Source organism: Taudactylus pleione, unplaced genomic scaffold (genome assembly GCF_031769625.1).
Source record: "Taudactylus pleione unplaced genomic scaffold, aTauple2 ptg000988l, whole genome shotgun sequence".
In the NCBI taxonomy this organism is placed as follows: domain Eukaryota; kingdom Metazoa; phylum Chordata; class Amphibia; order Anura; family Myobatrachidae; genus Taudactylus; species Taudactylus pleione.
In genome coordinates, this window is record NW_028285389.1 from 505,725 (window position 1) to 571,418 (window position 65,694).

Consider the following 65,694-nt stretch of genomic DNA (forward strand, 5'->3'; position numbering starts at 1 on the left):
CCCTTTATTCTGTATATTCACTTTTTTTTCCTGTCTTCAACAAAAATCAAAAGGGCTGCACATTATTATCCTTTATTTATATGGCGCCACAAGAAGACAGCCTTACAAGGTACATAGACAGAAACAGTATAACATAACAAGAACAAACTCACTTACAGTACAGTACATAGCAGGATGTGGACATGGTTTATAAACATTGTATTGGTGAGGGAAGGCAAAGCACATGAGGGAAGAGGGCCCTGCTCGTTAGAGCTTACAGTCTACAGGAGAGGGGGGCAGATAGACATGGGTGACAGAGAGGGGGGAGAGAGTGAGCATGGAGTAGTGGATTAGGATTAGAGCTGGAAGGAGGGTATTGAGAGCTCGTTCAAAGTTTTTTTTAGAGTAGTGGAGAGTCTGATGGGAGAGGTAGGGAGTTCCAGATGTAGGGAGTTCCAGAGGAAAGGAGCAGCACGGGCAAAGGCTTGGAAGTTAGAGTGGAAGTAATCAGTTATGTGGAAAGGTGGCATTCATCTGTGGAGTCTAAATGGAGATAAAGGTCAGAGATGTAAATGGGAGAGGATTGGTTCAGGGCCTTGTAAGTAAGAGTGAGGAGCTTCAATTGGGTTCTGAAGGAAAAGTGAGCCAGTGTAGGGCTTGTAGGAGAAGGGAGGCAGATGTAGAATGTTTGGCGAGGAAGATGAGCTGGCCAGCAGTATTGAGAACAGACTGGTGTGGAGAGAGGTGAAAGTCAGGGAGGCCAGATATGAAGAGGTTACAGTAGACCAGTTAGGAGATTACCAGTGAGACAAGGGTGAGAAAGGGTCTGATCGATGAGATTTTTCTGAGATGGAAACGTCAGGACTGCGAAAGGTACGGAATATGTGATTTGAAGGAGGAGGAGTCAAGGATAACTCCAAGACAGTGCACTTGTGGGCTAGAGTAGATGGTGGTGTTATCAATAGATAGTGAAATTCTGGAAGGTGAGGTAATTCAGAAGAGTGGGAAGATTATCAGCTCATTCTTAGACATGTTAAGTTTAAGATAGTGCTTGGACATCCAAGGGGAGATGACAAAGGGACATGGAGATACAAGTGAGGATAGAAGCGGAAAGGTAGATCTGAGTTTCATCAGTATAGAGATAATATTGGAGGCCAAAAGAGCTGATGAGTTCACCTAAAGAGGATGTTTAAAGGGAGAATAGGAGAGGACCAAGAACAGAACCTTAGGGTACACCTACTGGTAGAGGGAGTCAAGTAGGGACACAGAGAAAGAATGGTCAAGAGAGGTAGGAGGACAGCCAGGAGAAGGCAGTATCACACAGACCAAAGGAATTAAGAATTTGAAGGAGGAGGAGGTGGTCCACAGTGTCAAAAGCAGCATAGAGGTCAAGGAGAATGTGCAGCGAGTATTGGTCCTTGGATTTGGCAGCAAGGAGGTCATTGCTGATTTTAGTGAGGGCAGATTCTGAGGAGTGTAGAGGACGAAAGCCAGATTAAAATGTGTCGAGCAGGGAGTGGGAGGAAAGAAAGGCGGTAAGGCGGTTGTAGACAATGCGCTCAAAGAGTTAGGAGGAAAAGGGTAGGAGAGAGATGGGGCGGTAATTAGAGATAGTATCAGGGTCAAGGGTGGGTTTTTAAGAATGGGGGAGACAAGTGCATGCTTGAAGGCAGAGGGGACAGTTCCCGATGAGAGGAAAAAATTGAAGAGATGGGGAAGATTGGAACAGGCATCAGGAGTAAGGGAGCGGAGGAAGTGGGAAGGGATAGGGTCAAGGGGGTGGAGGTGGAGGTGATTACCTTTAATCTCAGTATTACATTAAATGAATACATTTAATCAAATGAAAGCACTTATCTGTAATAACATATAAGCAGTCTCATTAAATCAGTGTTACAAGCTGTAACAACAAATCTGACAATAGAGCAGGAAGGAGCTGGCAGATGGATGTATAGGCTGCATGAGATTCTAGGGCAGCCTGTTGCCCATCACTACTCTAACCTATATAACCTCTCCTGCCCATGCGTCCCAAGATCCCTACAATCAGTATTCTACTTCCTGCCTCGCTATACGATTTTACATCTAACCTGGATTTCTCTTCCTGCCTGTACCATGATCAGTATCCTTCTTCCTGTCTAAAGTATCTCTTAGCTGTACTGTACTTCTTGCACCCTATAATCCATAGGATGGCGACTCCCAGCCTCACAGCAACAGTCTGCACCTCCATACCTAACATGAAGTCCACGGCTTGACAATTGCTCATTACACTTTTAGTAGCTCGGAACTTTATGTCACAGAAACTTTTGAATCAATTTGTTCCAGCTTGCTGTACTCTCTTTCCTGCCCATGTTCCATATGATTGCTTTAGACTAATGTATAAACGACTTTCCTGCTGTGTCTTCCATGAACCATAAAACAATTAGGAAGGAGACTCTGGGCCTGATTCAGAGCCACTCGTAAGCGGCTGCTCGTTTGCTCCGAGCGATGTTCGCACATCTGCGCATGCGTATGGGTCGTAATGCGCATGCGCCAACCAGTCATTGCGGTCGGAAATCGTGTGTTCGTAAAATTGCGAGTGCCTGCTAATTTGAGTGACAGGATGAGGCGTTTGTGGGTGGTAACAGGGGAAGGTGCTTGAAAACGGGGAGTGGAGATTCGAACGCAGGCGTGCCAAACGGTCAAAATGGGCGTTTTAAGGGTGTGCATAATTAACAAAGCAGCGTCATCGGCCACGTCACTTGGTTGTCTCTTAGCCTGAACTGTTCGCATGATTGCGGTAGGAAAATCCAACCACAAGCACTGCGAGCAGTTCAGACGCCTTTCGATGTACTCGATTAATCTAATAAATAGCGGAGATGACGTAGGATGCGAGCGGCCAGGGACCATCTTTACAAAATAGCGAGCGCATGTTTCGTTCGCTCGCTCAGACATAGAGGCGTCAACAAACTGCAAAGAGCGAGCGCTCAATTTAAATAGTCGGCCCCTTTTTCTGAACGAGCGAGCGCAAATAGCTTCCGGCTCTGAATCAGGCCCTCTGTCATGATCCCTATAGCCTGTATTCTCCTTTATGACCATCTGTACCAGGATCCCTGTAACCTGTATTATACCCTACTCTAACAAGAGTCCTCCTGCCATGGTTTATCATCTCAGGTCCAAAGGTTGCCCAACAAGTCAGATGCTGAGAATTTCCTTAACCTCATCTGAAAAAGATAGGACTCTGATTGGACATTTAGAGAACCTGAAGTAATGTGTCACTTTGTTAATCAGCTATGTCACCCGGATGATTACTGGGAAAGATGTTGAAAAATCACCAACTGTACAGATGGAGGAGCTACCCACTAATATCCTCTAATACCCCTTTCACACCAAAATGCCGGGCCCAACCTGGGTTTTTGAACACGATTCCAACCATTTTCAGTGCTTCACACTGCACCTTGGACCAGGGTTATTCCTGGGTAGACCCTGTTCACACTGAACCCATGTCAGCCCTGCAATACTTGTGCGTGTCATCACAAGAGGATGTTTTACAGGCTCGCAAAGATGAGGTTATAAAAAGTGGGTGGAGACTCATCTCTGAGCGCACCAGTAGCTCCAATGAGATATTTTTACAGTGACCCAGGTCGCACCATTCACGCCGATCCATTACCCGGGTCGTTGTTGTGTTTGACCCTGGTAGTTACCAGGGATGAATTCCCAGGTAACGCAACCCAGGTTGACCATTTCACACAAAACCTGAACCCGGGTTGCCCCTGCAACAACACAGGTTAAAAATTTGTTGTGAAAGGGGTATAAGTCTGCTATGAGTCCCTCCCGACTCTCTCTCTTTACAGAGTAATTGGATGCCTAGACAAATGGCAGTTGTGCCAAATTGCTCTCTACCCTATAAACTATATTCTCCTTCCAGATCCTCTGTAGCTGCAGCCCTGTGATCTGTATCTTCCATTTTGCAACTTTCTTCCAGGAGACCTTACAAATGTGTTGGCGGTCAGGTAGAATGAGGCTCATTGAGAGTAGTTTTGAATCCTAAACTTACAAATACTATAGCAACTGAGGGCTAAGGGCATATTCATGTTGGCCAGCTTAACCTGCATTGTCTACTGCCTGACTTCTAATCCTATTGTCTATCCTGGAACTATCTCACCTGTATTATTCATATTACTCTATACTAGAAATGAATGACAGTAGTACTCTCCCTACTATCTGTCCCAGAAACCATCCAACATATATTCTCCATCCTCTCTTTTCATATAACACATCTAGCCTGTTTTCCACCAGGAACCATGTAGCCTGTATTAGCCTTCCAGTCTTTCTCCACCAGGAATGCTCTAGCCTGTATTATCCTTCCGGTCTCTCTCCACCAACAACCATCAGCCTTATTCTCCCTCATGTTTCACTCCATCAGGAACCAACTAGCCAATATTCTCTTTCTTGTCTCTCTCCACCATGAACCATCTAGCCTGTACTCTCCTTCCAGTCTTTCTCCACCAGGAACTCTCTAGCCTGTTTTCTCTTTCATATCTCTTTCCACCAGGAACCATCTAGCCTATATTTCACTTCCAGTCTCTCTCCACCAGGAACCATCTAGCCTAGTGGTTCCCAAACTTTTTCGAATCACGGCACCCTAGGAGGAGCATCAGCAATTTTTCCACGGCACCCCTGGGCCAAAAGTTTCTTATTGAGAAATTCAGCAAAAATTAAATAAAGTAAATTGTGCTTATATGTCATCCTTAGGTTCAGTTATGTGGTATGTGGACAAAAATAAGCACAGCCCTGTCAACCATTTGTTGATTGGCAGCCATTAGCACTGGGTTTGCCAATCACATTGACTAAAAATAATTTTCTTTGGTACTGGACCATCAACTCATGGCACCCCTGCAATTGCCCTGAGGCACCCCAGGGTGCCACGGCACACAGTTTGGAAACCACTGATGTAGCCTATATTTCCCTTCCAGCCTCTCTCCACCAGGAACCATCTAGCCTATATTTCATTTCCAGCCTCTCTCCACCAGGAACCATCTAGCCTATATTTCATTTCCAGCCTCTCTCCACCAGGAACCATCTAGCCTATATTTCATTTCCAGCCTCTCTCCACCAGGAACCATCTAGCCTATATTTCACTTCCAGCCTCTCTCCACCAGGAACCATCTAGCCTATATTTCATTTCCAGCCTCTCTCCACCAGGAACCATCTAGCCTATATTTCACTTCCAGCCTCTCTCCACCAGGAACCATCTAGCCTATATTTCACTTCCAGCCTCTTTCCACCAGGAACCATCTAGCTTGTATTCACTTTCCTGTCTCTCTCTACTAAGAACTATCTAGCTTGCAACTGTCTAATGTATAATCGCCTGGCCCTCTTTTGCAGCCTCTAACCTATCCTCTGTTTCCTGTCTCTCTGCCAACAGCCAAGGTGTCATCCTCGCCATGTCCTGTTTCTGGTTAGCAGTTACAGCTTCATATGCTAAACACAATGTTCAGATGCCAGACCTCTCTCCACTGTGGCCTCCGCACTACCAGTATTTCACAGACAGCAACCAGCTGCCAGTCATCTGTAAGTTGATATTAATGTTCTACACTCTACACCCATATTCCTGTCCCCAATGAATGTAGTAGATTTCTTCACACATTTATACCACTCTTCTGTCCACACCAGACTTTCATTAATATGCAGTGTTCTGATTCTGACTTGTATCTACGTCTTTTCTTTTTTAAATGCTCCCTTGTACGCATGCGCCATCTTCCTGAATTTCACTAGGTAGATGGCACCGCAGAGGATGAGGGATGCACTGGTCAGCACACGGTAGATGCGGAGGGTCACAGGGGACCCTCTGCCCACAGTATGGGGCCCATTTTACATTGTCCCCCTCTGACGGTAATATGCTCCTGCCCTGGTGCTATGATCCGGGGTACAGATTATGGTCAAAAACCAGCTCTGTGCCGAAAGCACAGAGGCTCCGCCCAACACCCATACTGGTGGAATTGGGATGATAGCTAAATAAAAGTATTATTGTATGTGGCACTACTGGTCCCAACACGCACTGGCAGGCCATGCCAGCACTTGTAGAACAATGGCTGTCAGAGAACCACAAGCACCAGCATGTCTTGGCGTCCAGGGCTCACAGGGAATATTAGGGTCACATAAAAAAATAAAATTTATTTAAACAAAGATTCCCCCAATCCCTCTTTCACCAATTTATTAATCAACTAAATCCTTGTTGATCCTCTTCTTTCTTGTAGCTTTTAATCCTTGGGGCAAAATTTACTAAGCTCTAAGCCCTGGGGGTTTGGCAGTAGTTTCTAAATGACAGCCCTGTTCTATTCTATTCTAAAATTTGTATTGACGGCGGTTTTGGTCTTAGTAAATCTGTGGATAGCAAAACCGCCACCAAACCGCTGGGGATTAAGAACCCGCCGCTTAGAAACTTTTGCCTTTAGTCTTTGTTTTTTTTTTTAAATAATGAATACTGCTACTTGGGCTGCGAATGACAGGACAGGTGGCCTATCACTAACTAATCAACACTGATTGGTCAAAGCGTCAGAAATTGGTTAGTAGTGGTTAGACCCCATGTGAGTTCTAGCTGCTACTAACCAATCAGAGAGGCTGTCTTGTGCTCCGACCAATTAGAGCAGGGCTGGGGAACCTTTTTTCTGCCGAGGGCCATTTTCATATATATAACACTATTTGCGGGCCCGGTGCAGGCCACGCCCCCTCCACATGATGTCACATGGGAGCGAGGCTACAATCCCCGGTGATTACAGCAATGCACAGAGCATCCTGTGGATACTCCGGGGAGCTGTAAGGGCAGCGGTGTGACCATCTGAAGCGTCCTAAGGACTCTCCAGGTAGCACTGCTGCATAGATTCTAGTTGCAGTGACAGTCTAGGCACCCTGCTGGCCAGATGAGACTAGCAGAAAGAAGCTCTGAGGGCCAGACCAAATGATTCCGAGGGCCTGATACTGCCCCCGGGCAGGAGGTTCCCCATCCCTGAATTAGAGCAAAGCAGACTGGCTAGTTAGTGACAAGTGTCAGCATGATCAGGAAGCCACGGGAATGCTGGCACTTGTGGTTTTACAATAGCAGTTTACGGATTTGTTTTTTTCCCATTTAATTTTAATTTATTTTTAAGTCTACACTAAAACGCCATCATCAAGCTTGTGGAGTGGACTGGTGTCTCAAGGTTTTGATCAATCAGATGCATTTAACACATTATGCTCAGTGGCACGTACGTTAGCAATATACGTCTTTGCACCTTTTTAAGCGAGACTCACCTACTGTACCAAACTCCCACAACACACTGATCCCCACAAATGCCCATCACATGCCTTTCTGCCCTGACCATTGCCAGAGGAAAAATAACATTACAGTTATCCTGCCAGATATGTTCGCAGATCCTGGCACAGCTTCCTAAGAACTCAGTACCGGGTGTGCGTGTGCCATCTGCCAGCAAGAGAGGAACAGGGCTGCAGCAGAGACTTCAAGGGATGTGGGGGAGATAGATGGAGGGAGACTGGAGAGAAACATGAGCTGGAGGAGTGAGAAGAATAGCTGGAAGATGAGAGCAGGAGGTAGTGCTGAGGTGAGGAAGAAGTAGCAGAAAGGAGTGAGAATAGCTGGAAGATGAGAGCGTGAGGTAGTGCTGATGTGAGGAAGAGGTAGTAGGGAGGAGTGAGAAGAGCAGGAGGTAGTGCTGAGGTGAGGAAGAGGTAGCAGAGAGGAGTGAGAAGAATAGCTGGAAGATGAAAGCAGGAGGTAGTGCTGAGGTGAGAGGAAGAGATAGCAGAGAGGAGTGAGAAGAATAGCTGGAAGATGAGAGCAGGAGGTAGTGCTGAGGTGAGAAGAAGAGGTAGCAGAGAGGTGCGAGAAGAATAGCTGAGATGAGAGCAGGAGGTAGTGCTAAGGTGAGAGGAAGAGAAAGCAGAGAGGTGGCTGGAAGATGAGAGCAAGAGGTAATAGTGATCTGAGAGAAAGGTAGTGAATGGGTGAGGAGAAAAGGAAAGATGGGAGGAGATAGTAGTGACTGAAGTGAGAGGAAGAGGTAGTAGATTGGTGAGGAGAATAGGAGAGATGGGAGAAGGAGATAGTAGTAACTGTGAGGTGAGAGGAAGAGGTAGTAGATGGGAGAATAGGAGAGAGATGGGAAAAGGAGATAGTGACTGTGAGGTGAGAGGAAGAGGTAGTAGATGGGTGAGGAGAATAGGAGAGATGGGAGAAGGAGATAGTAGTGACTGTAGTGAGAGAAAGAGGTAGTAGATTGGTGAGAATAGGAGAGATGGGAGAAGGAGATAGTAGTAACTGTGAGGTGAGAGGAAGAGGTAGTAGATGGGAGAATAGGAGAGAGATGGGAGAAGGAGATAGTAGTGACTGTGAGGTGAGAGAAAGAGGTAGTAGATGGGTGAGGAGAATATGAGAGATGGGAGAAGGAGATAGTAGTGACTGTGAGGTGAGAGGAAGAGGTAGTAGATGGGAGAAAAGGAGAGAGATGGGAGAAGGAGGTAGTAGTGACTGGTGAGAGGAAGAGGTAGTAGATGGGTGAGGAGAATAGGAGAGAGATGGGAGGAGATAGTAGTGACTGTGGTGAAAGGAAGAGGTAGTAGATGGGTGAGGAGAATAGGAGAGATATGGGAGGAGATAGTAGTGACTGTGGTGAGAGGAAGAGGTAGTAGATGGGTGAGGAGAATAGGAGAGAGATGGGAGGAGATAGTAGTGACTGTGGTGAAAGGAAGAGGTAGTTGATGGGTGAGGAGAATAGGAGAGAGATGGGAGAAGGAGATAGTAGTGACTGTGGTGAGAGGAAGAGGTAGTAGATGGGTGAGGAGAATAGGAGAGATGGGAGAAGGAGATAGTAGTGACTGAAGTGAGAGGAAGAAGTAGCAGAGAGTTCTGAGAAGAATAGCAGAGATGAGATACAGATGTAGTAGTTAGGTGTGAGGAGAATAGAAGTGAGATGAAAGAATGAGGTAGCAGAAATGTAAGAGAAAGAGGTAGGAAACAGGTTTAAGGTAGCAGAGAGGTGAGAAAAAGTGACAGATGTGGGAGAAAGAGTTAGTAAAGAGGTGAAAGAGGCATCAGGTAATTATCAGAAGAATAGTAGTGAGGTGAGGGAACGAGGTAGTAGAGAGGTTGAGATTAGCAGAGAGGTGAGACAAAGAGGTAGCAGAGAGGGGGAAGACAATAATAGACAGGTGCGTGGAGAATAGGTGGAATTAAAACATTGGGTGCAAGCATCCGAGATACACTGCGCATCCCATGGTCACCACCAGAGGACGCAGATCGGAATTCCATGGAGATCCATGCAAATCGATGGGCGTTCCCGGACGGTGACTGTGGAGGGTGGCTGTCGGAGGTGGGCTTATCAATGTCCACTGGCACGGGCGACCATGTATTGTCGGACATTCTGAGCAACCAATGTCTGATGGTCCAATTGATGGTGCAACTATTTGCACACAGCGGCGGGTTACAGCTGCTACTGCACCTCCGTCCACTACTAAGTCAGGCCCACAGAGAGGTGAGAGAGAGACAGGGGAGAGGTGAGAGAGAGACACAGGAAAGAGGTGCGAGAGAGAGACACCGGAGAGAGGTGAGAGAGAGAGAGACACACGGGAGAGAGGTGAGCGAGACATAGGAGAGAAAGACACAGGAGAGAGGTGAGAGAGAGACAGGAAAGAGACACAGGAGAGAGGTGAGACACGAGAGAGGAGAGAGACATAGGAGAGAGAGAGAGACACAGGAGAGAGGTGAGAGATAGACACAGGAGAGAGATGAGAGAGAGAGAGAGAGAGAGAGAGAGAGACAGGAGAGAGAGAGACAGGAGAGTGACACAGGAGAGGTGAGAGACACAGGAGAGGTGCAGGAGAAGAGAAACAGGCAGTAGACTTGTCAGAGAGAAAGAGACACAAAACAGGAGAGAGGTGGTGATATATTTAGCCCCCTGCGCACGCCGTCACCTTGGTTCGAAAATGCACCTACTTAGCTGTAACACTAAGTGCATTTGTGCAAGTCCTGACGTGTCATTAAAATACCAGGGCTGTTTTACAATTTCCTGCTCCTGAAACGCCCATCGGAGCCTGATTCAGCCTCATCAGTGCAGAATAGGATATTTCTGCTAGCAAATTCATTGCTGCAGAGATGACCAGGGCATTGACTCAAAGGGTTGTCACGTAGATGGCATTAACCAGAGGTCTATTCTGCTTTAGGGGTGGGCTACGCGCATATTGCTCCCGAGTGGGAGGGATTATAGGGTGTTTTTATTGTGTGTTCAAACCGTGACTAAGTATGGTGCGTACACACTAGACGATATGCTCCCTGAGCGATGTCGTCTAGTGTGTCCCCGGCAGGGTGTGCGCAGTGTCATTCATGACACTAGTAAATGGGGGAAAAAAAGGGGCGAAAATATTATAAATGGTAGCAAGGAACACTTTTGTCTAGTGTTCATAAATCTCAGATATACAACCCTATATTGGGTATCTGGGGTAAATATTTAGCTCGACAATAATAAATGTCATGAAACCACTTTTCTTATATTTATTATGTGGGACATTTCTTATGATTGTACACAGCAGATCAACATATAATGATATAGTATATATCATTATATGTTATATGAGGCATTGGTGAACAAGCCCAAAGCGGGCGAAACGCGCGTCCAGGACTCTCATGATTATGGCCTGGCAGGTGCACACGCCGACCAAACTCCCCCACTTGGATATCTTCTGATGGGTAATAACTGTATTGTACCACTCAGACCTCTGTGTCTGCCTCTTATATTTTTAACATAGCCTGCTACTATTGCTCCTTATTACATGGAGACAAATGGAGATAGCATACTATTATCAGATATCTATGCACATATATATGCCTGTGCAGATTTACCATATAGTAAAGGCATGGTGGATGCACTTATAGATATACTGTGTCATATATAAAAACATAAGCAGACGCTGATAGATACTATGTGGTCAGTGATATACAGCTCTATCAAATATTGAATACTGGAAATATGTATATGTATATATATAACGTTCTATGTCACCTATAATAAGTCCTACATATGGGACTACAGTAAGATATGATTTTCTTGTGTGTGTGTTTGTTTATTTATCTGTTTGTCTGATTTCATATGTCCTTAGGAATATACCGCTGAGGTGATTTAATTCACATTATACTCAGTAACGTTTTTTTCTTACAAGACGTGATTGGTAACATTTGTGTCAGATTTTGGATACCATCAAAGACTCTTTTCCGTTACTTTCCTTTAAAACTTCAGACAAATGTACAACCATTATAACACATATAGATAACAAGTATGCGATATATATATATACTATATCATTATATGTTGATCTGCTGTGTACAATCATAACGCGCATCGTCATTATCGTTTATCGTCTGTTTTTTACACAAAAGCGCTGAAGTGGATGACTGAACGATAACGATATCGTTCAGTCGTCCACTTTAATCGCCCAGTGTGTACGCACCATTAGGCATGTTAGAACATACAAAACCACGGGCTTTTCCCAGCATCCCCTCACCTCTAGCCCTGTAGCTTGCTATACATTACACACGTGACATCTGTAAAGTTCCTGAGGTTCAGGTGTCTGGTATACGCAGATAACATTCCTCCACTAGTTGGTGACCTCACCGGTCGTCAAATTTCCACTAACGAATACATCCCTCTTCCTGCAGCCGGTGGAACCTGTCGAGTGGTTTCTGCTCATCGCTGCTGTAATAGGAACCGCATCGAGGAACGTTCCCAGACCGTCCAGTGCTCCTGTCTGCCTGGAAAAGTAGCCGGAACAACGAGGGACAAACCCTCTTGTGTGGACGGTACATCACATATTCACTGGTGGGAGGGGGTTAAACAGTTACTGTCCCTACTTATATAAATGTCTTGCTGCACCGGGATACAGGTAACTCTAAAGCTGGGTATCCACTATACAATTTTCTGTCAGATATCTGTCCAATCTGGCTGGTTGGAATGAAAACCTGGTAATGTAATGCTACCACCCGCATTCTTTAAAACACCTGCCGCATACTTGGGAACCCCCCTGAATTAATTTGGCTATTTTAAAAAAACTTGTTCCCCATATTTTTTTTTTTTTTACCCAAAAAATGAAAATAATTTATTTGGGGTGTCCCTATTTTTTTTGTAACTTGGAGGCTTTTTTTTTTTTTTTTTTAAGCCTGCACCCCTAAACCACAATTCTGCACTTTTTTTCACCATGTTAAACATGGTGAAAACTTATCCTCGTATTTTTTCAAATACGCACCGGCGAAAAGTCTTTCAAATTGAATACGAGCATAATTCAAACATGCGAAAATGGGGCTGCGAAAAGTCGGCATCGGCGATAAATTATCGCAGATTCTGATTTTTCACAGCCAAATTGAGTATGGCCCTTATTATCAAAATGCTCTTGCAGTATCTTATGCCTGAGGGGGTCATTCAGACCCGCTCGAGAGCGGCAGTACGATCGCAAGCGGGTCGATGTTCCCCACTGCGCATGCGCACGACGGAGGGAGCTCCGTCGTGCACATGCACGAGACCCGGGGAGCGACGGGCTTTCCATCGCTCCTGGTCTCGCACCAAAGGGGGCGTGCTGTCGATGTTGATTGACAGCAGGCCCCCTTCGGTGGGCGTGCCTGCTAGACGGAGGCGTTCCCATGGGAACGCCTACCGTCTCAAGCCGGCCCCACTGACATCACTAGTGATGTCAGTGGGAGTGATTTTGGCTCTGATAGAGCCAAAATCACTCCTGGGCTTGCGGCAGCAAGACCCTACCGCAGGGTCTCCGTCGCAAGCCCGATGGTTGCGATGGTCAAGACCATCGTGACCATCCTCATGGATGCTCGCATAAGCTGTGGGTGGTAACCCACAGCTATGCGAGCGTCCTTGAGGACACTCCAAAAAAAGGTAGGAGGGCACTGATTCAGAGCGAGCGCTCTGGTCAGAGCGTTCAGCTCTGAATCAGGCCCTGAGTGCAATGGATTACCATTTGCAGTTTCCAATGGAACAGTGCCACCTAATGGTGAGATGGTCATAAAACATGCCATAAAGCTTACTTTCTTTCAGATGCTTGGCCTACATACAGTGGCGGAACTCCCGGAGACAATGGAGTCATTTGCTGCCGGGCTCCAGTCCCAAAGGGGGCACCTGGCTCCATTGTTCCCCGGGCCGTTCCGGGCACTGCTGTGGAGATGGAGCACCGCTGATCGGCGCTCCACCTCCAGCGGCGTCAATACGGGGGGTGCGGTCGCACCCCCTATTTGCTGGGCGCCCGCTGAGTGTGTTACCAGCAGGCGCCCGGCTCCTTCTTTCCCCCTGGCGGCAGCCGGAGGAATGGAGCTCACTCCTGAGCTCCGCTTCCGGGTCCCACAATGCACTAGTATTGTTTTTTTTTTTGTGTGTGCGCTCGCAGGGGGGGGCTCACTACAGGGGACATTACTGGGGGCATTACTGGGAGCACTACATGGGGCATTACGGGGCTCACTACAGGGGCATTACTGGGAGCACTACAGGGGGCATTCTACTGGAGGCTTACTACTGGGAGCACTACAGGGGCCCTTACTACTGGGGCACTGCAAAGGGGGACCACTACTGGAGGTACTGCGTAGGGGGACCATTACTGGGGGGCACTACATAGGCGGCACTGCAAAGGGGGACCACTACTGGGGGAACTACATAGGGGGACGGCAGCTGGGGCTGGCATAGGTGCTGGGGGGGTGGTACATTTTTATTGGGGGGGGACACCAACATTTATCTTGCCTCCGGGCACCTGGGATGAAGTTACGCCACTGCTTACATATGTATTACTGGTAAGATAAGTAATTTGCAATCATACTCATCCAGTTTCCCTATCGGGGTTAGCACCAGATTTTTGTACAAAGTTACCGACCCGGACCCACGAGCGGCCATGGCTGGACCATTTGCTTGTCTTTAATTAAACTGTCTCCACGCCTGGCTTAGTAGCGAGTGTACATGCACAGTAAGCCACATTAAAACCTGAACTAAAGAACGCTGCCACGCCACACCCGGTATATGGTTACAGTCGGTGACTGCAACTCATGTGCAAGTGGTTCACGGCTTTGTCCCGTTGACGCCTTGGACGTATTCATGGTCCGCACAGTGAAAATATTTGTAGCCCTGGTGTGTGCTTCTCCAGCTGTTCTGGTACTACAAGTCCCAGCATGCCCGCAAACCTGTCCTAGACTATGCTACGGCAGTGGGACTGTGTCTAGTCTTTTATAACGACCCTGTGCTGTTGACAGCTTCCATCGTGCTGGGGAAATGGTGGTGCGACATGGAGCCATGTTTGCAGGAAGAGGAATGTCAGACGCTTCCCGATAACTCCGGCTGGATCTGCTTCCAGGGAGGCCGCGTAAAGACCACCAAGGTGAGAGGAATAGCTTACACTGCTCCTGGGGGAGGGGGCACAAAATCCTTACTGGTATATTCTGCAATAACTCCTAACAGATACGCCATAATGTCCTGCATACCGGCCTCCATGCATGATGCAGGTTCTGTCATTATTTCTACAGCACATTTATGTTTCCAGTGACTTTGGGCCTGACGCGGATTCCGTATTGCGAGCACGGAGAAAATTGCAGATATTCGCCCCTATGCAGAGCTATAAGCAACTACTTTAATACACAGTCTTGATCCATACGCTTGGCTTCAGATCGGTCACCATTAACATGTATACACAACCTACAAAGCCCTCAATTCCATCTCCACACCCTCTCTGAACTTTGCCTGAGTTCCTACACCCCCGTTACTACTCAGTTACGCCTCTTCAGCCGCAAGTAGAGAAGAGTTTGAAACGCGTACAACTCCACATTACCCCCTAGTTGCTAGCGCTTGGCCCCGGAGCACGCGGTAAAAAATATAAAAAACATGTAAAATACGCTGCGCAAAACAGGCGCACGTTCAACAAAACATCAGAATTTCAATCATGATATGGCGAATATAAAATACGTATTGTATCCCGGCTCTCACAGCGTTCTGTGCTCTGTCATTTCAGATACACCCACAATACTGAGACGTCTGAAGGAATCCCTGTGGACGATGGTTACATTTTCTCGTTCTGTCCGTATAGCGGTTTGGGATCACAGAAGCACTCAAGTGCCAACATACGGTCACTCCTATAGGGAGAGTGTGATTTGGGGGAAGTGGGCACTGCCATTCAGAGTGACATTCACCGGCATTGCCTCCTAATGACTTGCGGACAAAAAAAAAAAAAAGAAGATAACAGAAAAAAAAAAATGTAAATGAATAAATAATGTATTACATATATGTGACTAACTACAACAGTCAATGCACACCGCCTGCGTGTTTGGATGCTACACGCACAAAGCCTGTGGCCAAAAGACACCACAATGGTCATTTACAAACATGCAGATGTGCAAGCACTGAGACCGAATGGTCATAAAGGTGGTCGGTAAGAAAGTCTGCTCCACCTGATGGGAGGAGGTGAGCGGAACAGGATTGTTCTTTGCTAAATGCGGATTTAACGGACTGAGTGGGTTGGTCCTATACTGGATGTGGGTAAACAACGATGTGATATGTTGACTTTTCACTATGCGCATTTTTGCAAACTATCCGCCAAGCCACCAATATAAGCACAGATGGATGTTACATGGCTATTTACAAAGACTAGAAAGAGGCCGAGCACTAAATACTAAACTGACCTTTCACACTACATCGGAAATGATCTTTGGAATTATCCGAGTGATGATGCGACTGTAAAATCGCTGTAATTAAAAGATACAGTCCCGCCATTCAGGTTGTAATTTAGAGGCGCACAATGTGGGTTGCTGAAATGGATAATCGCGGAAGAATATATATATATATATATATATTTTTTTAGAGAATAGTTTATTGAGGTTCACAGAAAAAACAAACAAGATAGCATCAAATCTAAACTTATTTAAAATAAAATGTTATTCATTAGATGGTTAAAATATTAATCGTTAATATTTAAACACTCTATACAAAAGAGCTGACACTCTAGTAACCTGATTTTTTAGTTTTGTTTATCGAGTTAAATGCATAATTTATCTCTACCGTATGTCCCATTGTGTGCTCTTGTGTAATATTTTAGTGTCCATCTATGTCTATATATCTAATGCCACTTCTCAGATTGTTTTATATATATATATATATATTTATTATGATATGACCATGGTGAATGAGTATGTCTAAGTAGTATGTAAGTACATACACCTATTTAATACATGTAACTGAGAAAGAATCAGACTGCCGCGTGTATAATTATAATCATGAATTGCAATGAATTCGGGGGGTGTTGCACAGGACAGCTAACAATAAACCAAGGATAGGAGTTGGCTTTAAGTGGTGGACAAAAAAACATAATAAAATATAGCTTTTATTAATCCCTTTTAAAATAGGCACATATAACCACAGTGCAGCGAAATATTGTTAACATTAAAAGGCAACAAAGAAGTGTGAATAAAGTTAATTCTAATTAAAATTCAACTTCTGTGTGTTTATTATCTATACATAGTATAACAAAGTCCCCGGTAGGCGTCTGTCTGTGTGTTGGGGAATCTCGAGAACCACTGGACGGATTTTGGTGCAGTTGTCACTATTTTATAGAGAATTTGGGAGGAAGGTTTTGGTGTATGACACAGTAACGTATGACAGGTGTGTGACACAGTAACGTATGACAGGTGTGCGACACATTACTGTATGACAGGTGTGTGACCCATTACTGTATGACAGGTGTGTGACACAGTAATGTATGACAGGTGTATGACACATTACTGTATGACACGTGTGTGACACATTACTGTATGACACGTGTGTGACACATTAATGTATGACACGTGTGTGACACATTAATGTATGACACGTGTGTGACACATTACTGTATGACAGGTGTGTGACACATTACTGTATGACAGGTGTGTGACACATTACTGTATGACAGGTGTGTGACACATTACTGTATGACAGGTGTGTGACACATTACTGTATGACAGGTGTGTGACACATTACTGTATGACAGGTGTGTGACACATTACTGTATGACAGGTGTGTGACACTACTGTATGACAGGTGTGTGCCAGGTGTATGACACTTTACTGTATGACATGTGTATGACACATTACTGTATTTCAGGTGTATGACACATTAATGTATGACAGGTGTGTGACCCATTAATGTATGACACTAATGTATGACAGGTGTGTGACAGTAATGTATGACAGGTGTGTGACACAGTAATGTATGACAGGTGTATGACAGGTGTGTGACACATTAATGTATGACAGGTGTATGACACATTACTGTATGACAGGTGTATGACACATTACTGTATGATAGGTGTATGACACATTACTGTATGACAGGTGTGTGCCAGGTGTATGACACATTAACGTATGACAAACAGGAGCCGAGCGGGGACTATTTTAGTGAGGCAAGTCCATGAAAAACACCGGATGTCCGAACACTTTCTTGACTTACGCTGCCTAAACCTTTAAAGATATATCACAGCGATGGACTTTATTTTATACAATGTAGAGATTGATACATATTATCCGGTTTACTGATACAAAATTTCAGTTTTGCCCTTTTTTTTTACCGTTCCCATTTCATCTATATAAAAAGATTCTTTAACTACAAACGAGCCCAATTCCCGGTAAGCGTTGTCTTTGGCGTGACAATAAATATAGCGCAGGGACAGATACTTAACGTGGCTGGAGATGACCTGAGTGGAGACTGTTTGCCTCATGGACAACTATACGTGGCCCTTTTGCGTTTCACGTCTAAACTAAATCTTTTCGTGCTGACGTCAGGAGGAAAAAACGTCTAATGTCGTCTACAAGGAAATCTTATAACACCTACTTTAAAAAAAAGACTATAGCCGTAAATTCAAAATTGCTCCCATGTGAAGCTGGGAGCGGGTTACTAGTTTTAGTGTATTTTCCTTAATTGAAGTTAAATGTGTCTAAGTGCTGTCGGATCACATACGTTACTAATAGTGAATATTGAGCACGAATCACAAAATACTCATATGTGTTACCCTCTCTCTGTAATAACTATTACTATCACCTATGTTTTATAGCCCTAATCTAAACCATCTGAGCTGATTAATATTAACACACTTTTGGGTATCAAAAGTAAACCATACATCGGTAATTCTCTATACAGTAGTAATTATAGCTCCATATTATATTATCCAGATAGGTTACTTTAATTATTCTGTGTAGGAAGATCCTAATAACGTAGATAACTCCTTTCCTTCTTGGATGTACTGTACGCGTATGTAACTGCGTTCATCGGTATCCGTTACAATGGTGGAATTCTATCTTTGCTATGCTCCAGTTCCTACATCTACCTGTTAATGTGCAAAAAACACTATGGAACAAGACGTTTTACAATAAACACTGTTTATTTCTAATAAAGAAAGAGAGGAACATTTAGCGTGCACATCCCCAGCTGTCCTCTAACCGCTGTGGCCTTGCTGTTGCCGTCTCGCAGGAGCGTAGCCAGAGGGGGAAGATGAGGTCTGTGTCAGTGAGGTACGTTACTGGCCTCCTCTCCAAAGGGGTTGGCTGCAAAACACATCAGCAATACCGCGTGAGAAATACACCACATTAGGAACCAGCCTCAATGTCCGGGTGACGGCAATACATCCTAATGGACTGAACCAGGATTCGGGAGGATTCAGCCCACAAATAGCGGGTATGGTATAAGAGATAGACACTAATTAGTTAGACAATGTCTAGATAGACACCAGATGTTAGACAATCAATAGTTAGACAGGGAAAAAAGTTAGACACAAACAAAAGTCAGACACATTAAAGTTAGACATGTAAAAAGTTCGACAGGCACAGAAGGTCGACAGGGTCAAAAGTTCGACACAAAAATGGTTGACAATTATTTTTTATTTTTTAGCCCTAATCTTCACCCTAACACTCCCCTTGGTGCCTAACCATAACCGTGGGGGTAAGTGCCTAGCCCTAAAAAAAAAAAATATGTGTCGATCAATTTTGTGTCGAACTTTTGACCTTGTCAATCTTTTTACATGTCTAACTTTAGTGTGTCTGACTTTTGTCTGCGTCGAACTTTTATCCTCGTCTAACTATTAACTGTCTAACATCTGGTGTCTATCTAGACATTGTCTAACTAATTACTGTCTATAGTCCGGAACCCATTTCGGTTAACAATGAGGCTCCACCAGACAGGTATTAGGAGCAAGACGTAAAAGGTTGCAATTGATACTGGGGGAACTGCGTAGCGGTAACGGACAAAAGGGCGTTGCTGCTCCACGCGTCCCGCAATATGAAAGTAAATCTTATTAGGTTACACACTCAGGAAAATGGAAGCAATAGGAAGACACAGGAGTCGGTTCACACTGCACTACAGCACAGATTTTCCCAATGTTATCTATAAAGCAAACTCACGGTTTTGAAACTGTTGCGCCGTGTAGCGAGTAAGGAGGATTCCAACACCCTCTATGAGAGCCAGTAATATGCCGCCCATCAATGCGGAGCCCACCATGGCCAGGGGCCCACCTAAGGAAAAAAGCAAAGGTTTCACATTCACTCTCCGAACACTTCATGCTGAATGTCAGACGAACACTGAGCATCCTTTATACTAGCGAGATATACAGGATTTATGTAGGAACGTGGCTTCTTGTAGCGATGAGTCAGGCGCCATATAAACTCCCTGCATCAATATAATGGGAGTCTCCCGTCACTACTCTGTGCTGCTGGGAGACCCTGCTCCACCTACAATGTCCTTCTCAGTCACTGCCCCACTTCATCACGTGAGGGAACAGGTCACTGCCTCCAAATAATATCAATTCATTCAGGTCAAGAAATACTTTGTGCTGCTGTGAGAATCACAGTGATCGGATTGGCTAGAGGTTGTTGTATCCTCGGCCACGTAAAAGCAGGAGAAACATGGATGAGCAATGGCTGAAGTACAGTAACAAAATGGTGTCCTGTCCATGATCAAACACACCCTCACTGCCCCAAGCCGGTCACTAGCAGCTTACTGCCCCAAGCCGGTCACTAGCAGCTTACTGCCCCAAGCCGGTCACTAGCAGCTTACTGCCCCAAGCCGGTCACTAGCAGCTTACTGCCCCAAGCCGGTCACTAGCAGCTTACTGCCCCAAGCCGGTCACTAGCAGCTTACTGCCCCAAGCCGGTCACTAGCAGCTTACTGCCCCAAGCCGGTCACTAGCAGCTTACTGCCCCAAGCCGGTCACTAGCAGCTTACTGCCCCAAGCCGGTCACTAGCAGCTTACTGCCCCAAGCCGGTCACTAGCAGCTTACTGCCCCAAGCCGGTCACTAGCAGCTTACTGCCCCAAGCCGGTCACTAGCAGCTTACTGCCCCAAGCCGGTCACTAGCAGCTTACTGCCCCAAGCCGGTCACTAGCAGCTTACTGCCCCAAGCCGGTCACTAGCAGCTTACTGCCCCAAGCCGGTCACTAGCAGCTTACTGCCCCAAGCCGGTCACTAGCAGCTTACTGCCCCAAGCCGGTCTTAGAAAGGTGTCAGGAAGGCAGGCTGCCATTACTAGACCAGGTCGGCAGTGATCGTCCAAAGGTTTAGGAAATCAGCAGGAACCAATTGATTCATTCAATGTGAGAGCCGTTTTCATGCCAAGAGGGTGCACTGCTAGGTAACCTGGTGTCATTAATAGGACATCATAGGATTACCTTATGTAAGGTGAGTAGATGGGATCTCGTTAATGCTATCAAGCTAAGGGTAGCTCTGACCTAATAGCAGCTTACGCTGGTATATACAGAACACCAGCTTCCATAGTGTTAGTATGCAGGACACACATATCCTACCCCTCAATCAAGCAACAGAAAAAAATGCAATGATATAAAATAAAATAAAAAGTTAGAATAACGCTACTTCAGCTCAATAAAACCGCTCTGTGGGAAGAATTTACGAAGCGTCGGCTTCTGTAAGCCGCTGCTTCCCGGCGGGTCGCAGGTACATATTTAAAACAGCACCCAGAGTATGTGTAAAGACCAGCGTGCTTTACACTGACTCCGAGTGCGTTTGAAATATTCGCCTGCAACCTGCCGGGAAGCAGCGTTTGCTTCGTAAATTCTGCCGTGTGTGTGCGATATACAGGCCAGGCAGTATTTCCCTGCATGCAAATAAATAAATAAATAGTATTCCTACCCCCTGCGCCGTGTGACATTCACGCTTTTTGCCGCAAAAGTTTAAACGTTCCCCCCCAAAAAATGTCCCAAACTGTACAAGGCCCCAGATACGTTGTCATCTCAACACCGACACTATTCCAGCTTACTGATACTGTAAGGATATAGGAACACAGTACAGCAGGGGACAAGGAATATATACAAACCTATAGCGATGTCAGAATCTGTATAATGTACATATATCTGCTATCCCTATACCGCTGTCACCTAGCTTATTACATTGTTAAGATCAATACTTGGGGTAACATTAATTGGAAAGGGTCATAGAACGGGGTTTTTAAAATATATTTTTGTGTGTTTTTCCCTATGACATTATATAAAGAGACATAGGATTAAGATGTGGACATAGCATTGAGCCTACACCTGAATGTTGATATTTACGTAGATTGGGCGATTGTTAGCCATTGCGTGTAAGGCGCACTGCGCACGCGCTGCAATGGAGTTGTGATTACGCTCTCTTAGAGAATTCACTTGCAAAGAGAGTGACAGGTAGTCAGAATTTGGGGGATGTAACGGGGGCGATGGTTAGAGAAACACAGGCGTGTCTGGACGGTTTAAACACTGTTTATGGGTGTCCATCAATTATTCGCTGCGTCCTTGCTCGCAGCAGGAGAGCCCTCTGCGTGTCTGGAGACCGGCTGTGTCTGCGACTGGTTAGATTTACTCAGAAGGCCGATGGCCGCCTAATCTGCGTTCAGTGTTTACGATGTTTCCGGTTTTGTGCGTGAGCGGCGGAAGTTACATGCTGTCAGTGGGCGTCTCTAAGCACTGGGCGGCGAGTGAGTCATTAGCATTATTTTTGCAATTACGAATACGTGAGAGACGTCGGCTGCGATGGCGTTTGCATCTGAATCGAGCCTACAGTTCCTCCACTGTAATAAATGGAATCTCTGACAGTTACGATAGTTCAGTCTATGAAACAAGAAAATGAATATTTCCTGCATAACAGCATTGGTTATGGGGGGAGGGGGGAGGCTTTCCACATTCGCTCATTAGCATGTTCTCCTTCAACACTACCCAAAGCCACATGGAAGCCGCTACTCCCAGAATACTCAGTGTTAGGCATCCTGGTGTTCTCATCACCGCTATAAAAAGAGGAGCACAGAACAAACTTCACATATCTATAATGACAAGTGGTTGCTTACTGCGTGATGCCAGAACAGCCCCTGTGAGGGCTCCACTGGTGATAGAGTTCCAAGGGTCCTCCTTCCCGCGAAGTCTCACTAATCCGCAGTCAATGGTGGAGAACAAGCCCCCCCACACTGCAAAGCTGCCTGGGCGGGAAGAGAGAGACTGTGAGAGGGGGCGATGGAGCAAAGGGCATCACACCAGGTCGTGGTTATAACGAGACTCACCTCCGATCTGCGGAGCGCGGATCTTCACAGCGCTCAGACTGCCCCGCAGGCGGTGACCGATTCCCTGGGGAATAAAGAGAAGACTGACCCTCGGCTCAGTGCGTATGTATGTATCAGGACTTTAAGTAGCTACCAGTCTGCACAGCACGACTACAAGCTATAGAGTGCAGACTATAGGGGAAGACTATCCAGATCAGCAGAACATTTTCACCAAATCAAAGATAGTCACAGTTTTCTCACATATCCGTATGGGATCCAGCCTAAAGATCTCCAGTAAAAAGGTAGACAATGTCTTGATAAACACCAGATGTTAGCCAGGCAATAGGTCGACACACTAAAGGTAGACATGTAAGAAGGTCGACCGGTACAAATGGTCGACAGGGTCAAAATGTTGACATGCAAATGGATACATGATTTTTATATATTTTTTAGGGTTAGGGTTAGGCACTTACCCCAACAATTAGGGTTAGGCACCAGGAGGGAGGGTTAGGCACTTACCTGAGGATTAGGATTAGGCACTAGAAGCGATGGTTAGGGTCAGGCACCTACCCCGACGGTTAGGCACCAGGAAGGAGGGTTAGGCACCAAGGGGAGGGTCAGGGTGAAGATTAGGGTTAGAAAACAAAAAACATGCGTCGACCATTTTCATGTCGACCACATGTATGTAGACCTTTTGACCCTGTCGACCATTTGTACATGTCAACCTTTAAAGTGTCGCCCTTTTGTCCCTGTTGACCTTTTGCCTGTCTAACATCTGGTAGATCTTTCAATCCATAACCATACGTATTGCCCCTTGATGCTTTTTAAATCATACCTGGGTTTAAGCCAACTTTGTCTTTAATCACTTCCTAGTTACACAATGTGCGGCTGGTCTACACAAACACCCCAGTGACCCTTTAAAGCACTGTGCTAACCAGTGTGTACTCTGGGCCTGATTCAGAGCCGCTCATAAGCGGCCGCTTGTTCGCTCCGAGCGATGTTTGCACATCTGCGCATGCGTATGGGTCATAATGCGCATGCGCCAACCAGTCAGTGCGGTCGGAAATCGTGTGTTCGCAAAATTGCGAGTGCCTGCTAATTTGAGTGACAGAATGAGGCGTTTGTGGATGGTAACAGGGGAAGGTGCTTGAAAACGGGGAGTGGAGATCAGAACGCAGGCGTGCTTAAAGGTCAAAACGGGCGTATTAAGGGTGTGCATAATTAATACAGCAGCGTCATCGATCACGTCACTTGGTTGTCTTTTAGCCTGAACTGCTCGCATGATTGCGGTCGGAAAATGCTACCACAAGAATAGCGAGCAGTTCATACGCCTTTCGATGTACTCGATTAATCAATTAAATAGTGGAGATGACGTATGATGCGAGCGGCCAAGGGGCGTCTTTACAAAATAGCGAGCGCATGTTTCGTTCGCTCGCTCAGACAGAGGCGTCAACAGACCGCAAAGAGCGAGCGCTCAATTTAAATAGCCAGCCCCTTTTTCTGAACGAGCGTCCACAAATAGCGTCCGGCTCTGAATCAGGCCCCCTGTGCCTAGGAATACTCAGGAAACTGTTAAAGAGCAGAAACCTTTCATCATTGTTTGATATAATAAGGAACGATGCAGGAATTTCAGGGCCTGTCTTATCTCCTGTGTTATCATACATACATGTGCTTCTCACACACGCTCGGTCCACCATACATGAATGGTCCTCATGCCAACTAATGATTCACTGTCGTCATCACCCATCAAATGTCTTCATGTGTTATCAAACTTCAAGTGTGTCCAACAAAGGACAAATACATCTCATCCAATGCGATCATAGATGTAAAGCTAATATACTAGGAAACTGCAGCCAGGGGTACTCGGGCAAACATTACATTGTTATCATTGTGCCAGTAAGTTCCGATGGACCCCATAGTCAGGTCAAGCAGAGTAGGGAGTTACATAAGGGTGGAGCAGCACAGGAATTGGGTGGAGAGAGAGGTGGTTATTATCAGAGCAGGTCAGAGGCAGATCTATGAGGGCATGAAGGAGAGGATTTGGTTGCAAAGTTGGAGGTGAGTAGGAGATGTTAGTGAAGATTTAAAGGAGATGCCGGGTACAATATTTTGGACTGGGAGCCAGGGTATGGAACTGCAGAGTGGTGTAGAAGATGCAGAGAGGAGATATAGGAAGATCAGTCTGGCAGCAATGGGTGAGAGCAATGGCCAGATAGGAGGAGGATGCAGTAGAGAAGCCTGTAGATAATATGTAATGTATAAGGGTTTTGAGAAAGACGTGTATTCTGCAAAGTTTCCGAACGGAGGAAGCGATAAGACAGTGTAAGTGACTGGTTGGAAGTAGTGAAGCTGAGAGCAGAGTCAATGAGGACAATAAGACAGCGGGTAAGGGGGACTGGGGAGAGTGCGTTGTGTTAGGACCAAGGAATGGTACAAGTGAGGATTGAGCTGAGGGTGTTGAGGTGTCACTGGGTGCACAAGGCGATGGGTGCAGGAAGTCAGGGGATGCAGAAGGAGGTTGCAGTCCAAGAGCTGGAGATGAAGCAGAGAGGGGAGAACACGAGGTCCAGGGAATGTCCATTGCAATGGGTGGTAGTTGACAATTTTTTGGACACAATGATGAGGTGGGAGCAGTTTATAGGCAGCAGTGTCGGTTGGGGCGCAAATGGGGATGTTGAGAATGACAATAAGGAGTGTGTGTGGGTCAGTGGATAGGAAGCGTAAGAGACGGGCTGCAAAACGGTCAATGAACGGTGAAACTGCATCTCGGGGGAGGACTGCGATGCAAAAAGCCTCTATTTCCGCAGTGAAAACAAACGGAATATACAACACAGTAGAATATACTCACCACTGGGGAATTTCTGAACCCTTTAACGGTTTGGAATACTCCTCCACCGATGATACCCATTGTAAACGCTCCACCACAGTCATCCACTATCCTCCAGGGGCTACAGAAAGAGAAAGGGTCCTGCATATAGTAAAGTCCCCCACACACCAATACTACAGTAATAGGAGGCGCTGGATTGTGCATTAGCACATAAAATGCTCATTCACATAACGGCTCTCTGAGTTTATACTCTCATGGTGTCCCAGATAAGAAGACAAGATCACTCCTGCAGTCAATTGTCCTATTTCCTTGCATTTCGGTCTTACCAACACCAGCATGTGCACTGCGCCCGAAAGTGCGCAGCCCCAGGCACAGACACTAATGGACACCTGTAATAGAACCTAATTAACAGGACAAACTTTCATGGATCCCAATAACTGGGTTTCCTTTCTTGGGGCACAAAATAAGGGGTGTGCTAGTTTTTTTATTTTCAAATTACGGCAACTCTACACGAGTGGGTGAGTGTGGAGAGCGCTTGTATTTTGCTGTATTTATTTTCCCAATGATTATCTGGCTTCTTGTTCCATCTAAACAAAAATTGGGTCAATGGTGCTCTGTAGGAGCCCTATGGTTTCCTGCTCACCGGTTCTAGGTTACAATTTGTGGACCGGAGAGGGGATGGAGAAGTAGAATGGCCAGAGGATGGAGACTGGCGAGGGAATGGAGATAGAGACTGGTTAGGGGATGGAAACAGAGACTAGTGAGAAGACAGAGACTAGGGGATGGAGATGGAATGGTCAGAGAGGCTGGAGATGGAGACTGGTGAGGGGATGGAGGTGGAATGGTCAGACAGGCTGGAGATGGAGACTGGTGAGGGGATGGAGGTGGAATGGTCAAAGAGGCTGGAGATGGAGAATGGTGAGGGGACAGAAACTGGTTAGAGAATGGAGATAGAATAGTAATAGGGAGGCTGTAGTTGGAAACTGGTTGGTTGATGGAGATAATCAGGGAAGATGGAGATGGAGATTAGTGAGGGGATGGACATAGAATGGTCAAGGAGGATGGAGATGGAGACTGGTAAGGGGGTGGAGATGGAATGGTCACAGAGGTTAGATAAGGAGACTGGAGAGGTAAAGGGCATGAAATAGTCAAGGTGGCTGGAGAAGACTGGTTAGGGGATGGAGATGAAAACTGGTGACCAGATGGAGATGTAGACTAGTGAGGGGATGAGATGGAATGGTCAAGGAAGATGGAGATGGCGACTGGTGAGTGGAGATGGAATGGTCAGGGAGGCTGGAGATGGCAACTGGTGAGTGGATGGAGATGGAACTGGCAGAGCACCAATACAAGATAATCCCACCGGCCTGGGGGACACAACCATTGCTGACGTATGCCTAGATAACAGTGGGCTATCCAGCAGGGAAGGAAAACACTACTGGTCAGTAGGCCGGGCAGAGCATATGCACCAAGAGCCATTGTGCCAGCGTCTCATTACTTCCATTAGGGCTTCCTGCTCTGTGACAGTAGCACCCAAGCCCGGCATCCTTGTGTGTTCCACCTGTCCTGGTTATGGTCCCAGTCCCTGCCCTCCCTTCTCCAGCTGGTTATATATCCCCCATAGCTGCACAGTGTATGTGCACTGAATGGCTCCCCAATACAAGGCATCACCATGGTGTGGTGACCAGACAGGGGGCCTTTCCCACCACCACCATGCCCTGCATTGCACAGAGCAGGCCTAGACCCATTTCCCAGCATCCCCCGCGCTGTATAGGTGGCCATTCTCCCGGCATGCACTGCGGTGGTTACAGCTAGCGCTCAGTGTCGTGTCCCCAGCACATTGGGGGGGGGGGGGAGGGGGGTACGGCTTCCCATCATGCTCCGCGTTACCATGGTTCCCGCACATATTCCTCCATGCTGTCGGGACAGGCGCGGAGAGAGGCGACTTCTCCTTTAAGTGCGACGGGTCATGTGATCGCTCTAGACCCCCTGGAAGTGAGGCCTGGAACGCATTGCTCTGCGGGTCAGTGACGTCATCCAGCAGGGACCCCCTACACACACACACAGAGAGTACCGGAGCGGAGGAGGAGGACGGCGGCGGCGGCGGAGGATCTAGGGGCTCTGAGGTGAGGAGAGTTCCCTACCATTAGCATATGTGGACCGCACAGTTGGCGTAGTGTTTAGCCTTGGGGTCATGAGTACTATTCCTGATCAGGGCCTCATCTGTGTAGAGTTTGTATGTTATCCCCGTGTTTGCGAGGGTTTCCTCTGGTGTCCTGCCACAATCCAGTAACATACTGGTAGGTTATTAGCTGCTGGGCAAATATTACCCTTAGTGTGTGTCCATGTGACAGGAGATATGAAGTGTGAGCTCCACTGGGGCAGGGACTGAGATATTCCCTGTACAGCGCTATGGAATATGTGTGCGCTATATAGATATCTGTTACTAAATGAATAGCCCACAGCATTATCTCACCATTGCTATATACCTGCCCCTCATTTACCCCCAACAAACCGTGTCCCAGCGGCTGCTGCGGAACTACAAGCCCCAGCCTCTCCCCCATACCAGTCACCACAAATCTCAGCATGCCCTCTAGAGCCATGGGACCATGACAGCCGCAGGCAGCTTAGAGTTTACACCAGGGGTTCCCTAACGTGGTCCTCAAGGCTCCCCAAGGTTTTAGAGATATCCATGGTTGAGCACAGGTGGTTAAATCAAATTGACTGAGGTACTAATGAAGTCACCTGTGCTCATCCATGGATATCTCTAAAACCTGAACTGTCGGAGAGCCTTGAGGGCCGTGTCGGGGAACCTCTGGTTTACACACATTCTCCCCAGCTAGAATTGTAAATCTGCTTCTACATATATGATGATGTGCTCCCCACTTCTCTTAGATTGTAAGCTCATGTGGTCACAGCCATCCTTACCTTCTGTCTCATGTCAATGTTTGTGTAGTGATCCCCGCACTGTACAGTGCTACGCAATATGTTGGTGCAGTGTAAATTAAGGTTAATACTGTCTCCAGCAGGTTGGTGTCTCACAATGCCTCTCCCACTCACCCTACAAGCTCGGCTGGCGAAAAGAGGGATCCTGAAGCATGTTGAAGCAGGTGAGTACCTGATACTCTGATAAGTGACTGTTGTAGCTACTCCCCTGTTACCAGCTGCTCAGAAGGAGTCGTATTAGGTGCGCTGACACATGTTGTGTGTGCCCTCCGCCCCCAGAGCCGTCAGAAGAAGTCATCGCTGAGGACTATGATGATGACCACGTGGATTACGAGGGTACTCGTGTAGAAAATCTTCCCCCAAACTGGTACAAAGTGTTTGATCCAATATGGTGAGTCCCTGACTGCTGTCTGCCACTTGTTGGAAATTAAATGTTTATTGAATTGAAAGAACCAAAGCTCAGTATTTCAGATCTGGTTTTACTGTGTCACTGGGATCAGTGTGCTGGCATGCATCATGGGTAAGCATTCTGTAGTTAGTCATGAATAGTGATTATAGTGATCTCCATGCTGATTTGTAGTTAATTTCTGGTGATGATGGTGATCTTGGTGCTGATGTATGCATCAAGTCTAGTGAAAATGGTGATCTCAGCGCTGATGTATGCTTCGTGCCTGTTGATAATAGTGTTTTTGCTGCTGATGTATGCTTCATTCCTGGTGATAATGGTGATCTCGGTGCTGATGTATGCTTCATTCCTGGTGATAATGGTGATCTCGGTGCTGATGTATGCTTCATTCCTGGTGATAATGGTGATCTCGGTGCTGATGTATGCTTCATTCCTGGTGATAATGGTGATCTCGGTGCTGATGTATGCTTCATTCCTGGTGATAATGGTGATCTCGGTGCTGATGTATGCTTCATTCCTGGTGATAATGGTGATCTCAGTGCTGATGTATGCTTCAAGTCTGGTGATAGTGGTGATCTCGGTGCTGATGTATGCTTCATTCCTGGTGATAATGGTGATCTCGGTGCTGATGTATGCTTCATTCCTGTTGATAGTGGTGATCTCGGTGCTGATGTATGCTTCAAGTCTGGTGATGGTGGTGATCTCTGTGCTGATGTATGCTTCATTCCTGGTGATGGTGGTGATCTTGGTGCTGATGTATGCTTCATTCCTGGTGATAATGGTGATCTCGGTGCTGATGTATGCTTCGTATAGCTAGAGAATAAATAGAAAGAAGACTGGAAGGGCGCTGTCAAAGCAGCTCGTTCGAAGGGGGTGTGTCAAAACCCCAAATATACAGAAAAGAAAAAAAGAAAAAGATCGAACAGCGCTAGTAATAATGGTAGTGTTGATACCAATCTATATATACTAAATAGCTCCAAATCTAATGAGAAAACAATTGAATATTGTACATACTTAAATATAACAAATATATAGTATAAATGATTCGCGACCCGGAAGTATTGGAGCGCACGTATGCAATTGATTTTGTAAGTACTATATTACTTTTGTATAATAAGAACAAATTATGCTCTCTACTTTTATTCAAGTTCCCTTAGATTATGTGTATAGTGATCTAAAAGAATCTATATACCCCTTGGTTCAGACTAATTAGGGTGTGTACAGCTGCACGAATTTTGCAATCACTATTGGGGTATTTAAACCCCATCTTGAGAGGACTGCTTTATTGAGCTACTGACGAAGTTGTGGGGGGGTTTCCACAACGAAACGCGTTCAGCACCCCAGGACTCACAGCACCTCAGAATATCAGGATTGAATTGGAGACGCATTTGGGACGTTCCGGACCAGCACCCTACGTTTCTACCACCTCTTGCCATTAAAGCTGCGGCCCCTGTTGGCTAATTGGATAAGCCACAAACAGGATCATCTCTGCGGGCTGCTAATATATCTAACATTACTGGATAATCGTCTGGATTGCCCCTACCTTGACTCGGGTTCTTTCCATGCAGGTTGCTTTCCTTTTGTGACATTGTGACAATATTATTTGATTTCCACATTTTCAGTGGATTACATGGACAAGAGACTCTCGTGAATTGAGTTAACTCATCCATGTTTATGCTGGAATACCATTATTCTATGTGCTGCTTATTTTAACATTTGTGTGATTGTTATTATTATTATTATTATTATTAAATGTTTACATTTTGAACCAAGCCGTATTGGATTCTAATTAAGGGAATCATTTATACTATATATTTGTTATATTTAAGTATGTACAATATTCAAGTGTTTTCTCATTAGATTTGGAGCTATTTAGTGTATATATAGATTGGTATCAACACTACCATTATTACTAGCGCTGTTCGATCGTTTTCTTTCCTTGATGTATGCTTCGTGCCTGGTGATGATGGTGATCTCAGTGCTGATGTATGCTTTGTGCCTGGTGATGGTGATCTCAGTGCTGATGTATGCTTCGTGCCTGGTGATGATGGTGATCTTGGTGCTGATGTATGCTTCGTGCCTGGTGATGATGGTGATCTCGGTGCTGATGTATGCTTCGTGCCTGGTGATGATGGTGATCTCGGTGCTGATGTATACTTCGTGCCTGGTGATGATGGTGATCTCGGTGCTGATGTATGCTTCGTGCCTGGTGATGATGGTGATCCCAGTGCTGATGTATGCTTCGTGCCTGGTGATGGTGATCTCGGTGCTGATGTATGCTTCGTGCCTGGTGATGGTGATCTCGGTGCTGATGTATGCTTCGTGCCTGGTGATGGTGATCTCGGTGCTGATGTATGCTTCGTGCCTGGTGATGGTGATCTCGGTGCTGATGTATGCTTCGTGCCTGGTGATGATGGTGATCTCAGTGCTGATGTATGCTTCGTGCCTGGTGATGATGGTGATCTTGGTGCTGATGTATGCTTCGTGCCTGGTGATGATGGTGATCTCGGTGCTGATGTATGCTTCGTGCCTGGTGATGATGGTGATCTCGGTGCTGATGTATGCTTCGTGCCTGGTGATCTTGGTGCTGATGTATGCTTCGTGCCTGGTGATGATGGTGATCTTGGTGCTGATGTATGCTTCGTGCCTGGTGATGATGGTGATCTCAGTGCTGATGTATGCTTCGTGCCTGGTGATGATGGTGATCTCGGTGCTGATGTATGCTTCGTGCCTGGTGATGATGGTGATCTCGGTGCTGATGTATGCTTCGTGCCTGGTGATGATGGTGATCTCGGTGCTGATGTATGCTTCGTGCCTGGTGATGATGGTGATCTCGGTGCTGATGTATGCTTCGTGCCTGGTGATGATGGTGATCTCGGTGCTGATGTATGCTTCGTGCCTGGTGATCTTGGTGCTGATGTATGCTTCGTGCCTGGTGATGATGGTGATCTCGGTGCTGATGTATGCTTCGTGCCTGGTGATCTTGGTGCTGATGTATGCTTCGTGCCTGGTGATGATGGTGATCTTGGTGCTGATGTATGCTTCGTGCCTGGTGATGATGGTGATCTTGGTGCTGATGTATGCTTCGTGCCTGGTGATGATGGTGATCTCGGTGCTGATGTATGCTTCGTGCCTGGTGATGATGGTGATCTTGGTGCTGATGTATGCTTCGTGCCTGGTGATGATGGTGATCTCGGTGCTGATGTATGCTTCGTGCCTGGTGATCTTGGTGCTGATGTATGCTTCGTGCCTGGTGATGATGGTGATCTCGGTGCTGATGTATGCTTCGTGCCTGGTGATCTTGGTGCTGATGTATGCTTCGTGCCTGGTGATGATGGTGATCTTGGTGCTGATGTATGCTTCGTGCCTGGTGATGATGGTGATCTCAGTGCTGATGTATGCTTTGTGCCTGGTGATGGTGATCTCAGTGCTGATGTATGCTTCGTGCCTGGTGATGATGGTGATCTCAGTGCTGATGTATGCTTCGTGCCTGGTGATGATGGTGATCTCAGTGCTGATGTATGCTTCGTGCCTGGTGATGATGGTGATCTCAGTGCTGATGTATGCTTCGTGCCTGGTGATGATGGTGATCTCGGTGCTGATGTATGCTTCGTGCCTGGTGATGATGGTGATCTCGGTGCTGATGTATGCTTCGTGCCTGGTGATCTTGGTGCTGATGTATGCTTCGTGCCTGGTGATGATGGTGATCTCGGTGCTGATGTATGCTTCGTGCCTGGTGATGATGGTGATCTCGGTGCTGATGTATGCTTCGTGCCTGGTGATGATGGTGATCTCGGTGCTGATGTATGCTTCGTGCCTGGTGATGATGGTGATCTCGGTGCTGATGTATGCTTCGTGCCTGGTGATGATGGTGATCTCGGTGCTGATGTATGCTTCGTGCCTGGTGATGATGGTGATCTCGGTGCTGATGTATGCTTCGTGCCTGGTGATGATGGTGATCTCGGTGCTGATGTATGCTTCGTGCCTGGTGATGATGGTGATCTCGGTGCTGATGTATGCTTCGTGCCTGGTGATGATGGTGATCTAGGTGCTGATGTATGCTTCGTGCCTGGTGATGATGGTGATCTAGGTGCTGATGTATGCTTCGTGCCTGGTGATCTCGGTGCTGATGTATGCTTCGTGCCTGGTGATGATGGTGATCTCGGTGCTGATGTATGCTTCGTGCCTGGTGATGATGGTGATCTCGGTGCTCATGTCTGGTGATAGTAGTGATCTTGATGACAAACTGAGTACTTGTGCTTTTGGTGTCTCTGATTTAGATATTTCCAATTAGACAGAGTCTTTGAAACTAAATAATGACATTGTTTGTCTTACTTCACCCTTTCTGGTTCAGCGGCCTCCCCTATTATTGGAACGTGGAAACGGAGGTGGTGTCGTGGCTATCCCCACATGACCCCAACGCGGTCATCACCAAAACTTCTTCCAAACATAAAGGTGATTTCCATCCCCCTCGCCCTTCCTGCCCTTCTGTCTGCAGAACCGCTTTATTCATTAACCTCTTTTGTTTTCAGACGTGGAGGAGAGACCTGAGAGACCGGAGAAGGTCGAGAGAGTAGAGCGGGAAGAGGTAAAAGAGAGGAGACATATTCGACGTGATGAAGTGGCTCCTTATTCTAAATCCAAAAAAGGTGACTCTCCCGGGGTGTTTAATGGCTTCTGATGTGCTGGAAACATCACTGCACCTGATTCTGATTATAGTGTCATTTTATTCAAGGGAGGAAGGAAGAGGAGATTGATCCCATGGACCCGAGTGCTTATTCTGATGCTCCAAGGTAATTTACACACATTTCCTTAGCTATTATAGTGTTCCCGCTAGGCTGTTTTATCACAGCATCTGTCCACACTGCAGGGAGAGCTCGGGGGCAGCCAAGCATTTCCGTGAGTGCAGGGTACACCCCCTACATTGATGAAAAGGGGGTGCGTCTCAAGAACACGCCCCCTTTCTGTGTGATCACGCCCCTCTTGTGCCAAGCACCTCCCTTTGCAGCAGTTCATATTCATACTACAGGCTCTACAGGTTCCACTTTATGCGAGGAGGTAAATGTACTATGATAGCCGCTGCTTCTCTGCGTATTTAAGCCTGAAATTTAAAACGCTGTGTTATGCTTTTAAGATCATTGTAGTTGTAAAGCTCAAGCTTAAACGCGCCAGGAAGCAGTGGCTTGCAAATGACGCAGCTTAGTAAATGTAACCCATAGGATATACTGTATATTCTCCCTTTGATTCTACATTCTATCCTATTATATTTTATTTTTTTTTATTGTATTTTTTCTACTATTGTTTATTGGGGTTATCGAGTGTAGGCAGCAATGGTACACAATGCCCGGATACATATCAAATCACAAGATAAAATCAAGGAGGAGTAAAGTTAGGAACAATCAAGCATTTGAGACAGACAAGTCTTAGAGGCTTAATAGGGACGAATGGGAAGGAAATCTATGGAGTCACGTTTTAGTTGATCAGTAAAATATGGAAGGATCTGGGTAAACCGGGTAAGGAGGTGGCAAAATGTGGGAGTCCGCTCCAGTGCTTCAACTGTTTAAGAGCTGAGGGTATACTGTAGTCACTATTGTGCAGGTTTTTTGTTTGTTTTTTTGCAGAAAATAACTTATCCCCGCAAATTTGGGGTACTTGCAAATGGGGGCCAGCATATTTTAAAGTTTCTAAAGTTAAGCTTAAAAAATCATGAAAAATCCACCTCCCGCAAGCACCTGCAATGAGAAAAAACACATGGGGCAAACTTGGGGACCCCCCTAGAGTCTAGTTCGCTAGTTTTTAACTTTGTAGCCCAACTTTTTTTTTTTTTGCTCTCAAAATTTAAGTGATTTTTTTGGGCTAAGTGTTTTTTTTTTTTTTTTTAATGTAACGCAGTTTACCTTTGGGGGCCTGTCTGAAGGCTGCACGGGGGTTCTCGCAACGTTACATCCCAAAACCCCAATTCTGCACTTTTTTTTCGTTGCTATTCATAGGCAAAACTTTTTTGCCTATTACATTGCATTGACTTTCCGCCTAGTCGGAAAGTCTTTCAAATTGAATACGGCGATACTTTCCGCCTGGCTGTCACGAACCCGGGCTGACTCGCAGATACAACAATCTGGATCAGCTGGTTGTGATGGCGGGGCACCGCTGTCACTTACCAAAATACACGGTTCTTCTGCCACCACGCAGACTGTTCTACGGAGGTCTGCGATCTCCCAACAGATTAATAATAAATCACATTCAAATTACACACATATGTAGCATGGGCCCATCCAGGCACGCAAGTTCAATAAGAATCACGGAGAATATGCTAGATTAAATGTGTTTAATCCAAAAACTATTTTCAAGGCTTAGTTACAAAAATATTAATAAAATGACAAACAGATTATAATGAAAATATTCTCTTAGAAAATAAAAGAGAAATAATTCAGAGTCCCTAAGACAACTTACACTAAAGTTCTTAGCACTGCTGATGGGGTGGGGGATCTCACCCACAGGAATATCCTGATGCACTCCCAGACCTGACTGTCTGAACCCCAAGGAGTGGACATTGAATGTTGGATGGTATTCTCTTTTTATACATCCCTAATGCTTTGTTCATACTTAACAGGGTCTCCCAATCAGGTCAGCAGGGTTTGAGATTAATAGATTTCCAATACAGGGTTACCTCGCCAAACTAACAGGGTCCCTGCTTTAAAGATAAGTGATGATGATATAACTCACTCTTCAACTTCCCCCTTCTTGACCTATAGTAAATACCAGAATCCTTATTTTAGCCTCTATAGCATAACAAGAGTCCTTAGAAGTAGGGTACTGAAGTAACAGGAGGTCTGGTTCTGGGATTATGATCTAGGACACTGACTTCAGGGGTCATAAAAAGGGAGAGTTGTTCACACATGGCCTCACACTGTGAGGGATATATTATTAGTTTGTTACCTGAAAGCCATTCACTTGCTAATTCCAGCCCTTTCTGACCTGCACACCAAATAGCAATGGACATACCATGTTTATACAGTCTATAGAACTAAAGGACACACAGTTATATAACACTCCTCAAATCACAGGACATAGATCATTATCAACCCCTCTTCCTTGAATGCCTATCTTCAAAAGAGGTGGGGTAATACCTCAGCCCTTCTAGGCACGCACAGGTCAATTAAAGGACTTTATAGTTCACAAAATATTATTTCTTGCGATTAATCGTCACACTGGCGAAATGACGTCATCGGCGAAACTTTATCGCCGATTCCGGCTTTTCACTCCAAATTGAATGCGTGCCTTAGAGTCAGTGACCTAAACATCAGGATGTGGGAGCAAGCGAAAATAAGCTGTGTGATGAGAGTTTGGTCACAAATCCCAGAATCCATGTCGCTGCCCCCCCGATGATTACCCATATACTTATAGGACGTACAGAAAGCAGCCATCTAAGCGACATTAAAGTTTTTAAAGAGGAGCTAAAATAAAAACTCAAAATAAAACAACTGTTTCCATTGGTTACATCCATCTCGCTTAACAGGACGTTATTATTTGTTTCAGAGGTACCTGGTCGACTGGCCTGCCCAAAAGAAACGAAGCCAAGACTGGCGCGGACACCACAGCGGCAGGACCCCTGTTTCAGCAGAGACCGTACCCCAGTCCTGGGGCAGTGCTGAGGGCCAATGCGGAGGCCTCCCGCACCAAACAGTTGGAATAGGAACATTTGACGTACCCTCCGCCTGCTGTCTATTTAAACAATGTGCTCTGCCTCTGTATATGTGATCTATCACTTGTGTGAAATAAAAAATGTTTTTTTTTTTTTAATGAAGCATCAGTGTCAGTTTGCATATATGATGAACTGGATAACCTTAAATGTAACATGACCCTTTCCTGCTAACTGTATTCATTGTACCTGGGCACAATGCTTGCACCTGTTCGACAGACTAATATACCAAATTCATTTACCTAGACTGAATTAAGTAATTTAATTAATGAATTAATTAAATCAATAAAAGTCAATTTAGTGGGGAAAGACAGAGCCCTGTGCCCATGGTAACTGGATCAGGTTGGGCAGGCTAGGTATTAGGTAGATATGCACCGAAGTGGTTTTTGAAAACATGTGCCCACAGTAAACATGGCCGCGGCGCAGTGAGTCCTCGGTGAGATCAGGCTTTTGATTGGAGCAGTCACTGACAGAGGATATGGTTTAGCGGAAGGCGCCAATCAGGTAAAGGCTCCTCTGGATTCCGGGACACTGATTGGTAGAGCTGAGAGGAGTCAGCCGCCTCTTCCGGTGATTGCTGCGGCCGCTGTCAGTCAGGGCAGCCTAATCATGGCGATGCCCTTGTGTCTGCGGGCGCTGCGCCTCTCCGGGGCCGCCCGGCTCCTGCGCTCTCCCCGCATCCAACAACTCCACACCAGCCCCGCTCTGGCCTCCAAGGCCCCCGTGTCCACCGCAGCAGATCACGGTCACGGCGACCATGATGATGATATGGCCCATTCCTATTCCAAGGTAACACTCCCTTCCCCTATATACCTACTATGTGTTATTGCTATATATCATGTGTACTGTATGAGGTGACCCTGTGACAACCCCTACATACCTATCACTAGTGTTGCTGTATACCCTGTGTACTGTATAAGGTGACACCCCCCCCCCCCCATATCCATACTATAGTGTATATTGCTATATACCCTGTATACTGTGAGGTGACACCCCCTATATACATACTATAGTGTTATTGCTGTATACCCAGTATACTGTATGAGGTGACACCCCCTATATTCATACTATAGTGTATATTGCTATATACCCTGTATACTGTGAGGTGACACCCCCTATATACATACTATAGTGTTATTGCTGTATACCCAGTATACTGTATGAGGTGACACTCCCCTATATACATACTATAGTGTTATTGCTGTATACCCTGTGTACTGTATGAGGTGACACCCCCTATATCCATACTATAGTGTATATTGCTATATACCCTGTATACTGTGAGGTGACACCCCCTATATACATACTATAGTGTTATTGCTGTATACCCAGTATACTGTATGAGGTGACACTCCCCTATATACATACTATAGTGTTATTGCTGTATACCCAGTATACTGTATGAGGTGACACCCCTTATATACATACTATAGTGTATATTGCTATATACCCTGTGTACTGTATGAGGTGACACCCCCCTATATACATACTATAGTGTATATTGCTATATACCCTGTGTACTGTATGAGGTGACACCCCCCTATATACATACTATAGTGTTATTGCTGTATACCCAGTATACTGTATGAGGTGACACTCCCCTATATACATACTATAGTGTATATTGCTATATACCCTGTGTACTGTATGAGGTGACACCCCCTATATTCATACTATAGTGTATATTGCTATATACCCTGTGTACTGTATGAGGTGACACCCCCCTATATACATACTATAGTGTATATTGCTATATACCCTGTGTACTGTATGAGGTGACACCCCCCTATATACATACTATAGTGTATATTGCTATATACCCTGTGTACTGTATGAGGTGACACCCCCCTATATACATACTATAGTGTTATTGCTGTATACCCAGTATACTGTATGAGGTGACACCCCCCTATATACATACTATAGTGTTATTGCTATATACCCTGTGTACTGTATGAGGTGACAACCTCTATATATATACTATAGAGTTATTGCTGTATACCCCGTATACTGTATGAGGTGGCACCCCTTATATACATACTATAGTGTATATTGCTATATACCCTGTGTACTGTATGAGGTGACACCCCCCTATATACATACTATAGTGTATATTGCTATATACCCTGTGTACTGTATGAGGTGACACCCCCCTATATACATACTGTAGTGTTATTGCTGTATGCCCCATATACTGTATGAAGTGACACCCCCCCCTATATACATACTATAATGTTATTGCTATATACCCTGTATACTGTATGAGGTGAGAGCAATGTGTATATAGCTGTAGTATGAATACTGTACCGTATACACTGTGCGGGGAGAGGAATGTGTATATAGCTGTAGTATGAATACTGTATCCTATACCCTATACACTGTACAGGGAGAGCAATGTGTATATAGCTGTAGTATGAATACTGTACCCTATACACTGTGCACTGTACGGGGAGAGCAATGTGTATATAGCTGTAGTATGAATACTGTATCCTATACACTGTGCACTGTACGGGGAGAGCAATGTGTATATAGCTGTAGTATGAATACTGTATCCTATACACTGTGCACTGTACGGGGAGAGCAATGTGTATATAGCTGTAGTATGAATACTGTACCCTATACACTACGGGGAGAGTATAGTGTATATAGCTGTAGTATGAATACTGTATCCTATACACTGTGCACTGTATGGGGAGAGCAATGTGTATATAGCTGTAGTATGAATACTGTATCCTATACACTGTGCACTGTACGGGGAGAGCAATGTGTATATAGCTGTAGTATGAATACAGTACCCTATACACTGTACGGGGAGAGTAATGTGTATATAGCTGTAGTATGAATACTGTACCCTATACACTGTACGGGGAGAGTAATGTGTATATAGCTGTAGTATGAATACTGTACTCTATACACTGTACGGGAAGAGTAATGTGTATATAGCTGTAGTATGAATACTGTACCCTATACACTGTACGGGGAGAGTAATGTGTATATAGCTGTAGTATGAATACTGTACCCTATACACTGCACTGTACGGGGAGAGCAATGTGTTTATAGCTGTAGTATGAATACTGTATCCTATACACTGTGCACTGTACGGGGAGAGCAATGTGTATATAGCTGTAGTATGAATACAGTACCCTATACACTGTTTACTGTACGGGGAGAGCAATGTGTGTATATAGCTGTAGTATGAATACTGTACCCTATACACTGTACGGGGAGAGCAATGTGTATATAGCTGTAGTATGAATACTGTACCCTATACACTGTGCACTGTACGGGGAGAGCAATGTGTATATAGCTGTAGTATGAATACTGTACCCTATACACTGTACGGGGAGAGTAATGTGTATATAGCTGTAGTATGAATACTGTACCCTATACACTGTACGGGGAGAGTAATGTGTATATAGCTGTAGTATGAATACTGTACCCTATACACTGTGCACTGTACGGGGAGAGCAATGTGTATATAGCTGTAGTATGAATACTGTACCCTATACACTGTGCACTGTACGGGGAGAGCAATGTGTATATAGCTGTAGTTTGAATACTGTATCCTATACACTGTACGGGGAGAGCAATGTGTATATAGCTGTAGTATGAATACTGTATCCTATACACTGTGCACTGTACGGGGAGAGCAATGTGTATATAGCTGTAGTATGAATACTGTACCCTATGCACTGTACGGGGAGAGCAATGTGTATATATCTGTAGTATGAATACTGTGCTCTCCCCGTACAGTGTATAGGGTACAGTATTCATACTACAGCTATATACACACATTACCCTATACACTGTATGGGGAGAGCAATGTGTATATAGCTGTAGTATGAATACTGTACCCTATACACTGTACAGGGAGAGCAATGTGTATATAGCTGTAGTATGAATACTGTACCCTATACACTGTACGGGGAGAGTAATGTGTATATAGCTGTAGTATGAATACTGTATCCTATACACTGTGCACTGTACGGGGAGAGCAATGTGTATATAGCTGTAGTATGAATACTGTACCCTATACACTGTACGGGGAGAGTAATGTGTATATAGCTGTAGTATGAATACTGTATCCTATACACTGTGCACTGTACGGGGAGAGTAATGTGTATATAGCTGTAGTATGAATACTGTACCCTATACACTGTACGGGGAGAGCAATGTGTATATAGCTGTAGTATGAATACTGTATCCTATACACTGTACAGGGAGAGCAATGTGTATATAGCTGTAGTATGAATACTGTACCCTATACACTGTGCGGGGAGAGTAATGTGTATATAGCTGTAGTATGAATACTGTACCCTATACACTGTGCACTGTACGGGGAGAGCAATGTGTATATAGCTGTAGTATGAATACTGTATCCTATACACTGTGCACTGTACGGGGAGAGCAATGTGTATATAGCTGTAGTATGATTACAGTACCCTATACACTGTACGGGGAGAGTAATGTGTATATAGCTGTAGTATGAATACTGTACCCTATACACTGTACGGGGAGAGTAATGTGTATATAGCTGTAGTATGAATACTGTACCCTATACACTGTACGGGAAGAGTAATGTGTATATAGCTGTAGTATGAATACTGTACCCTATACACTGTACGGGGAGAGTAATGTGTATATAGCTGTAGTATGAATACTGTACCCTATACACTGCACTGTACGGGGAGAGCAATGTGTTTATAGCTGTAGTATGAATACTGTATCCTATACACTGTGCACTGTACGGGGAGAGCAATGTGTATATAGCTGTAGTATGAATACAGTACCCTATACACTGTTTACTGTACGGGGAGAGCAATGTGTGTATATAGCTGTAGTATGAATACTGTACCCTATACACTGTACGGGGAGAGCAATGTGTATATAGCTGTAGTATGAATACTGTACCCTATACACTGTGCACTGTACGGGGAGAGCAATGTGTATATAGCTGTAGTATGAATACTGTAACCTATACACTGTACGGGGAGAGTAATGTGTATATAGCTGTAGTATGAAGACTGTACCCTATACACTGTACGGGGAGAGTAATGTGTATATAGCTGTAGTATGAATACTGTACCCTATACACTGTGCACTGTACGGGGAGAGCAATGTGTATATAGCTGTAGTATGAATACTGTACCCTATACACTGTGCACTGTACGGGGAGAGCAATGTGTATATAGCTGTAGTTTGAATACTGTATCCTATACACTGTACGGGGAGAGCAATGTGTATATAGCTGTAGTATGAATACTGTATCCTATACACTGTGCACTGTACGGGGAGAGCAATGTGTATATAGCTGTAGTATGAATACTGTACCCTATGCACTGTACGGGGAGAGCAATGTGTATATATCTGTAGTATGAATACTGTGCTCTCCCCGTACAGTGTATAGGGTACAGTATTCATACTACAGCTATATACACACATTACCCTATACACTGTATGGGGAGAGCAATGTGTATATAGCTGTAGTATGAATACTGTACCCTATACACTGTACAGGGAGAGCAATGTGTATATAGCTGTAGTATGAATACTGTACCCTATACACTGTACGGGGAGAGTAATGTGTATATAGCTGTAGTATGAATACTGTATCCTATACACTGTGCACTGTACGGGGAGAGCAATGTGTATATAGCTGTAGTATGAATACTGTACCCTATACACTGTACGGGGAGAGTAATGTGTATATAGCTGTAGTATGAATACTGTATCCTATACACTGTGCACTGTACGGGGAGAGTAATGTGTATATAGCTGTAGTATGAATACTGTACCCTATACACTGTACGGGGAGAGCAATGTGTATATAGCTGTAGTATGAATACTGTATCCTATACACTGTACGGGGAGAGCAATGTGTATATAGCTGTAGTATGAATACTGTACCCTATACACTGTACGGGGAGAGCAATGTGTATATAGCTGTAGAATGAATACTGTATCCTATACACTGCACTGTACGGGGAGAGCAATGTGTGTATATAGCTGTAGTATGAATACTGTACCCTATACACTGTGCACTGTACGGGGAGAGTAATGTGTATATAGCTGTAGTATGAATACTGTACCCTATACACTGTACGGGGAGAGTAATGTGTATATAGCTGTAGTATGAATACTGTACCCTATACACTGTGCACTGTACGGGGAGAGCAATGTGTGTATATAGCTGTTGTATGAATACTGTACCCTATACACTGTACGGGGAGAGTAATGTGTATATAGCTGTAGTATGAATACTGTACCCTATACACTGTGCACTGTACGGGGAGAGCAATGTGTATATAGCTGTAGTATGAATACTGTATCCTATACACTGTACGGGGAGAGCAATCTGTATATAGCTGTAGTATGAATACTGTACCCTATACACTGTGCACTGTACGGGGAGAGTAATGTGTATATAGCTGTAGTATGAATACTGTACCCTATACACTGTACGGGGAGAGCAATGTGTATATAGCTGTAGTATGAATACTGTACCCTATACACTGTACGGGGAGAGCAATGTGTATATAGCTGTAGTATGAATACTGTATCCTATACCCTATACACTGTACAGGGAGAGCAATGTGTATATAGCTGTAGTATGAATACTGTACCCTATACACTGTACGGGGAGAGCAATGTGTATATAGCTGTAGTATGAATACTGTACCCTTATACACTGTACGGGGAGAGCAATGTGTATATAGCTGTAGTATGAATACTGTACCCTATACACTGTGCACTGTACGGGGAGAGCAATGTGTATATAGCTGTAGAATGAATACTGTATCCTATACACTGCACTGTACGGGGAGAGCAATGTGTATATAGCTGTAGTATGAATACTGTACCCTATACACTGTGCACTGTACAGGGAGAGCAATGTGTGTATATAGCTGTAGTATGAATACTGTACCCTATACACTGTGCACTGTACGGGGAGAGTAATGTGTATATAGCTGTAGTATGAATACTGTATCCTATACACTGTGCACTGTACGGGGAGAGTAATGTGTATATAGCTGTAGTATGAATACTGTATCCTATACACTGTGCACTGTACGGGGAGAGTAATGTGTATATAGCTGTAGTATGAATACTGTACCCTATACACTGTGCACTGTACGGGGAGAGCAATGTGTATATAGCTGTAGTATGAATACTGTATCCTATACACTGTGCACTGTACGGGGAGAGCAATGTGTATATAGCTGTAGTATGAATACTGTACCCTATACACTGTACGGGGAGAGCAATGTGTATATAGCTGTAGTATGAATACTGTACCCTATACACTGTGCACTGTACGGGGAGAGCAATGTGTATATAGCTGTAGTATGAATACTGTATCCTATACACTGTACGGGGAGAGTAATGTGTATATAGCTGTAGTATGAATACTGTACCCTATACACTGTGCACTGTACGGGGAGAGCAATGTGTATATAGCTGTAGTATGAATACTGTGCTCTCCCCGTACAGTGTATAGGATACAGTATTCATACTACAGCTATATACACATTGCTCTCCCCGTACAGTGCACAGTGTATAGGGTACAGTATTCATACTACAGCTATATACACACATTACCCTATACACTGTACGGGGAGAACAATGTGTATATAGCTGTAGTATGAATACTGTACCCTATACACTGTACGGGGAGAGCAATGTGTATATAGCTGTAGTATGAATACTGTATCCTATACACTGTGCACTGTACGGGGAGAGCAATGTGTATAAAGCTGTAGTATGAATACTGTATCCTATACACTGTACGGGGAGAGTAATGTGTATATAGCTGTAGTATGAATACTGTACCCTATACACTGTATGGGGAGAGCAATGTGTATATAGCTGTAGTATGAATACTGTACCCTATACACTGTGCACTGTACGGGGAGAGCAATGTGTATATAGCTGTAGTATGAATACTGTACCCTATACACTGTACGGGGAGAGCAATGTGTATATAGCTGTAGTATGAATACTGTATCCTATACACTGTGCACTGTACGGGGAGAGCAATGTGTATAAAGCTGTAGTATGAATACTGTATCCTATACACTGTACGGGGAGAGCAATGTGTATATAGCTGTAGAATGAATACTGTACCCTATACACTGTGCACTGTACGGCGAGAGTAATGTGTATATTGCTGTAGTATGAATACTGTACCCTATACACTGTACGGGGAGAGCAATGTGTATATAGCTGTAGTATGAATACTGTATCCTATACACTGTGCACTGTACGGGGAGAGCAATGTGTATAAAGCTGTAGTATGAATACTGTACCCTATACACTGTACGGGGAGAGCAATGTATATATAGCTGTAGTATGAATACTGTATCCTATACACTGTACGGGGAGAGCAATGTGTATATAGCTGTAGTATGAATACTGTACCCTATACACTGTACGGGGAGAGCAATGTGTATATAGCTGTAGTATGAATACTGTACCCTATACACTGTGCACTGTATGGGGAGAGTAATGTGTATATAGCTGTAGTATGAATACTGTATCCTATACACTGTGCACTGTACGGGGAGAGCAATGTGTGTACATAGCTGTAGTATGAATACTGTACCCTATACACTGTACGGGGAGAGTAATGTGTATATAGCTGTAGTATGAATACTGTACCCTATACACTGTACGGGGAGAGTAATGTGTATATAGCTGTAGTATGAATACTGTACCCTATACACTGTGCACTGTACGGGGAGAGTAATGTGTATATAGCTGTAGTATGAATACTGTATCCTATACACTGTGCACTGTACGGGGAGAGCAATGTGTGTACATAGCTGTAGTATGAATACTGTACCCTATACACTGTACGGGGAGAGTAATGTGTATATAGCTGTAGTATGAATACTGTACCCTATACACTGTACGGGGAGAGCAATGTGTATATAGCTGTAGTATGAATACTGTACCCTATACACTGTGCACTGTACGGGGAGAGTAATGTGTATATAGCTGTAGTATGAATACTGTATCCTATACACTGTGCACAGTACGGGGAGAGCAATGTGTATATAGCTGTAGTATGAATACTGTATCCTATACACTGTGCACTGTACGGGGAGAGCAATGTGTGTACATAGCTGTAGTATGAATACTGTACCCTATACACTGTACGGGGAGAGTAATGTGTATATAGCTGTAGTATGAATACTGTACCCTATACACTGTACGGGGAGAGCAATGTGTATATAGCTGTAGTATGAATACTGTACCGTATACACTGTGCACTGTACGGGGAGAGCAATGTGTATATAGCTGTAGTATGAATACTGTATCCTATACCCTATACACTGTACGGGGAGAGCAATGTGTATATAGCTGTAGTATGAATACTGTACCCTATACACTGTACGGGGAGAGCAATGTGTATATAGCTGTAGTATGAATACTGTACCGTATACACTGTGCACTGTACGGGGAGAGCAATGTGTATATAGCTGTAGTATGAATACTGTATCCTATACCCTATACACTGTACGGGGAGAGCAATGTGTATATAGCTGTAGTATGAATACTGTACCCTATACACTGTGCACTGTACGGGGAGAGTAATGTGTATATAGCTGTAGTATGAATACTGTACCCTATACACTGTGCACTGTACGGGGAGAGCAATGTGTATATAGCTGTAGTATGAATACTGTACCCTATACACTGTACGGGGAGAGCACAGTATTCATACTACAGCTATATACACATTGCTCTCTCTGTACAGTGCACAGTGTATAGGGTACAGTATTCATACTACAGCTATATACACACATTACCCTATACACTGTACGGGGAGAACAATGTGTATATAGCTGTAGTATGAATACTGTACCCTATACACTGTACGGGGAGAGCAATGTGTATATAGGTGTAGTATGAATACTGTACCCTATACACTGTGCACTGTACAGGGAGAGCAATGTGTATATAGCTGTAGTATGAATACTGTGCTCTCCCCGTACAGTGTATAGGGTACAGTATTCATACTACAGCTATATACACATTGCTCTCCCTGTACAGTGTATAGGGTACAGTATTCATACTACAGCTATATACACATTGCTCTCCCTGTACAGTGTATAGGATACAGTATTCATACTACAGCTATATACACATTGCTCTCCCCGTACAGTGTATAGGGTACAGTATTCATACTACAGCTATATACACACATTACCCTATACACTGTACGGGGAGAACAATGTGTGTATATAGCTGTAGTATGAATACTGTATCCTATACACTGTGCACTGTACAGGGAGAGCAATGTGTATATAGCTGTAGTATGAATACTGTACCCTATACACTGTACGGGGAGAGTAATGTGTATATAGCTGTAGTATGAATACTGTACCCTGTACACTGTGCACTGTACGGGGAGAGCAATGTGTATATAGCTGTAGTATGAATACTGTACCCTATACAGTGTACGGGGAGAGCAATGTGTATATAGCTGTAGTATGAATACTGTACCCTATACAGTGTACGGGGAGAGCAATGTGTATATAGCTGTAGTATGAATACTGTACCCTATACACTGTACAGGTAGAGCAATGTGTATATAGCTGTAGTAGGAATACTGTACCCTATATATACACTGTACGGGGAGAGTAATGTGTATATAGCTGTAGTATGAATACTGTACCCTATACACTGTGCACTGTACGGGGAGAGTAATGTGTATATAGCTGTAGTATGAATACTGTACCCTATACACTGTACGGGGAGAGTAATGTGTATATATCTGTAGTATGAATACTGTACCCTATACCCTATACACTGTACGGGGAGAGCAATGTGTATATAGCTGTAGTATGAATACTGTACCCTATACACTGTACAGGGAGAGCAATGTGTATATAGCTGTAGTAAGAATACTGTACCCTATACACTGTACAGGGAGAGCAATGTGTATATAGCTGTAGTATGAATACTGTACCCTATACACTGTACAGGGAGAGTAATGTGTATATAGCTGTAGTATGAATACTGTACCCTATACACTGTGCACTGTACGGGGAGAGTAATGTGTATATAGCTGTAGTATGAATACTGTACCCTATACACTGTACAGGGAGAGTAATGTGTATATAGCTGTAGTATGAATACTGTACCCTATACACTGTGCACTGTACGGGGAGAGTAATGTGTATATAGCTGTAGTATGAATACTGTACCCTATACACTGTACGGGGAGAGTAATGTGTATATATCTGTAGTATGAATACTGTACCCTATACACTGTACGGGGAGAGTAATGTGTATATAGCTGTAGTAGGAATACTGTACCCTATACACTGTACAGGTAGAGCAATGTGTATATAGCTGTAGTAGGAATACTGTACCCTATATATACACTGTACGGGGAGAGTAATGTGTATATAGCTGTAGTATGAATACTGTACCCTATACACTGTGCACTGTACGGGGAGAGTAATGTGTATATAGCTGTAGTATGAATACTGTACCCTATACACTGTACAGGGAGAGCAATGTGTATATAGCTGTAGTAAGAATACTGTACCCTATACACTGTACGGCGAGAGTAATGTGTATATTGCTGTAGTATGAATACTGTACCCTATACACTGTACAGGGAGAGTATTGTGTATATAGCTGTAGTATGAATACTGTACCCTATACACTGTGCACTGTACGGGGAGAGTAATGTGTATATAGCTGTAGTATTATTATTATTATTATCCTTTATTTATATGGCGCCACAAGTGTTCCGCAGCGCCTTACATAGTACATAGAACTAATAAGTGAACAAGAAACAAGTAACTTACAGTACATTACAGTGCAGGACAGGGACACAACTTATATACATTGCTGAAATAGTGATTAAAGCACTCACAATAAGCTGCCGGGAGTTGGCGGTCCCGTGTTAGGTGCCCTAATGGGGAGTAGAGAGTAGAAGAAAATGTAAAGAGAAGAATACTGTATCCTATACACTGTACGGGGAGAGTAATGTGTATATATCTGTAGTATGAATACTGTACCCTATACACTGTGCACTGTACGGGGAGAGCAATGTGTATATAGCTGTAGTATGAATACTGTACCCTATACACTGTACGGGGAGAGTAATGTGTATATAGCTGTAGTAGGAATACTGTACCCTATACACTATATGATTGGTTCTGTGCAGATGAGAAGGTGACAGCTTTGATTTATTGCAGCCAGTCAGATTTTGTTCATTTCAATTTAAATAAAAACAAATTTCTGGTTGCTACGGTTACCTCTTCTCCAAAATTACCTACATACCAGTTACCATAAGTGTCCCCCACTGTGCACAGTATGAGGGGTGTCAGCGTGTGCGTGAGATGGTGACATACCTGATTTACCAAAACCCTGAACACCCCATTTAGTCTACATCATACCCCTTCTACTTCCTCCCCTAGTCTTCCCCTTCTCGCTCCTATCCCCATCCTTCCCGCTGTCTGGCAGGATCTGTCTCTGTCTGGCTTTCTGTCCCCTGTATGAATAGGTCAGTGTGCTCCAGAAGACGAGATCCCCCCCTATGGGTTGGGTGCGTCAGAATACAGACAGCGGAATCCTGACCATCAGAATCCCAACATATTTTAGGTAAGTATCCTAACCCCTACCCCACCTTTCCCTCAACCTATTCCCAATAATAAAAAAAAATAAAACCTAACCCTATTTCTTGTTCACCTTATGCTATTTGACCGCTGGCAAAACGACCGCCGGGATGCCGATTACATCCTCCCCTATAATAAACGCTCCTTAGGTTTGGCTCGCAGCATCTCTTACCTGTACAACAAGTTGTAGAAATGTGTATGTTTCCCTGGGTTGAACTGTGTATAATATATAATTCTAAACTGTATACGGGTATCTTCCGGATCATATAATCTATCTCTACACTGCATGAGGCAATAGAAATCAAGAGAGTAGTATAATGTTTCCTGCATTTATATAATAGGGTCGTTTAGCTTTCAGATTCTGGGGCCCATTTATCAAAGTTTATTTGAGGTTTAGGTTTACCTCAAATACTAAGTATCCCCCGTATGTATTAAGGAGGGACTGCAGCAGGTATCTCCGATACTTCATCAGCTAATGGTGCATACACACGGTCAGATTTTTCCTTCAGATATGAACGATAACGATTTAAAAATCGTTCAGTCGTTCATATCTGAAGGAAAATCTGACATATCTGACATGCCTGAACGATGGACGATCAACGATGCGCGTTCCCGATGGTCAGATAACGATATCTGACATCTGATGTGTTTGCAGTCAGACTTGGACGATTCCATTCATTTTAATGCAGTCAAAAATCGTTCAATCGTTCAAATCGTTCAAATCGTTTAATCGTTCAGTCGTTCATCTGACAAATCTGACCGTGTGTACGCTCCATTAGTCCTGACTTCACCATTAGCGATGTACTGATTTTCAGAAGTGACATCATCAGTGTTGGTTGTGCACTGCCCCCTGCAGTCTGTAGCAGGTATTACGCCGTATCCTTTCACAGACAGACTTTCAGCTATTCGTTCAATATAAAAACTCACTAACTTGTAATTTATCACGGCTGAGCAGTCAGAGCAACCGCAGAAGAGAGAGAGAGAGTCTCTACATTAGCGTGTGATCCAATTAGATTATGATGTTGCTGTGCAGTAATAAATATCTGGTAAGAGGTGATTAAGGAGAGCGAATATAGCTGCTGGGTTAGGAATATCCGACTGTGACGTTAGATACACGCTGTTAATAGATCTGTGACTCTCCATGTTACGGGCATGATAAATGGTTACAACACGAGCAATATAGTAAGAAAAGCGACAAGACTGTGATTGAGACATCCACTCGCTGACATGCTGGAACAAACCGCGCAAATCTGAGGTCAGGACGAAAAAGGAATAAACTTAGCTTACGTATATATCTCCTGTTCCATGAGCTATCACTGACTTGTCCGTTTTAGAACAACAGGACATATTGGGACTATAACTCTCGCTAATCATCTTGAAATTACTTTTTTATTTCTCGCTGTTTTTAAAATTTTGCGGCAATCTTAGGAGGAACAGGCATCTGCAATACATAACATATAGAATACTTTCTCTACCCTTCTTTGTGTCAGACAAGCCAGCAACATCAGCCTGTGGAAGGCGTGCCTATTCGTTACACTGCCACCTAGGAAAATATGTTCCCGAAGTCTCTCTCTCTAACCAGAGCCCTGAATCTGTGTTATCCTGGGGGCACTGCCTGTTCTCTGATATATGGAACTGGCAAATCTTGTAAAGCTTACAATCTGTAAATGGGAGTGTGGGGGAAGCAATCACCAGAGGCAGTTCCAGCAATCCGCCTAACCAGGTGTCCTCACAACATCTGCCATCATCCACGGAGGCTGGTGGAAATCGATGGAGAGCACTTTGGCTGCATGAGAAGGCCGGCTATGGCCCGTATTCAATTGGATCGAAAATTCTGAAAAATTTCGCCTGTCCGATTTTCCGCCGCCTTTGTCTGTTTGAGGCGAAAACTTTTCATGCGCGTCCCCCGCTTTTCGCCCTATTCAATTTCAAAACAGGCGAAAGTGGCAAGTACTGTAAGAAGAGGGGAATTCAGTCTGTACCCCAAAAAAAGATGCACTAACATAGGAAATCAATGTAGATGTGTACTAATAACCCTAATAACTGTTTGGGGTACTTACCGTATATACTCGAGTATAAGCCGACCCGAATATAAGCCGAGGTACCTACTTTTACCCCAAAAAACTGGGAAAACTTATTGACTCGAGTATAAGCCTAGTGTGGGAAATGGCAGCAGCTGGTAGTGCCCCCAGTAGTAATCCCTCCTGGTAGTGCCCCCAGTGGTAATCCCCCCTTTTAGTGCCCTCTGTAGTAATCCCCCACTGGTAGTGCCCCCTGTAGTAATCCCCCCCTGTAGTAATCGCCCCCTGTAGTCCCCCCCCCCCCAATAGTAGAGAGAGACGTGATAAGAATAAAAAAAAAATAAACACTTACCTGAAACTCCCGCGCCTGGTCCCGCCGCTGTCCGCTCCTCCGGCCGCTTTGCATGGGAGAGAATGCGGCTGTGTGTTTGGCAGTGTGTAGCGCTGACCGAACTCCATCCGGTCAGCGCTACACTTCACTCGAGTATAAGCCGAGGGGGTATTTTTTCAGATCATTTTTTGCGCTGAAAAACTCGGCTTATACTCGAGTATATACGGTAAGTAGTTTAAATTGCTTCTAATTAGCGTCTTTGTAAAAGTGTTGAAGAATGGCATAAAGCTGTATTTTATTGGTGAAAATAAGTTGTCCTGTCAAATTTGGGGTTCTTTAAAATGGGTGCTAGCATATTTTTATGTCTCTAAAGTGAACTTTTAAAATACATCAAAAACGCACCTGCGGCATGCACCTGCAATCCTAAAAACGCCTGACCCATCCTTGCAGACCCCCAAGAAGTCTACTTCACTAGTTTTTATGCTTGTCTCCCCCACTTATTACTTTTTCGCCCCCAAAACGAAAGTACTTATTTTGGGGTGTTCTGAGGTAATTTTTGTTGTTGATGATTTGTCTTCTGGGGGGCTGTCCTGAGGACTCTGAGTCATTTCCCCATGTTTGCACCCTAAAATAACGATTTTTTTTGCACTTTTTTACTCCTGCTATTCATAGGAGATACTTTTTCGCCTATAGGAGAAATCGTCCTGGAATTTGAAAATGGAGGCACTTTGAAAACAGGCGGAAAGTCTGAATTCGCGGAAACTTTTCGCCAAGCGGCACTTTTCGCCTCTAATTGAATACGGCCCTTTGTCAGAAATGAAGAGAGTTCCTCAGCGTCTCACAGGATCAGGCAATGCTCTCCTATCCTGCCGTGTTGTTACACCGGTGTCACAATCTGAATTTGGAATCTAGTACTGTCAGCTGGTTTGGGTTTGATTGCACTCGGTACCCAGATCGCAGACCCTTGACCGGCTGGTAGCAGTAGTGTGGAAGAATAGTCGGTAAGCCATTGTCTGGTACACGGAGAGGTCACGCATATGCCACAGAGATGTATCCGAGAGTAGTTCTACAGTGAGCAGGGTCAGAACCAAAGAATCGCTAGGGCAGGTATGAAAAGGAGCCTCCCAAAAACAGGCAGAGGCATACACGGGGGCCCTGAGCCTCCCATCCCAATAGTGCTCTGCATCATATCGTATCTTCAGAGAAAGTTCTTAAACTTTTATCCCCTCTGAGGGCCCAACTCCACGCTGTCCTCTTCAGATAAACTGCAAAGACCTTTAGCTGTCTGAACCCAAAGTTCTATGAAAAAAGCGATAAAGCTGTTTATTTAATGGTTAGTAGACTGAAGAAAAGCTGAATACACAACAGGATTTCATTGATAATCGCACATCTCTCTATAGCAGACCTTATAACTTGACAAAATCAGTGGAGTTCCCACAAGAGTTAGAGGAACAACATTGATGATTACCTTGTTAGCTATAACCTCCCTTAATGGCCTCCAATAGTCACTGGAGGCCTAAATCTCTGGCAGCAGAGGATGATAATCGACATTCGCTCCATTAAATCTTCCTCCGCACTCGGCCTTCATGGCTTTCCTGCCCCTTGCTACAAAATTATTTATCAGTATCCTTCAGAACCTACAGATATATTTTTTTTTTAATGAAGTACGGAACATCCCCTACAGCCGCCATTTGTGTGAAAGAAATAATTATATACTGCTCAAGATAGCAGAGTATATACAATGGTGCATTTCCGCAGATCCCAAGGTCTGGTTGGATATTGAAACCCCAGCTACTTTCATCTTCATTGACACTAGCTATAATGTGACTGGCACTCTCCCGCTGGCCCCCAAAAGCTCACCCCCACGCAGTAACCATAACTAACCTCTCATTTTGGTGATGTTGTGCCAGACTCTACGATGGGCAGTTCAGTTTGTTTTTTTTTGCGCGTCCGATGAAGCTATTGAATTATTCCGGCCGGCTTGAGTGCCGCGGGCGCCCGTTACTTTTCGTGCTTGTCGTTCCCTAATGTGCCAGGTTTAGCTGCGTAAAGAGTCTATACCCTCCTAAACTATTAGGCTGACTTATTGCACATTTCTGCTCGCCACCTCAGGAGGGTGTGAGCAGGCATTATGGGCGCTCATAAAACAATTGAATCTCGCCCTTGGCCCCAGCTCCCTCCTCTTCTCCCCTTATACCTCTTACCGCAGATCTCGACGCTAACGCATTAAGGCCAACCTAAAACTTCTCAATGGTCTATCCATGTATAATCTCGCCTCCGCAGTTTTTCTCTATTATCTACAAATATCACCAGTTCTACCAGAATCTCATATCCTCTGTGTATCACTCCATGTTATGATCTTCCATAGATCATAAGGGATCCAGTCAAGATGCCAGGATACCAACGCCGGAATCCCGACCGCCGGCAACCCGAATGTAGGTATGTGGGTTAGGATTAGGCCAGGGATTGGGGGGGTTAGGGTTAGGCTACGGGGAGGGGGGGGTTAGTATTAGGCAACTCCGGGGGGGGAGTTAAATATAGGCATCATCGGTGGGAGGGAGGTTAGGTTTAGGCACCACCAGGTAAGGGTTAGGGTTAGAAGGGGGACTGTTGGGCTACTTACCGGCCCCTGTCGGGATGTTCCCCATCGGGATGCCGCTGACAGTGTTCTGACCACCGGCATCCCGTCCGCTGGTATATCATACCGATTCCGATCATAAATACCCTAACTGGTCCAACTGGGATGAAAACTTTGAAATGAGGTCCTGGATGTGAAACATCTAATTATACTGGTTGTAATTATTAGTTTAAACCATTGCAGCTAAGCAGATCTATGTAGTGTGCAGCCACACACTACATAGATCTTCAGCTGCAATAGTTTAGACTGACCGTTACAGCTAGCTTCGTATACAAATTCAAGGCTTCCTAAGGTGTCTGACTGTAGTGCGTGAGGTTAGGCGTTCAAGTCCCTGCGTGGCATGCTGAGCAATGTGCGTTTTAAATACAGGGAGATGTATCTGAATGAGAAGGTGCACATAACTTGTGAGCTAAGTAACAGTGTCATTTAATTGTAGGCATATGGGATAGGGGGTTTTGTGTCCAAATCCCTTGCTTGGTGTGTTAAGTAGCTAGTTTACTTCGGACAAGTAGAAACATCAGTGTGTCCTGACCAATGTTTAGGACTAAATGTTTAGTGACCACTGTAAAATACATCTGTGCTACAGTTTTGCAGAAATCAGACGATTATTTCACTGAGGATCACATTAATATGTTCTAGAACATTACAGTAAGTCAGACAAACTACCGTCCACAAAATGTATTTTATGCCAGTGTCTCATGTTATCTCCAGCCTGTTGCTATTCCTCGTATTCGGATAATGTAACGTACCAGCTAGTCACATTCACAGGAATTCGTGATCATTCTAGCACCCAGCACCTGTCACAACCCGTGCAGTACCCTTTTCCTGCCTGGGGTGTCGCTCTCTGCTCTAGTGACAGGTGCAGGGTGCTAGAATTTCACACTATATAACACAAAGTCAATGTAGGTTGTACACACCCCTTATGTATGATCCCATTCCCAGGTCATATCCCAATACAAGTGTGTGCAAAAGTCAGCAGATTGGTCATTAAATACAAGTGTCCAGACAGTGATTTCACAGCAAGCATAACTGACGTGTTGGCTTTTTCATTTGAGCTTTTTGTCCAAAATAAGCAACACAAACCTTCAGGTAACTCTTATTTACCGTTGTATTTACCATCCTGCAGCTTTTACTGAATATATATTTCTAAATTCCGTATACCGTATGCTCTTAATCCAATTTCTATATAATCAGGAGCAGAGTTGAGGAGTTTTTGGGTGGTTTGTTTTTTTCTTTGCCTGCTTCTTTCTCTGAGCTGTGACTATAGATCTGCCGTGTCTCTTGCATTGATTACATTTGTACCAAGCGAGCAGCGATGTAATGTGCACCAGGTCAGTATCAATTCATTAGGGAATTAATCATTTTAGGGGGGGCTATTCACTTGTTTTGGGCTCTTGTAGCTCCCGGTTTCAGTGATTGGGAGCTACTTAATTGTTTTGGGTGCCCAGCCCTGGGAATGCACGTATCGCAGATTTCTGCTCGCACCCTACTTAGGTGCGAGCAGAAATCCGCCAAAAGTAGGGATTTGGGGCTAGACGCGCCTTTACCACATCACGCGCGGCATTTAGCACAGGAGAAACCGCAGCTAATCCTGTGCAATTTGGTGCACTGTCACGACAAGCTCAGGGCGGGTTGCGCAAACACTTGAATAGCTCCCATTACTTTACACGGGGGCTACAGGCGTCCAAAATAATTGAACCGCCCCCTTAGGCACTTTTCCTTTTAAGGAGGAGGGGAAGCCACTCATTGATAGTAAAACTGAGTACACATCTGCAGGTCCGATTAAACGTTGTTACACGGATCGGTGTGCACCCGTACGCATTGAGCAAACTTTAGTTCTGTGTGTGTGATGTCTTCAGATAACTGGTGCAGCACATGAAATCCTGGCATCCGATCTGACTGTTGCAGGAACGTTTGCAGCCATTTATCAGAGAAGACTCCTGCACACACTATACAATTATCGGCTTGATAATTGTATAGCGTGTACCCGGGTTAATATGCAGCAAAGTCTCTGTATTAGCGAATATACTTGAGATAACCTGGAGTGTTTATTCTTTAAACTATACACATCCACTAAGGAAGGAGAGGCTTGCCTGAGTTAGATTGGTAGCTTAGCAGACTTGCTGTGCAAAAACACTCTGAGAGGTATTCAATTAGATATGAAAAGTCGGAACGTTTTCGCCTGTCCGACTTTTCGCCTTATTCGCCTGTTTCCAAGGCGAAATCATTCCATGCGCATCCCCGCTTTTCGCCTAATTCAACTGCAAAACAGGCGAAAACAGAATTAGGCGAAAGCGGAACAGGCGAAAAGTACTGAAAGAATTGGGGGATTCAGTCTGTACCCCAGAAAAAGGTATATTAACATAGGGAATCAATGTAGATGTGTACTAATAGCCCTAATAAAACAATTTTGGATAATTAAGTTGTGTAAATTGCTTGCTATTAGCGTCTTTGTAAAAGTGGTGAAGAATGACATAAAGCTGTATTTTTTTGGTAAAAATAAGTAGTCCAGACAAATTTGGGGTACTTGAAAATGGGTGCTAGCATATTCTTATGTCTCTAAAGTGATTTTTTTTTAAAAACATGAAAAATCCACCTGTTACATGCACCTGCAATCCCAAAAACACCTGACCCATCCTTGTGGACCCCCAAGAAGCCTATATCGCTAGTTTTTATGCTTGTCCCCCCACTTTTTACTTTTTTACCCCAAAAATGACACTTCTTTTTTTGGTTGGCGGTAGTTTTTTTTTTTTTTTTTTGCAGATCTGTCTTTTGGGGGGCTGTCCCAATGGTTCTAAGTCGTTTCCCCATGTATGCACCCCAAAATTAAGATTTTGCATTTCTTTTCACCTGCTATTGATTGGCGAATCTTTTTTTATAGAATTCAATGCATCGAGTTTCCGCTTAGGCGAAATTGTCCTGGAATTGAATTTGGCGACATTTTTTTTTTTTAGGCAAAATTTTCTCAAAAAAAACAGGCGAAAAAGGCTTTTCCCCTCTAATTGAATATGCCCAAAAGATTGTTGGATTGCGCTTCAGAGTGAAGCTTAATAAAACTTGCTACAATGTAATAACCACTTGACTTTGAAACAAAATATTTAGACAATGCTTCTCTTAGTAAAATATAACACGTTTGATACACATAATCAAAATGTAGCAATTTTGACACACATGAGATATAACAAATCTACCACATAATAAAACATACATGTATACAATAGTGTCCCTTGGTTTTGAGAACTGACTAGCCAGCTGGTACTGGCTGATTGGATTAGCAGCTGTAAGTGGGAAAACTACATTTATTTACACTAGCGCAAGGATGTCAGCGGTCGGGAAACCGTCACACTGTAATGTAAAATTTTCTCTAATTGAATATGGCCCTCTGTGTGGATTGGGGTAGTCATTCCGAGACGGGGCCATGATGTCACAGCAGCTCACAAGCCCGATCTGCCCTTTAACTTGTATGAGATCCCAACAGGGCACCGTCCTAGAGATGCGGAAAGGAGTCCTGCAGTTTGTATTTCAGTGCTGAGGTCATACATTGTAACACTGAACAACGTATTTACCTTCATGTTCATATCTGTAGATTTAAAGGTCTTGGTAGGTGTTTTTAAATGTCCATTCCCAATATGTATATACTGAGCTGGACACACTACAGCGTGGAACCGAGCAGGCATGGTCTATCCTATTCTGTCCTTGTAAGATCTATCTATCCTAGCCTAAAGCCCCATATAGGTGGAGATGATCACACACTACTGATCTCATAGGTAACCTAATGATGTGGCTACTGTAATGCAATCTGCGTGTCTTACTAATGTCTGTCTACTGCTGTTATGTTGCCACCAACTTTACTTTCAGTACAAATAGAATAAATGAGCTGTGTCATGGGACAGCGGTTCCTATGTACAATGCGCTATACTGTGCCAATAGAGCAGCTAGAATTTTTGGGAAGGACACAATTACGGCGTCTACCCCCATCCCACCCCCGAAACTTGCCTCACTAGTTTCAAACCACTCTTCCCCTCCCTACAGCTCTACCCTCATCTCTCTCCCCCCCCCCCCCTCTCTCCCGCTGACCAGGACCTCTCCTCCACCCTGGTCACTCACTTCCTCTCACGCTCGCCTCCCGAGATTTCGTGTAAGGTGCTCCCTCTCCCAGTCAGGGTCTGTACCAGCCTCCCCAGCTATGACGTACCTTCTTTGTTATAGCGTATCCACCCTCCTGATTGTCAGTATTCTCCTCCATCCCTCCTCAATATCATTCCCAGTTCTCCCTTCCCTTTAGTATATAAGCTTTTACGTGCAGGGCCCTCATTCCTCCTCTGCTTCCTTTGCACCCTCCATGTCACCAGTGCTCTGCTCCCTTGTCTCCTCGCCATCACTCTGCCTGCTTACCCACGTTGGGTACAGGATCACTGGGCACCAAAGCAACTCCCATCGGCGACTTCTGCTAGCTTCAGCAAGTTCTCCTAACCTTGCCCCTGTTATCTGCCTTACCCAGCCTGTGGTGTGATATTAATGATTGGTACTTACGCTATGGTCTGCCATTGTGTATTGTACTTATGCTCTGATCACCCTATTACTGTGAAATGCTTTCTTTGTTGACGATGCATGGCGCTGCCTGCACCTTGCAGGGTTTTTATTAGTAAAAGATAATAATAAAGTAACAGATAATAGTTAATCAATTTAATTGGTGCTGTTCTCTGTTTCAACAGCAGGGGGCGACGTGTGCACATCTTTAGGCTCTGCCTGTCATGAGACAGATTGATGTGAATCTTTTACACCTCTGCTTGCTCCTTTTCTGAACACCCCCTACAAACACACACACACGCGCACACACACACGCACACGCACTCTTTGACATTTATAATATATATATATTTTTTTTTTTGTACTCCTTCAGTATTGCGTTCTTGAAGCTGCTCATTGTATTCTCTCCCGCGAGGCGCTATTGTCTGCTGCCTCATCATTAGTTGCTTCTCCTTTTGTTCCCGGGCTGCACAGCCTTCTCTCACCTCTCAGTGCCTGTGTGATGGAAACGTTTGACAGTGGCGGCTGCTTTCATGTCCTGTCCCTGTGCGGAGACAGCAGCTGTGCCGCTACTTCAGCCCCCAAGAACTTACTCTCTATATGTAGGAGTTGGTGGAGCACTGTAAAACGTGATAGTGTCAGCTCAGACAAACGTTTAACTATTGTTTCGCTTTCTTACACTAATGTTTGATGCATGTTTTGTTTTTTTTCTCACCCCATTTCTCTGTCAACCCGCCCTCCTCACCCCATCTTTCTGAACCCCATTTCTTACCGCTCCCCCAACTAATTTCCTCCTGCAAATCCTGTGCGTTTTTTTTTTACTACTTTAACCCCTTCTTTCCCCGCTTCCACTATTTGTTGCCCCCCCCTCCCCAAAATTCTGTTTCCTTATTAACCTGCCACCACCTGGGTACCCGTCCTGCTCCCTTCGTCTCACCTGCCCACTTACTCGCCCCTTTCCTCCCTACTCAATTTGCCTGCTCCCTATCTTGCCTTTCTGCCCTGTTGCCCCCCCCTCTCCTCTGCTCTAGAACCCGGACTGGCATGGATTCTGCGAGGATCCGGAAGCAGATGTCCAGAACATGCGGGCAGTCATGTTTGCTGGCGTTTCGCTCTGCCTCGTGCTGGGGACCGTCTTCGTATATTATTTGCCACCGAGGAAGTGAGTGCCATATTCTTCATTTCATTTTGCTGCCCCTCTCCTCCTCCTCCCTGCCTTCCCTGTGCAACCTCATTGCCTCCACTCCGCCCGCTCCCCCTGCGCGCTAAACACAATAAACTGCCGGTGCGGCTGCGACTATTCTCTCAGCATTCATATTCCCATCACTTAGTCATCTCTGAGGGGGAGAATATATTGCAGATATAAGTCTTCTGCTGACAGAAACTTGCAGTTAATGCTCCATCTAGCCTGTCGCTGCCGCCAGAGTGACAGAGACAGGAGGTGCCCCCCTCCCCTACTCTGCCCCAGTTGGGGGGGGGGGGGGGGTTTGCGTAGAGTCAAAGCAAACCCCCGTGGACCTGTGTGGCTGAGGAGCGACTATTTATAGCCACTAATTGCTTGTTCAGGAGACTACTGGAGCAGGGACTACTAACTGGGACGAGGGGACAGATGTATGGAAACATGTCCCGTCTGTCACTGTCACCTCGCTGGTGATACAGATGTATGTTGGCCTGTCTGGCCCAGGGAGTGATTAGTGTGATAATTCAGGTGAGGGCTGCGCTCGCTGTACCGTCAGTCCACGCTTCCTAAGGGAGAGATCTAATGAGCACTAATCAATTATTTATTCTCATGCTGAGCTGAAAGAAAACAGCAGCAAAGTCTGTCTCACCCCAGCTCTCTCCTAACATCGCACATTAATACACACAGACCGCGGCCCCTACATCCCCCCCCCCCACACACACACACTACAGCGCTTCCGGCTCAGTCACCCCCCCTCACAATTGTGTATACATGGCCTCTCAGACAAGGGAAGCTCTCAGTACCTACCCCACACATTTGTGTAGCATCCCAGGTGAAGAATGTGCGAGTTTGGCGTGATACAGGGAGAGGCCCGCAGCTTGGTAAGGGCACAACGCCAACCCTCGCCTCACTGCCAGTCCTCCACATGTAGTGTCTCCCCGTGTATCACATGCTGGTGCACACGCCTCGCCTCACTGCCAGTCCTCTACATGTAGTGTCTCACCGTGTATCACATGCAGGTGCACACGCCTCGCCTCACTGCCAGTCCTCCACATGTAGTGTCTCCCCGTGTATCACATGCCAGTGCACACGCCTCGCCTCACTGCTAGTCCTCCACATGTAGTGTATCCCCGTGTATCTGGTGCACACGCCTCGCCTCACTGCCACTCCTCCACATGTAGTGTCTCCCCGTGTATCACATGCTGGAGCACACGCCTCACCTCACTGCCAGTCCTCCACATGTAGTGTCTCCCCGTGTATCACATGCAGGTGCACACGCCTCACCTCACTGCCAGTCCTCCACATGTAGTGTCTCCCCGTGAAACACATGCTGCTGCACACGCCTCGCCTCACTGCCAGTCCTCCACATGTAGTGTCTCCCCGTGTATCACATGCCAGTGCACACGCCTCGCCTCACTGCCAGTCCTCCACATGTAGTGTCTCCCCGTGTATCTCACACGTGCACATACAATACCTCACTGACATTCTTACTCATGCAGTGTCTCCCCTTATATCACACTCCTGCGCCCCCCTCCCCTCACTACCAATCCTCCTCGTGCAGTGTCTCCCCTTATATCACACTCCTGCTCCCCCCTCCCCTCACTACCAATCCTCCTCGTGCAGTGTCTCTCCTTATATTACACTCCTGCTCCCCCCTCCCCTCACTACCAATCCTCCTCGTGCAGTGTCTCCCCTTTTATCACACTCCTGCTCCCCCATCCCCTCACTACCAATCCTCCTAGTGCAGTGTCTCTCCTTATATCACACTCCTGCTCCCCCCTCCCCTCACTACCAATCCTCCTCGTGCAGTGTCTCTCCTTATATCACACTCCTGCTCCCCCCTCCCCTCACTACCAATCCTCCTCGTGCAGTGTCTCCCTTATATCACACTCCTGCTCCCCCCTCCCCTCACTACCAATCCTCCTCGTGCAGTGTCTCCCCTTATATCACACTCCTGCTCCCCCCTCCCCTCACTACCAATCCTCCTCGTGCAGTGTCTCCCCTTATATCACACTCCTGCTCCCCCCTCCCCAATCCTTATGTAGTGTGTCCCGATGAACAATCCAAGCACCCGCCCGCCCCCAGCATGTGTTACCCTGTGTAATAGGCCTTCCTCTATAGCGCCCACTCTGGAAATACCTTTTGAAAATAAAAAATGTCATCTTGCTAACACACCTACTCCTAAAATACCCAGTGCAAGCCCTCGCCTCTACACCGTGTGACATGTATACCCCCTGCCCCACCAGTGCCATCCCAGAGCCCTGCGATCTCCTTGTTGGGGGTGGGATACTCAAGGTGCCGGGTGGGGGGTTGCTGTTTTCTGGTTCTCTGTGGGAGTTTGATATGTTGCGGCTGTAGCACACATAGGAGGTGAGGAAGCTGTTAATACATTTTAATGAGTGTCAGCATCTGCTAGAAATAGAGAAAGTGTTTAATAATTCTCTCACTTGGAATGGAGCTTATCCCCTGCTCCTAGAAACCAGAGACCTCCCTGCACCAGCTTTCATTCCTGATTCCTGACTTATCCTCTTTACCATACACACTATTCTTCATTATCCCACATTAATACCCTTTATACCAATGTATTATTTGCCTTAAAGAGCTCCTTTAGAGATCTGCTATATACTGTGGTTAGGAATGCTTACACCGGTATAATGAGAGGGCTCCTGCACTCCCAGCGTGGAGCTTTCCAGTGCTGCAGTCTCCACCTCGCTCTGCAAGAGTCACCAGACGGTAAAGTTCAAAGGAGCTATTGGTGGTTCATGCTATCTCTTCCCTTATTACAATTTACAGCTATGATACTCAACCCTGATACTTCCCCATTCTCTTGCTGCTTGCGTTCTTCACCTCTTCCCTGTGTTCATGTGTCTCTATTTCCACCTCCCCAAATAGCCAGTGGCTCGCTCACTCTGGTTAGCTGCCTGGATCGCTATGTTTAGCTGTATCTGACTCTCACACTGACTGGCTCACTCTATTTGGCTCTCTCCTAATTTTCTCTCTCTCCCCCTCCCAAACTCACTCTCTCCCCTACATTCATATTCTCTCTCTCTCCCTCCTACATTCATATTCTCTCTCTCTCCCTCCTACATTCATATTCTCTCTCTCCCTCCTACATTCATATTCTCTCTATCCCTCCTACATTCATATTCTCTCTCTCTATCCCTCCTACATTCATATTCTCTCTCTCCCTCCTACATTCATATTCTCTCTCTCCCTCCTACATTCATATTCTCTCTCTCCCTCCTACATTCATATTCTCTCTATCCCTCCTACATTCATATTCTCTCTATCCCTCCTACATTCATATTCTCTCTCTCTATCCCTCCTACATTCATATTCTCTCTATCCCTCCTACATTCATATTCTCTCTCTCTCCCTCCTACATTCATATTCTCTCTCTCCCTCCTACATTCATATTCTCTCTCTCCCTCCTACATTCATATTCTCTCTCTCTCCCTCCTACATTCATATTCTCTCTCTCTCCCTCCTACATTCATATTCTCTCTCTCTCCCTCCTACATTCATATTCTCTCTCTCTCCCTCCTACATTCATATTCTCTCTCTCTCCCTCCTACATTCATATTCTCTCTCTCTCCCTCCTACATTCATATTCTCTCTCTCTCCCTCCTACATTCATATTCTCTCTCTCTCCCTCCTACATTCATATTCTCTCTCTCTCCCTCCTACATTCATATTCTCTCTCTGTCTCTCTCTCTCTCTCTCTCTCTCTCTCTCTCTCTCTCTCTCTCTCACATTCATATTCTCTCTCCCCTACATTCATATTCTCTCTCTCCCTCCTACATTCATATTCTCTCTCTCTCCCTCCTACATTTATATTCTCTCTCTCCCTCCTACATTCATATTCTCTCTCTCCTACATTCATATTCTCTCTCTCTCTCTCTCCCTCCTACATTCATATTCTCTCTCTCCCTCCTACATTCATATTCTCTCTCTCTCTCTCTCCCTCCTACATTCATATTCTCTCTCTCTCTCTCTCCCTCCTACATTCATATTCTCTCTCTCCTACATTCATATTCTCTCCCTCCTACATTCATATTCTCTCTCCCTCCTACATTCGTATTCTCTCTCCCTCCTACATTCGTATTCTCTCTCTCTCTCTCTCTCTCCTACATTCATAATCTCTCTTCCTCCTACATTCATATTCTCTCTCTCCCTCCTACATTTATATTCTCTCTCTCCCTCCTACATTCATATTCTCTCTCTCCTACATTCATATTCTCTCTCTCTCTCTCTCCCTCCTACATTCATATTCTCTCTCTCCCTCCTACATTCATATTCTCTCTCTCTCTCTCTCCCTCCTACATTCATATTCTCTCTCTCCCTCCTACATTCATATTCTCTCTCTCCCTCCTACATTCATATTCTCTCTCTCCCTCCTACATTCATATTCTCTCTCCCCCTACATTCATATTCTCTCTCTATCCCTCCTACATTCATATTCTCTCTCTCTCCCTCCTACATTCATATTCTCTCTCTCCCTCCTACATTCATATTCTCTCTCTCCCTCCTACATTCATATTCTCTCTATCCCTCCTACATTCATATTCTCTCTCTCTCTCCCTCCTACATTCATATTCTCTCTCTACCTCCTACATTCATATTCTCTCTCTCTCCCTCCTACATTCATATTCTCTCTATCCCTCCTACATTCATATTCTCTCTATCCCTCCTACATTCATATTCTCTCTCTCCCTCCTACATTCATATTCTCTCTCTCTCCCTCCTACATTCATATTCTCTCTCTCTCCCTCCTACATTCATATTCTCTCTCTCTCCCTCCTACATTCATATTCTCTCTCTCTCCCTCCTACATTCATATTCTCTCTCTCTCCCTCCTACATTCATATTCTCTCTCTCCCTCCTACATTCATATTCTCTCTCTCTCCCTCCTACATTCATATTCTCTCTCTCTCCCTCCTACATTCATATTCTCTCTCTCTCCCTCCTACATTCATATTCTCTCTCTCTCCCCTCCTACATTCATATTCTCTCTCTCTCCCTCCTACATTCATATTCTCTCTCTCTCCCTCCTACATTCATATTCTCTCTCTCTCCCTCCTACATTCATATTCTCTCTCTCTCCCTCCTACATTCATATTCTCTCTCTCTCCCTCCTACATTCATATTCTCTCTCTCTCCCTCCTACATTCATATTCTCTCTCTCTCTCCCTCCTACATTCATATTCTCTCTCTCTCCCTCCTACATTCATATTCTCTCTCTCTCCCTCCTACATTCATATTCTCTCTCTCTCCCTCCTACATTCATATTCTCTCTCTCTCCCTCCTACATTCATATTCTCTCTCTCTCCCTCCTACATTCATATTCTCTCTCTCTCCCTCCTACATTCATATTCTCTCTCTCTCCCTCCTACATTCATATTCTCTCTCTCTCCCTCCTACATTCATATTCTCTCTCTCTCCCTCCTACATTCATATTCTCTCTCTCTCCCTCCTACATTCATATTCTCTCTCTCTCCCTCCTACATTCATATTCTCTCTCTCTCCCTCCTACATTCATATTCTCTCTCTCTCCCTCCTACATTCATATTCTCTCTCTCTCCCTCCTACATTCATATTCTCTCTCTCTCCCTCCTACATTCATATTCTCTCTCTCTCCCTCCTACATTCATATTCTCTCTCTCTCCCTCCTACATTCATATTCTCTCTCTCTCTCCCTCCTACATTCATATTCTCTCTCTCCCTCCTACATTCATATTCTCTCTCTCTCCCTCCTACATTCATATTCTCTCTCTCTCCCTCCTACATTCATATTCTCTCTCTCTCCTCCTACATTCATATTCTCTCTCTCTCCCTCCTACATTCATATTCTCTCTCTCTCCTCCTACATTCATATTCTCTCTCCCTCCTACATTCATATTCTCTCTCTCTCTCCCTCCTACATTCATATTCTCTCTCTTCTCTCCTCCTACATTCATATTCTCTCTCTC

General features: G+C 44.9%; 4 protein-coding genes across 6 annotated transcripts in view; 3 read left to right on the forward strand and 1 right to left on the reverse strand.

Annotated features, from left to right (window-relative positions):
- Positions 1-16,447, forward strand: part of LOC148454494 (chemokine-like protein TAFA-1) — a 25,979-nt gene extending 9,532 nt beyond the window's left edge. For both annotated transcript variants that reach the window (XM_088460916.1, XM_088460917.1), the window contains exons 2-5: positions 5,381-5,526; positions 11,660-11,800; positions 14,240-14,364; positions 14,992-16,447. In XM_088460916.1, coding sequence (XP_088317042.1) covers positions 5,381-5,526; positions 11,660-11,800; positions 14,240-14,364; positions 14,992-15,009 — 430 coding nt within the window. In that variant the 3' untranslated portion in view covers positions 15,010-16,447. The remainder of the gene's footprint in view (positions 1-5,380; positions 5,527-11,659; positions 11,801-14,239; positions 14,365-14,991) is intronic.
- A 1,914-nt stretch (positions 16,448-18,361) lies between these two features.
- TIMM17B (translocase of inner mitochondrial membrane 17B) lies at positions 18,362-27,333 on the reverse strand. The gene is made up of 6 exons (XM_088460907.1): positions 27,227-27,333; positions 25,361-25,460; positions 22,534-22,597; positions 22,324-22,452; positions 19,400-19,510; positions 18,362-18,547 (listed from the first exon to the last, which is right to left on the reverse strand). Exons 1-6 carry the CDS (start codon positions 27,250-27,252, stop codon positions 18,507-18,509), a joined length of 471 nt encoding a protein of 156 aa, XP_088317033.1. The 5' UTR covers positions 27,253-27,333; the 3' UTR covers positions 18,362-18,506.
- Positions 27,252-36,492, forward strand: PQBP1 (polyglutamine binding protein 1). Of its 2 annotated transcripts, none has more exons than XM_088460905.1 (7): positions 27,252-27,462; positions 28,363-28,446; positions 28,562-28,673; positions 33,043-33,143; positions 33,221-33,337; positions 33,424-33,481; positions 36,225-36,492. In XM_088460905.1, exons 2-7 carry the CDS (start codon positions 28,380-28,382, stop codon positions 36,379-36,381), a joined length of 612 nt encoding a protein of 203 aa, XP_088317031.1. In that variant the 5' UTR covers positions 27,252-27,462; positions 28,363-28,379; the 3' UTR covers positions 36,382-36,492. The 2 variants fall into 2 exon arrangements, with proteins under 2 accessions (XP_088317031.1, XP_088317032.1); XM_088460906.1 differs by having other exon boundaries at positions 28,366-28,446.
- A 427-nt stretch (positions 36,493-36,919) lies between these two features.
- NDUFB11 (NADH:ubiquinone oxidoreductase subunit B11) lies at positions 36,920-59,707 on the forward strand (the record flags this gene model as incomplete). The annotated part of the gene is made up of 2 exons (XM_088460914.1): positions 36,920-37,176; positions 59,577-59,707. Coding segments are annotated over exons 1-2 (311 nt in total), but the record flags the coding sequence as incomplete, so codon positions are not given.
- Between the last annotated feature and the right edge of the window lie 5,987 nt (positions 59,708-65,694).

What these genes read in the sequence shown, in the direction of transcription:
- TIMM17B (XM_088460907.1), bottom strand. Translation starts at nt 27,252, where the DNA reads ATGGAGGAATATGTGCGGGAACCATG. An exon ending in GAATATGTGCGGGAACCATG is followed by an intron (nt 25,461 to 27,226) that starts GTAACGCGGAGC and finishes CTCTTTCTGTAG; the next exon opens with CCCCTGGAGGATAGTGGATG. An exon ending in GGCGCAACAGTTTCAAAACC is followed by an intron (nt 18,548 to 19,399) that starts GTGAGTTTGCTT and finishes TGTGTTTTGCAG; the next exon opens with CCAACCCCTTTGGAGAGGAG.
- PQBP1 (XM_088460905.1), top strand. Translation starts at nt 28,380, where the DNA reads ATGCCTCTCCCACTCACCCTACAAGCTCGGCTGGCGAAAAGAGGGATC. An exon ending in AAAGTGTTTGATCCAATATG is followed by an intron (nt 28,674 to 33,042) that starts GTGAGTCCCTGA and finishes TTTCTGGTTCAG; the next exon opens with CGGCCTCCCCTATTATTGGA. An exon ending in GCTTATTCTGATGCTCCAAG is followed by an intron (nt 33,482 to 36,224) that starts GTAATTTACACA and finishes TATTTGTTTCAG; the next exon opens with AGGTACCTGGTCGACTGGCC.